This window comes from Salvelinus namaycush, chromosome 12 (genome assembly GCF_016432855.1).
Source record: "Salvelinus namaycush isolate Seneca chromosome 12, SaNama_1.0, whole genome shotgun sequence".
NCBI classification, from domain to species: Eukaryota; Metazoa; Chordata; class Actinopteri; order Salmoniformes; family Salmonidae; genus Salvelinus; species Salvelinus namaycush.
In genome coordinates this window covers 47,391,733-47,463,821 of record NC_052318.1, presented here as the reverse complement: position 1 = coordinate 47,463,821, position 72,089 = coordinate 47,391,733, and the positions used below count along the sequence as shown (strand labels likewise).

General features: G+C 43.0%; 2 protein-coding genes across 6 annotated transcripts in view; both read right to left on the bottom strand.

The window, feature by feature from the left end:
• LOC120057353 (RAC-beta serine/threonine-protein kinase-like) overlaps positions 1-8,066 on the bottom strand; it is a 21,155-nt gene extending 13,089 nt beyond the window's left edge. Inside the window, exons 1-5 of one of the 5 annotated variants that reach the window (XM_039005942.1) lie at positions 7,852-8,066; positions 6,383-6,547; positions 6,070-6,198; positions 5,714-5,825; positions 5,108-5,255 (exon numbers count right to left, since the gene is read on the bottom strand). In XM_039005942.1, coding sequence (XP_038861870.1) covers positions 5,108-5,255; positions 5,714-5,825; positions 6,070-6,198; positions 6,383-6,428 — 435 coding nt within the window. In that variant the 5' untranslated portion in view covers positions 6,429-6,547; positions 7,852-8,066. Of the gene's footprint in view, positions 1-5,107; positions 5,256-5,713; positions 5,826-6,069; positions 6,199-6,382; positions 6,548-7,465; positions 7,488-7,564; positions 7,672-7,735 lie in introns of those variants that run through there. The other 4 variants (XM_039005941.1, XM_039005943.1, XM_039005944.1 and 1 more) reach the window with 4 other exon arrangements.
• A 10,485-nt stretch (positions 8,067-18,551) lies between these two features.
• LOC120056660 (collagen alpha-1(XXIII) chain) lies at positions 18,552-71,737 on the bottom strand. The gene is made up of 25 exons (XM_039004871.1): positions 71,597-71,737; positions 60,432-60,439; positions 50,279-50,305; positions 50,054-50,080; positions 47,931-47,957; positions 40,982-41,098; positions 35,144-35,179; positions 34,811-34,837; positions 32,616-32,669; positions 32,473-32,535; positions 32,279-32,323; positions 32,066-32,128; positions 31,816-31,851; positions 31,424-31,468; positions 31,250-31,339; positions 31,077-31,130; positions 30,887-30,952; positions 30,609-30,635; positions 30,331-30,399; positions 25,666-25,728; positions 25,517-25,543; positions 25,375-25,428; positions 24,994-25,080; positions 21,305-21,343; positions 18,552-19,777 (listed from the first exon to the last, which is right to left on the bottom strand). The coding sequence occupies exons 3-25, from the start codon at positions 50,291-50,293 to the stop codon at positions 19,775-19,777; spliced, it is 1,134 nt and encodes a 377-aa protein (XP_038860799.1). The 5' UTR covers positions 50,294-50,305; positions 60,432-60,439; positions 71,597-71,737; the 3' UTR covers positions 18,552-19,774.
• Positions 71,738-72,089: the final 352 nt, after the last annotated feature.

Genomic DNA, 72,089 nt, shown 5'->3' with positions numbered 1-72,089 from the left:
CCGTCGCAAAGAGGGTAATCTACCTTTACCGTCGGTCCTATTAGCCAACGTACAATCAATCGATAATAAAATAGACTAACTACGAGCATGTATATCCTACCAACAGGACATTAAAAACTATAATATCTTGTGTTTCACAGAGTCGTGGCTGAACGACAACATGATTAACATACAGATGGCAGGTTAAGCTTTCTCGGCAGGATAGTACAGCGTCTTCTGCGGCGGCCTATGTATATTTGAAAACAAAAGCTGGTGCACGAAATCTAAGGAAGTCTCAAGGTTTTGCTCGCCTGAGGTAGAGTATCTCATGATAAGCCGTAGACCACACAATTTACCAAGAGAGTTTACACCTATATTTTTCGTACCTGTCTATATACCACCACAAACAGATGCTGGCACTAAGACCGCACTCAATGAGCTGTATACGGCCATAAGCAAACAGGAAAATGCTTATCCAGAGGCGGCGCTCCTAGTGGCCGGGGACTTTAATGCAGGGAAACTTCCATTCTACCTAATCTCTACCAGCATGTTAAATGTGTAATCAGAAAGGAAAAAAACTCTAGACCACCTTTACTCCACACACAGAGACGTGTACAAAGCTTTTCCTCGCCCTCCACTTGGCAAATCTGACCATAATTCTATCCTCCTGATTCCGGTTCATAAGCACAAACTAAAGCAGGAAGCACCAGTAACTTGGTCAATAAGAAAGTGGTCAGATGTAGCAGATGCTAAGCTACAGGACTGTTTTGCTAGCACAGACCGGAAGAATCTCAGAACTTTTTCCAATGGCATTGAGGAGCAAACCGCATCAGTCACTGGCTTCATCAATAAGTGCATCAATGACGTCGTCCCCACAGTGACCGTACGTACATACCCCAACCAGAAGCCATGGATTACAGGCAACATCCACACTGAGCTAAAGGGTAGAGCTGCATTCAAGGAGCAAGACTAACCCGGATGCTTATAAGAAATCACGCTATACCCTCCAACGAGCCATCAAAAACGCAAAGCATCAATATCGGACTAAGATTGAATTGCACTACACCGGCTTCGATGCTCGTTGGATGAGGCAGGGCTTGCGAACTATTACAGACTACAAAAGGGAAGCACAGCCACGAGCTGCCCAGTGACACAAACCGACCAGACAAGCTAAATTACTTCTATGCTCTCTTCGAAGCAAGTAACAAACATGCATGTTCCGGACGACTGTGTGATCACGCTCTCCGTAGCTGATGTGAAACAGGTCAACATTCACAAGGCCGCAGGGCCAGGCGGATTACCAGGACGTGTACCCCGAGCATGTCTTCACTGACATTTTCAACCAGTCCCTGATTGAGTCTGTAATACCAACATGTTTCAAGCAGACCACCAAAGTCCCTGTGCCCAAAAACACTAAGGTAACCTGACTAAATGACTACCGACCTGATGCACTCACATCTGTAGCCATGAAGTGCTTTGAAAGGCTGGTCATGGCTCACATCAACACCATCATCCCAAAAACCCTAGACCCTCTCAAGTTTGCACACCGCCCCAACAGATCCACAGATGATGTAATCTCTATTGCACTCAACACTGCCCTTTCCAACCTGGACAAAAGGAACACATACAGTTGATCGGAAGTTTACATACACTTAGGTTGGAGTCATTGAAACTCATTTTTCAACCACTCCACAAATTCCTTGTTAACAAACTATAGTTTTGGAAAGTCGGTTAGAACATCTACTTTGTGCATGAAACAAGTAATTTTTCCAACAATTGTTTACAGACAGATTATTTCACTATCACAATTCCAGTGGGTCAGAAGTTTACATACACTAAGTTGACTGTGCTTTTAAACAGCTTGGAAAATTCCAGAAAATTATGTCATGGGTTTAGAAGCTTCTGAGAGGCTAATTGACATCATTTGAGTCAATTGGAGGTGTACCTGTGGATGTATTTCAAGGCCTACCTTCAAACTCAGTGCCTCTTTGCTTGACATCGTGGGAAAATCTAAAGAAATCAGCCAAGACCTCAGAAAAAGAATTGTAGACCTCCACAAGTCTGGATCATCCTTGGAAGCAATTTCCAAACGCCTGAAGGTACCACCTTCATCTGTACAAACAATAGTACTCAAGTATAAACACCATGGGACCACGAAGCCGTCACACCGCTCAGGAAGGAGACGCATTCTGTCTCCTAGAGATGAGCGTACTTTGGTGCGAAAAGTGCAAATCAATCCCAGAACAGCAGCAAAGGACCTTGTAAAGATGCTGGAGGAAACGGTACAAAAGTATCTATATCCACAATAAAACAAGTCCTATATCGACATAACCTGAAAGGCTGCTCAGCAAGGAAGAAGTTACTGCTCCAAAACCGTCATAAAAAATCCAGACTTCGGATTGCAACTGCACATGGGGACAACGATCGTACTATTTGGAGAAATGTCCTCTGGTCTGATTAAATAAAAATACAACTGTTTGGCCATAACGACCATCGTTATGTTTGGAGGAAAAAGGGGGAGGGCTTGCAAGCCGAAGAACACCATCCCAACCATGAAGCACGGGGGTGGCAGCATCATGTGGGGGTGCTTTGCTGCAAGAGGGACTGGTGCACTTCACAAAATAGATGGCATCATGAGGGAGGAAAATTATGTGAATATATTGAAGCAACATCTCAAGACATCAGTCAGGAAGTTAAAGCTTGGTCGCAAATGGGTTACGACCCTAAGCATACTTTCAAAGTTGTGGCAAAATGGCTTAAGGACATCAAAGTCAAGGTATCGGAGTGGCCATCAAAGCCCTGACCTCAATCCCATAGAACATTTGTGGGCATAACTGAAAAACCGTGTGAGCAAGGAGGCCTACAAACTTGACCAGCTCTGCCAGGAGGAATGGACCAAAATTCACCCAACTTATTGTGGGAAGCTTGTGGAAGGCTACCCGAAATGTTTAACCCAAGTTAAACAATTTAAAGGCAATGCTAACAAATACGAATTGAGTGTATGTAAACGTCTGACCCACTGGGAATGTGATGAAAGAAATAAAAGCTGAAATAAATTGTTCTCTCTACTATTATTCTGACATTTCACATTCTTAAAATAAAGTGGTGATCCTAACTGACCTAAAACAGGGCATTTTTACTGGGATTAAATGTCAGGAATTGTGAAAAACTGAGTTTAAATGTATTTGGCTAAGGTGTATGTAAACTTCAACTGTATGTGAGAATGCATTGACTACAGCTAAGCGTTCAACACCATAGCGCCCTCAAAGCTCATCAATAAGCTAAGGACCCTGGGACTAAACACCTCCCTCTGCAAATGGATCCTGGATGTCCTGACGGCCTGCCCCCAGGTGGTAAGGGTAGTTAACAACACATCCGTCACGCTGATCCTCAACACGGGGGCCCCTCAGGGGTGCGTGCTCAGTCCCCGTTCACTCATAACGGCATGGTCAGGCACGACTCCAGCACCATCATCAAGTTTGCCGATGACAACAGTGGTAGGCCTGATCACGGACAACGATGAGACAGCATATAGGGAGGTCACAGACCTGGCCGTGTGGTGCCAGGACAACAACCTCTCCCTCAATGTGTTTAAGACTAAGGAGATGATTGTGGACTACAGGAATAGGAGGACGGAGCATGCCCCCATTCTCATCGACGGGCTGTAGTGGAACAGGTTGAGAGCTTCAAGTTCCTTCGTGTCCACAACACCAACAAACTATCAAAGTCCAAACACACCAAGACAGTCGTGAAGAGGGCACGACAAAGCATATTCCCCCTCAGGAGACAAAAGATTCACCATGTGTCCTTAGATACTCATCCTGACTGGTTGCATCACTGCATGGTACGGCAACTGCTCGGCCTCCGACCGCAAGCACTACAGAGGGTAGTGCGTACGGCCCAGTACATCACTGGGGCCAAGCTTGCTGCCATTCAGGACCTCTATACCAGGCGGTGTCAGAGGAAGGCCCTAAAAATTGTCAAACACTCCAGCCACCCTAGTCATAGACTGTTCTCTCTGCACCGCACAGCAAGCGGTACCAGAGCGCCAAGTCTAGGTCCAAAAGGATTCTAAACAGCTTCTACCCCCAAGCCATAAGACTCCTGAACAGCTACTCAAAGGTCTACTCAGACCCCTCTCACACTGCTGCTCTCTGTTTATAATCTATGCATAGTCACTTAATTGCTACCTACATGTACATATTACCTCAAATATCCCGACTAACCGCTGCCCCGCACATTGACTCTGTACCGGTACCCCCTGTATATAGCCTTGTTTGTTATTTTACTGCTGCTGTTTAAGTTGTTACTTTTATTTTCTACTTAACACTTATTTTCTTAACTTCTTAAAGCATTGTTGGTTAAGGGCTTGTAAGTAAGCATTTCACTGTAAGATCTACACCTGTTGTCTTCGGCGCATGTGACAAATACAATTTAATATGATGAAAATGATGTAGGCTGTGTGTAGCAGTTATGATATGAAGGTTTGGCTGGGAAAAGGTGAGAGGAGGAGAGTGCGTAGACGCAAGAAGGAATTCTACAACTAAAATGATCCTGCGGTTTGTATGTAGCTGCTATGAAAGTGAACTGTTTGTGTATGATCAGGGGTGTATTCATTCCACAGATCCTATTAAAAAACGTTTCGTAAACGGAAGTAAATGGAACAAAACAGAGATAAACATACCTACATTTGTCCAATAGAAACTCTCGTCTGCAACTGTTGGACTAATGATTACACCCTAGAGTGTGCAAGGCGGTATTGAATGTGTTACTGTCTCACCTTGATGACATATTTTCTCTACAACGTAGGTGCACAGGTTGAAACTTTCATTCATAAGCTAGGTTGTAGCAACCTCATGATATGTATATGGAAAATTCTAGTATCATGTAGTAGCCTAAACCTATCGATGTTACATTGAGCTGGGTGAATGGAATATGAATGACAGTCATCCAATATGCTGTAATAGAAATAAGGCCATGCTCATAAAAAAAAATGTATCATCCTCCCTCATCTTAAAAATGTCACCGACCGCCACTGGTAGGAACAAACCAGGATTTAGCACCCAACTATATTGGAAGAATAATCTGAGTGAACATGTTGTCTATCATGTCATAGAAACACACTCACCACTTTGGAGCGGGTCTTGGACATGGCCACCTCCATCTCCTCCATGCTGCTGTTGTCGCTGGGAGAGCCAAACAGGTCCATGGGCTCTTCCTCCTCTCGCACCTTCAACCTATTGGCTACCGCCTGGATGGCACGCATCCACTCCTCTCTGACACACACACACACAGCCAAATAATGTGCAATTACTACACCATAGTGTGCCACCAGAGTCTCGGAGTTCGCGCCCAGGCTGGGCTGGGTTCGCGCCCAGGCTCTGTCGCAGCCGGCCGCAACCGGGAGGTCCGTGGGGCGACGCACAATTGGCATAGCGTCGTCCGGGTTAGGCCGGTAGGGATATCCTTGTCTCAGTATGTAAAATGTAATAAAATGTATGCACTCTACTGTAAGTCGCTCTGGATAAGAGCGTCTGCTAAATGACTAAAATGTAAATGTAAATAGTGAGCTTGTAGAATTCCTTCTAACCACTTTTGCAGATGACTTACACAGAAACATATCCATCCCTCCCTCCACCTCTATGTAGACTGTTATCCCTCCTCCCCACTCTCTTATCTACCCCTTCCATAGGCCCATTCTTACACCTCGTAGTTGCCCCTATCCCCTCCTTACCTCTCTGCATTGCTTTCCACATGGAAGGTCCTCTCGATGACTGTTGTCCACTGCAGGCAGCGGATAACGAATGTGTTAGGCTTGGGCCGCTCTGTCTTCATCAGCTGGCATTCTGGGACAAAAGGGGGGATTACGGCATTACAAATGTTTTAATACCGCAATCCCGTGTTTTTACCTCATTTAATTTGTGAAGTGTGTGAAGACCCCCAAAGCAACATCTAGCCTTCAAAACACAAACATTTCATTTAAATGCTATGTGCAGAGGTGGCTCTAAACACCCAGAAAAATAACAAACACTGCCGGAGGCAAGAGCACGGGACATCAACAATAAAGTTTCCCCTTTGAAGGACCCTCACCTCCCACTGAGAAGTTGTTGAGCGGGGACAAGCTCTGGACGGACAGCTCAGGCTTCTCTTTGTACCCGATGAAGGAGCCGTCACTCTTTAGGATGAAGTAGCGCGGCCTCCAAGTTTTAATGTACTCACCTGCACAGAGAGACAAGTGGGCCTGAGTACTCTCATATAGCCTAGTCTGAGGTCAGCCACAATGTACATTCAGTGGCAACTACATACAGCGTGGATTGGTTGCGTCTCTGCCTGGCTTTGTCAGAAATTGTGTTATGAAAGTGATTATATTAGCTGTGAATAATAAGAAATTGCGAGCCCTCACCTCTCTTGTGGAGCCATCCTTCTCGGACTACGCTGACCTCATTCATAGTCAAGGGTGGGATGGTCGTGGAAGGGGGTAGGGGAGGGGAACGGGTGGGGTTAAGGGAGGGGGGCCTGAGTGACTTGGACTGTCAGGAGGGTGTCAGTGTTTACAATAACCCAGCACCTAGACAAACAAACCACAACATGAGAGGAATATTAATGACAGCTAGCCTACATGAGTTTGCAAGACATAGGCTAGCCTACACAGACTATGAAGAGATGAGCAGAGATTAACAGCATTTTGCATCCAATATGATTTTCCAGACAAAAATATTACTGGCACCTAACCTTTCTGGATAAATGACAAACTACAACTTTTATGAAGCATAGCTTATATTTGACGCTGGGGCAAGACTGTATTGGTGCTGCAAGAACAGATAGATCAAAGAAATGTGCCAGAGGGTACCAGTAAACACACGAGCATGGCTGGGAGGGAGAAAGTGTTGCAATGGGTGTACAGAGAGCATTCGAGGTCGAATTGGTCAGCTAGCTAGGCTAGCAGACACTGTCAAATCAGCTGTTTAACCTATAGCTAAAAAACTGTCCGACACTAATAAAGATGGCAAATTAGTTAGCTAGGCTACATCAAGTTTCAGGCTGACTTGAGACGCTGAGAGTCAAGACATGCTTTTTTTTTTTTTAAATCAGGCTGAAACTTGATGTAACTAACGTTAACGTGCTACAACTAAACAGTTAACGTTAGCTAGCTAACTGTAGCGGAATGGCTCCAATCAATAACTAACGTTACTCAGTTTTGTTGGCAATCAACGGATGGTTGATCTGTAGCTTACTAAATTTAAATAGGCAATTGAAACGGCACGGCATAAACAGTCTAAATGTTGTCTTGACACTTCTATCTGTAACGTTAGATAGGCTATTCCTGTTTTTGGTAACCAGCACACACGACACTAGCTATGAACTATCTCATCATAGCAGCTAGCTAGCGTTAGCTGACAAGCCCAGCTTCAACTATGTTTGGACAAGGACTGACAACAACACCTGTCACTTTCCCACCCGCAACCGAAACTAAAACGTAACGTACAAATTGACCTTCTTGACAACGACTTGGCGATTTAGCTACTCTTGAGACAATATTTTAGAAACAAACATTAGAAAAGTCCAAGTTAACTGTTACTGTAACCTTTTACGTTAGCTAGCTAAACTAGCTATAGTAGCTAACTTCCATTAATACTCCCCACCATGGGCTGGTCTTAGGGGGGATATGTAGACACAGATGAACCCTGCAACGTTACAAGGCGATCACAGCTAACGTAGCGTTGCCCTTTATTCTCTGCAGTGTAGCTAACGTTACCTGAGTTTCGACTGTTTTCTGCGGAGGCGTGTTTGAGTCAGGGTGCACTAGTCTTCTAGTATGTACGCAGCAGAGCAGTAGCAAGCTATTTACTCGTTGAATTAAAATGACCAAACCTGTAAAACGTATAAATGCGTATTTCTAAGTTGTTTTCTCTCCACGTTGTTCTTGTTTAGGTCAGTTTATTTTACAGGCTCAATCCAGTAATTTACAGGACATCCGAGAAGGAATACCCCCAAAAAAGCTTACAAACGGAAATGACGCAGTTGGGGTACGTATTTACGGGCGTCAGCCTGAGAAAGAGGGCATATCAAACATTGTTTTAATCAACCCAAGATATACCAGAGCCTGTCATTTTCAATGGGAAGAAATTAATCAGAACAAGCAAGGAGGTAAAAAGAAGAAGCAAGGTGGTGGTCAGAGCGAAGCACGAGATAGCGAGGTCCTATTGGCGCGTTCTAGCATTATTTGCATATTATCGTCTACTCTGTGAAGTGCGCTTGTGCAATAACTATATTCGCCCTTGCACTCCTTCTAAACAACGGCATTTTTGGAAAAAGTTGCAAAGGGTAAAGTTTACATAGCGTAGTCCACTCTGTTTGTTACATATTTTCGTTTCGGAAACAGAAAACTGTATTGAGATCTCATATTTAAATCGAGGAGTAAATGTGCAGAATGTCGGTCAAAATTAATCCCGCATCGTCTTCTCCCACTGCAGGCTTCCTCTCTTCACCAAATTTGGTAGTGAGTGGAAACGCCAAACGGATGCTTCACATTTATATATCCGGCGAAATATCTGGCCATTGTTATAGCTGTAGACATATTCTTCTTTAAATTTGTATTGGCGGATCACAACCAACTGAAAGGTGGATTCATCGACACCTACTGGACTGGAGTGTTCATCTATTTCTATTCTCTTGCTCTGTGTTTCCGTCTACTGTTCTGGAGTGTGAATTCATTACACTTTATGACACAAAAAGGGAAGTGACAAAAGATAGGGAAAAGGGAAGAAAAATTGCCATACCAACAGACCCTACACCCATTAAAACCTCACCATTATTCCACTACTTGTCCCTATTTGATTCTACACTAGGCTGGCAGCCTGGGAGGATTTGAACATCTTAGTCATGTTCTGTTATAATCTCCACCCGGCACAGCCAGAAGAGGACTAGCCACCCCTCATAGCCTGGTTCCTCTCTAGGTTTCTTCCTAGGTGCTGGCCTTTCTACTCCTGCATTGCTTGCTGTTTGGGGTTTTAGACTGGGTTTCTGTACAGCACTTTGAGATATCAGCTGATGTAAGAAGGGCTTTATAAATTAATTTGATTTGATTTAGATGGTATAGAGTATGAGATTAGTAATGTAGGGTATGTAACATTATATAAAGTGGCATTGTTTAAAGTGACTAGTGAAATATCACATTTTTTATTATTAAAGTGGCTAGAGATTTGAGTCAGTATGTTGGCAGCAGCCACTCAATGTTAATGATGGCTGTTTAACAGTCTGGCCTTGAGATGGAAGCTGTTTTTCAGTCTCTCGGTCCCAGCTTTGATGCACCTGTACTGACCTCACCTTCTGGATGATAGCAGGGTGAACAGGCAGTGGCTCGGGTGGTTGTTTTCCTTGATTATCTTTTTGGCCTTCCTGTGACATCGGGTGGTGTAGGTGTCCTGGAGGGCAGGTAATTTGCCCCCAGTGATGCGTTGTGCAGACCTCACTACCCTCTGGAGAGCCTTACGGTTGTGGGCGGAGCAGTTTCTGTACCAGGCGGTGATACAGCCCGACAGGATGCTCTCGATTGTGCATCTGTAAAAGTTTGTGTGTGTTTTCGGTGACAAGCCACATTTCTTCAGCCTCCTGAGGTTGAAGAGGCGCTGTTGCGACTTCTTCACCACACTGTCTATGTGGGTGGATCATTTCAGTTTGTCAGTTACGTGTACGCCGAGGAACTTAAAACTTTCCACCTTTTTCACTACTGTCCCGTCGATGTGGATAGGGGGGTACTCCCTCTGCTGTTTCCTGAAGTCCACGATCATCTCCTTTGTTTTGTTGACGTTGAGTGAGAGGTTATTTTCCTGACACCACATTCCCAAGGCCCTCACCTTCTCCCTGTAGGCCGTCTCGTCGTTGTTGGTAATCAGGCCTACCACTGTAGTGTCGTCTGCAAACTTGATGATTGAGTTGGAGGCGTGCATGGCCACTCAGTCATGGGTGAACAGGGAGTACAGGAGAGGGCTGAGAACGCACCCTTGTGGGGCCCCAGTGTTGAGGATTAGTGGGGTGGAGATGTTGTTTCCTACCCTCACCACCTGGGGGGCGACCCGTCAGAAAGTCCTGGACCCAGTTGCACACGGCGGGGTCGAGACCCAGGGTCTCGAGCTTAATGAAGAGTTTGGAGGGTACTATGTTGTTAAATTCCGAGCTGTAATCGATGAACAGCATTCTTACATAGGTATTCCTCTTGTCCAGATGGGTTAGGGCAGTGTGCAGTGTGATTGCGATTGCGTCGTCTGTGGACCTATTGGGGGGGGTAAGCAAATTGGAGTGGTTCTGGGTGTCAGGTAGGGTGGAGGTGATATGATCCTTGACTAGTCTCTCAAAACACTTCATGATGATGGAAGTGAGTGCTACGGGGCGATAGTCATTTAGCTCAGTTACCTTATCGACTGTACGTTTGTTCATGTGTAACTTTGTGTTGTTGTCTTTGAAGCACTGCTTTGCTTTATCTTGGCCAGGTCGCAGTTGTAAATGAGAACTTGTTCTCAACTGGCCTACCTGGCTAAATAAATGTGGGGGAAAAAATATTTTTAAAAATACAGTTAACACACACAACCTTTTTCACCGATACTACAGATTCCTTTGTCGCGTGCCCTCCTGCACACTTCTCACATCTATGAATCTCCTTCCTACACTGCTGCAACATGACCATAAGCTTGGCATTTAAAACTCGGGACAAAAGCTCTCACAGGATAACTGACACATCCTAACTTCTCTTTGTCTGTTAAAAACTGTATCAAAACTCAGCCGGACAGTGTCTTCTCTGTTTCACCACACTCTCAACCGGGTCTGCTTCGCACCAAACGGCGGGCTTCACAGACACTGGGAATCTTCCATTTCAGTTAGTCCTTCTCAACACTTAACACCACCCCAGTTATCACTCCTTTCAAAGGCGCCCTGCTCCAGAGATTAAAGCATGTTACAGTTCTTGTCCCTAGGCGAGTGGTATGGAGCGCCCGCTCCCTCTGAACGGAAGAAACAAAAAAAAGTCCACTTCGAGTTACTTTCACCAACTCAACAGTCCCCAACCTCCTCTCCACCCAAAATAACACCACATATGGATCAGCCAGAAGGCAAGGATCCATTCTCTCCAAAAAATCTCACTCCCAATGGGCCAGAATCATTCTTGTCACCATCAGAACGAGGCACGAACACGGCGGTCTTCACTGCACCTGCCACCTCAGGTAATTCATCCTCACTCTCGTCAGGTTCAATTTCTGAGCTACTGGAGTATGTTTTTTTACTTTTGACTTGATGCCAATCTTCCTCACCACACTGCTTTCCTCTAGACTCAGCTCCTTTCCTTCTTCCCCCGAACTGTAGTAGGAGTTCCCGTTTTTGTTCTTCTCCCCCACCACCTATCTTGTCCCAGGTTTTTCCCCCTTTGTTTCTTGAACTTTCCCGCTTTCTTCCTCATATATTCTTCCGAGCTACTGAAATACAGTTGACATTTTTTGTACTTGATGCCTATCAACCTCCCGTCCTCATCCTTCATGTTTGAAAAACTTGTCTCCAGCTTGTTCAAAATAGTAATATTTGTTCAAAATAGTAATATTTGTAAGAATATATGGCTTAGCAAGAAGGCATTCGCAGATGTCTGGGTTTTGACTAGATGCAGAGAGGAAGAGGTGAAGTGAGAGTGGAAACTGCTCAAAATCTTTCTCCTCCAGCAGGTAGCGATTTTTTTCATTTTTTTGCCCACCAAACCAGGAGTTTTTGAATGGAGGTCAATGAGAGTGTCAAATTTGGACAACAAAAATTGTTATGGCTTATTTGCTACGTGAGGCTTATTTAATCTAATATACATTGAGTCTACCAAACATTAGGAACACCTTCCTAATGTTGAGTTGCACCCCCCCACCCCCCTCAGAACAGCCAGAATTCTTCGGGGCATGTACTCTACAAGGTGTCGAAAGTGTTCAATAGGGATGCTGGCCCATGTTGACTCCAATGCTTCCCACAGTTGTGTCAAGTTGGCTGGATGTCCTTTGGATGGTGGAACATTCTTGAACCCAGCAAATTTGCAGTTCTTGACACAAACTGGTGTTCCTGACACCTACTACCATATCCCGTCCAAAGGCACTTTTGTCTTGCCCATTCACCCTCTGAATGGCACACATATACAATCCATGTCTCAAAGCTCAACAATCCTTGTTTAACCTGTCTTCTCCTCTTTATCTACACTGATTGATAAGGGATTTTAGCTTTCACCTGGATTCACTTGGTCAGTCTATGTCAGGGGTGTCAAACTCATTCCATGGAGGGCCTAGTCTCTGCTGGCTTTTGGTTTTTCCTTTCAATTAAGACCTAGACAACGAGGGGAGTTCCTTACTAATCAGTGACCTTAATTCATCAACCAAGTCTCAGGGAGGAGCGAAAACGCGTAGACACTCGACCTTCTATGGAATAAGTTTGACACTTGGTCTATGTCATGGAAACTGCAAGTGTTCCTAATATTTTGTACACTTAGGATAGTCCACCCATTTTAGGAGACTAAAAGTATTGGGACAAATTCACTTATATGTGTATTAAAGTAGTAAAGAAAATAAGTATTTGGTCCGATATTCACAGCACGCAATGACTACATCAAGCTTGAGAGTCTTCAAATTCGTTGGATGCATTTGCTGTTTGTTTTGATTGTGTTTCAGATTACTTTGTGCCCAATAGAAATGAATGGTAGTGTCAATTTGGAGTCCCTTTTATTGTAAATAAGAATAGAATACGTTTCTAAACACTTCTACATTAATGTTGATGCTACCATGATTACGGATAGTCCTGAATGAATCGTGAATAATGATGAGTGAGAAAGTTACAGATGCACAAATATCATACCCCCCCCAAAAAATGCTAACCTCCCCTGTTATTACAATGGTGAGAAGTTAACATGTCTTGGGGGTATGATATATGTGCGTCTGTAACCAATAGATGCCCTTCTTTGCAAGGCATTGGAAAACCTCCCTGGTCTTTGTGGTTGAATCTGGGTTTGTAATTCACTGCTCGACTGATGGACCTTACAGATAAATTGTATGTGTGGGGTACAGAGATGAGGTAGTCATTAAAAAATCACGTTAAACACTATTATTGCACACAGAGTGAGTCCATGCTACTTATGTAACTTGTTAAGCACATTTTTACTCCTGAACTTATTTAGGCTTGCCATAAAAAGGGTTAAATACTTAGAATCAAGAAATTTCAGCTTTACATGTTTTATTAATTTGTAAACATTTATTTGTTTTATTTATCCAATTGTCTCATCGCTGCAACTCCCCAACGGACTCGGGAGAGGCGAAGGTCGAGTCATGCTCCTTAACACCTACCCGCTTAAGCCGGAAGCCAGTCAGAGGTGTCAGAGGAAACACCGTTCACCACAAGGAGTCGCTAGAGAGCGATGAGCGACGTAAAGACCCCCGGCCAAACCCTCCCCTAACCCGGACGACGCTGGACCAATTGTGCGCCGCCCTATGGGACTCTCGGTCACAGCTGGTTGTGACACTTTCTGGGATCGAAACCGGGTCTGTAGTGACGCCTCAAGCACTGCCATACAGTGCCTTAGACCGCTGCACCACTCGGGGGGGGACATAAAAACATAATTCCACTTTTTTTAATCAATTTAAAATTTGGGCTGTAACACAACAAAATGTGGAAAAAGTAAAGGGGTGTGAATACTTTCTGAAGGTACCATACATTTAAAGTGGGTAAAACACTATGTAAATATTATTAAAGTAACCAGTGTTAAATGACTATACAGTGTATTCAAAAAGTATTCAGACCCCTTAACTTTTTCCACATTTTGTTACGTTACAGCCTTATTCTAAAATTGATTAAATAATTTTTCCCTCATCAATCTACACACAATACAAGTCAAATGTTATTTGTCACATGCGCTGAATACAACCTTACAGTGAAAAGCTTACTTACAAGCCCTTAACCAACCATGCAGTTTTAAGAAAAAAATAAGTGTTAAGTAAAAAATAGATAAGTAAAAAATAAAAGTACAAAATAATTAAATAACAGCAGTAAAATAACAATAGCAAGGCTATATACAGGGGGTACTTGTACAGAGTCAATGTGCGGCTTCACCGGTTAGTCGAGGTAATTGAGGTAATATGTACATGTAGGTAGAGATAAAGTGACTATGCAAGATAAAAAACAGAGAGTAGCAGCAGCGTAAAAGAGGGGGGAGGGGCAATGCAAATCGATGCACTTATTGATAAAGCCAGTTACTGATGTGGTGTACTCCTCAATGCTATCGGAAGAATCCTGGAAAATATTCCAGTCTGTGCTAGTAAAACAGTCCTGTAGCTTAGCATCTGCGTCATCTGACCACTTTTTTATTGACCGAGTCACATGAATTCACCACCATCATTAAGTTTGCCGATGACACAACAGTGGTAGGCCTGATCACCAACAACGACGAGACAGCATATAGGGAGGAGGTCAGAGACCTGGCCGCGTGGTGCCAGAACAACATCCTCTCCCTCAACGTGATCAAGACTAAGGAGATAATTGTGGACTACAGGAAAAGGAGGACCGAGCACGCACCAATTCTCATCAACGGGGCTGCAGTGGAGCAGGTTGAGAGCGTCAAGTTCCTTGGTGTCCACATCACCAACAAACTATCATGGTCCAAGCACACCAAGACAGTCGTGAAGAGACCACGACAAAACCTATTACCCCTAATGAGACTTAAAAGATTTGGCATGGGTCCTCAGATCCTCAAAAGGTTCTACAGCTGCACCATCTAGAGCATCCTGATTGGTTGCATCACTGCCTGGTATGGCAACTGCTCGGCCTCCGACCGCAAGGCACTACAGAGGGTAGTGCATATGGCCCAGTACATCACTGGGGCCAAGCTTCTGCCATCCAGGACCTCTCCACCAGGCGGTGTCAGAGGAAGGCCCTAAAAATTGTCAAAGACTCCAGCCACCCTAGTCAAAGACTGTTCTCTCTGCTACCGCACGTCAAGCGTTACCGAAGCACCAAGTCTAGGTCCAAGAGGCTTCAAAACAGCTCATACCCCCAAGCCATAAGACTACTGAACATCTAATCAAATGGCTACCCAGACTATTTGCATTGCCCCCCTCTTTAACACTGCTTCTACTCTCTGTTATTATCAATGCATAAGTCACTTTAATAACTCTACCCATGTGTATATATTACCTCAATTACCTTGACTAACCGGTGCCCCCGCACATTGACTCTGTACCGGTATCCCCTGTATATAGCCTCGCTATTGTTATTTTACTGCTGCTCTTTAATTATTTGTTACTTTTATTTCTTCTTTTTTATTTTTTTATTCTTAAAACTGCATTGTTGGTTAAGGGCTTGTAAGTAATCATTTCAATGTTAGGTCTACACCTGTTGTATTCGGCACACGTGACAAATAACATTTGATTTGACTCGGTGAAACATATGATATTACAATTTTTTATGTCCGGTTGGTAGGATATAAATGCTTGTAGTTCGTCTATTTTATTATCCAATGATTGTACGTTGGCTAATTGGAACAATGGTAAAGGCAGATTACCCACTCGCCGTCCGATCCTTACAAGGCACCCAGACCTACGTCCCCGATATCTCTGTGTCTTTATCCTGCAAATGACGAGGATGAGGGCCTTATCGAGTGTCTGGAGTAAATCCTTTGTGTCCGACTCTTCTTCCAGTACGGGGTGAATAATCGTTGTCCTGATATCTAGAAGTGCTTTTCGGTCTTAAGAGACGGTGGCAGAAACATTATGTACAAAACATGTTACAAATAATATTTCAAAAACACACACAATAGTACAATTGCTTAGGGGACCGTAAAATGGCAGCCATCACCTCCGGCGCCATTATCATTATACAGGTCCATCGTGTTTCCATTGGTCATCCTTGAGGTGTTTCTACAATTTGATTGTTTACCACAGTTCACCTGTGTTGAGGATCAGCGAGGCAGATGTGTAGTTGCCTACCTGCACCACCTGGGGTCGGCCCATCGGGAAGTCTAGGATCCAGTTGCACAGGGCCCTGAGCTTAGTGATGAGCTTGAAGGGCACTAAGTTGTTGAAGGCTGAGCTATAGTCAATAAAAAGTGTTGTAGTGGGTCTAGGGTGTCGGATAAGGTGGAGGTGATATGATCCTTAACTAGTGTCTCAAAGTACTTCATGATGACAGAAGTGAGTGATAGTCATTTAGTTCAGTTACCTCCACTTTCTTGGGTACATGAACAATGGTGGACATCTTGAAGCAAGTGGGGCCAAAAGACTGGGATAGGGAGAGATTGAATATGTAAACACTCCTGCCAGCTGGTCTTCACATGCTCTGAGGGCACGGCTTGGGATGCCTTCTGAGCCGGAAGCCTTGCGAGGGTTAACACGCTTTTAATGTCTTACACACGTTGGCTACAGATAATGAGAGCACACAGTCCTTGTGAGTGGCGGGGGCCTCAAAATGGGTGAAGAAGGTGCTTAGCTTGTCCGGGAGCGAGGCGTCGATGTCTGCGACATGACTGGCTTTCCCTTTATAATCCTTGATTGTCTGGAGTCCCTGCCACATACGTCTCGTGTCGGAGCCGTTTAATTGCGACTCGACTTTGTCCCTGTACTGTCATTTTGACTATTTCATTGTCTTACGGTGGTCATAACTGGTCAGTTTGTACACGTCCATGTTCCCAGTCACCTTGCCTTGGTTAAATGCACGGTCAGATTTGTGTGAATTCTGCCATATTGGTGATAACTGACCAATGCAGGACTGAGGGTGACGCTTTACAAATGAGGAGGAGGGGTGATGCTTGACTAGTGCAAGTTTGATATTTGACTAGGGGAGGGATGAGGTCTGAGGGGGAATGACAGAGTTCCTGATATGTAGATAGATCTATCGCTAAAGATTCTTACAACAGATTAGCTAGCTTCTTATAAGGTCAATTAGCTTTTTCCCCCTTTTTTTATTTGACCATTTAAAAACACAATACAACCATGCATGTGGATTAATGCATTTAAAGAAAAAGTTAAAACGTATTTCCATTGTGGCCCTCAAAACAAAACAACAAGAACATACACTGTTTCCCGGGCGTCCATGACGTGGATGTCGATGAAGGCAGCCCCCCGTTGCCTTAATCGAGGGGTTGGGTTAAATGCGGAAGACACATTTCAGTTGAATGCATTCAGTTGTACACATATACACCTATAAGCTACAGAAAGAAGGCTAGGCAATAGACCTACTAAGGCACAAATCATCAATTCACCAGACATTCCAGCCTTTGGACAAAGTTACACAAATAACAGATAGGACAAAACATTGTAGTTAAACACTCATGTGCAATAATAGAGCAGCAGGTCCCCTAGCTGGTTGGTTGATCTCAGAAAGTTCTGAATCGTTGATCGGTCTCATGATCAGACTCGCGCCGCCCGCGATGATAGCAGTAGTCCACCTGGTTCACACCAGCAGCATTTATATTGTGTAGATCAGGATTTCCCAAACTTGGTCCTGTGGCCCCCCCTGGGTGCACGTTTTGGTGTTTGCCCTAGCACTACACAGCTGATTCAAATAGTCAAAGCTTGATGATGAGTTGGTTATTTGAATCAGCTGTGTAGTGCTAGGGCAAAAAAAACTAAACATGCACCCAGTGAGAGCCCCATGACCGAGTTTAGGAAACACTGGTGTAGATGACCACCGTAATTGCTCGTTCATCCTCCCTTCCTTGCCGATTTATTGTTTTCCCCTGCTAGCCTCGCATCAAAAAGGCTAGAAAACTGCTTGAAAGTTCCCTGGTTGGCAACTTTTATAGTCTTTTATGTTCTTTAGTTGAGTCAACCACTCCAATGCGCACACATTTTTACACATGTAATAAGACAGAAAAAAAAACGGAAAAAAATATAAACAGACAAAACGGACAAGGGACAGAACCTGGGAGCCAGGGTTCTTGTCTGGAACACTGTGCTCAGAGGGCACTTTTGGTACTGCATTTTAGCTGAAGCCTAACCCAAAAGGACAATTCCCATAGACGACCCTATTCCGAAAACAACACTTTTGTTATCACCTTTGTGCCAAACATATCCATTGAATTCACTTGAGGTTGGTGGCACCTTAACTGGGGAGGATGGGCTCGTGGTAATGGCTGGAGCGGAATGAGTGGACTGGTATTTGCTCTGTTCCAGCCATTATTATGAGTCGTCCTCCCCTCAGCAACCTCCAATGATTTTTCCAGTAATTGTCTTCGAGGCCGTTTTTTTCCTTCATCCCTCACAGCCGTAAATATTAACATTTAATATTCATCCATTGTCTGCCAATCATCTGGCTGACGTGATGACATTGTCGCTGCTTGCGCTTGCTCCAGTGCGTGACTACAAAACGGCGTATGCAAACATGAGTAGATTACGTTGAAAACAACAGGCGTCCATCTTGGCAGCAGTCTACAGTTGTTTTATACCTCAATGGACAGAACCGACACCAACCGACAGCATTTACAAAATGAAGAAAAATGAAAAAAGTAGGCCACCAACAATATAAAGTACAATGCAACTTGAACTTCAGAATTAAGAATACAACAATGTGCATTTAAAATAGTATTTAATATGACAGACAACTTAAAAACGGCATGTCCTAAAACAAATATTTAACCCAATCAGCCAACCAGGTAGGTTTGATAGGTAGATGTTTTTGTCTACCTTGATGTCAGATGTAAAGAGTCTTCAAAACATTTTTAGGATTGCTATCATACATTTTCCATGATAGGCCTAATTCAAAAAGTTGTACAGTGTTCTGTGTCAATTAACTCCACATAGCATGGTTAGAGCACTCAGAGGAATGAAAAAAGCATTTGATGCAACAACTCAGCAATAACTTTGAAACCATCATAAACATCCTACAACTTTTTAGACCAATAATGATCTATACATTAAGCACATTTAGGAAAATTATTGCAAACAACGGTTCCATGGTGAAGGCCATCATCTGTGCTTCCCCATACAGATGTAGGATCTTAATTTGATCACTCTTTTGTGGCTGAGAATTTTCCTGCACGGCAGGACACGCAAACTTGTAATGTATTTGAGGTTTAAAAAGGCTCCTAAAGTTTGTAATTTCCACTTAAAAATGTCAAACTTGATTTGCCATAACAAAATGTTTATCAACCCCTACAAAAAATGTCCATTAATTATAATCCACATAATACTTCGCATTTCCTGTTGCTGCAGGATTATTTTCCTGCTGTAGCAAACTGGCTCAAATTAAGAGCCTACATCTGTACCTTTCCTAAGGTTGGGATAGGTGCATGGCATTGGGCCCATGCCATGACGGTTGGTTCTTTCAAAGCAAACAACAATCACAGGAGTGATGGGGTAGAATAATTTGCAAGATGCAGGCTGAGTTGCACACTCCAATGCTGTATCTCCATGTGGGAACACTAGTGAGTCTGTTAGTCAGTCAATCATACTGTATTTCAGGTTAATACTGTATTTGAGGTTCCCCGATTAGATATACTGTAAGCAGCAAAAATGTTCCATCTGGAGCTGAGTGCATTTGCTGCTCTTTTCCATTTGTAACCAGTCTCCTTCTTTGTGTGCACTATATCTTTCCTCTACCTAATCTCTAAACAAAAAAAAATATGTTTTCTTTTCATATGCAAGAAGTAAAAAATATTGATTGTGATAGACGCACAATCCAAATTCCAATATGAAAACCTCAACATATTAAATAGGAATTGGCAACAACAAAAAAACTACACTTGAATTTTAGTTGAAAAATATATATCGATATGTACAGATCCCATGTCCCAGGTAACTCATCACTGAAAAAGAGCAAGAGCAGAGACACACATTCACTAGCAGGTAAATTATACTGTACAATCATACTATACACCAGTGGTTCCCAACCTTTTTCGGTTACTGTACCACCAGCTGAATTTTTCTCTGCCCAGAGTACCCCTGAAGTACCCCCTCGTGCATATTTTACCAGTAGGCTTATGGACTCATGTCTTCTCAAGTACCCCCAGTGGGTAGGCCAAGTACACTCACTGGTCACACTCACCAAGTACATACCCCTGGTTGGGAACCACTGCTGTACACTATATAAAATTAAATATTTAAGGGATAATGCACTCGAAGCTGGTGTTTGGTGGATATATTGGCACGATTGTTGTTTGGTCCGAGACGATATATCCTCCAAACACCGGCTTCGAGGGCATTATCACTTTTATACAGGTTAACAACATATTCAACAGGTTAACAGGTTAACAACATATTCAAATAATGATTTACATACTTGAATTAAAAACGTTATTTTGATTAATTTATTCATACTATTTCATCCATACAAGATATAGTCCCGACACAAATCTAGGGTTGCTACCCAAGCCGGCTGGTTGTTCGTTCTATCGGTTCGGTTGCGACCCAGTCGTTCAGTCTTTTTGTTCTGTATCCAGTCGTTCGTTCTAAATGTTCCATTGCCATACTGGCTGGCAACATTCTTATCCCTTGCTTCCTAGCTAGCCAACTACCGCTAATTTACAGTCAAGTCAAAAAGTGCAGCCAGAATAACGGCAAAGTAGCGCCATTTGCATTTGTTTAAGCTTTTTTCTAGTGACATTTATTTGGATACATCCATAACAATGAGCGAATGAGGCGCGATTTTGCCTGGTATAGCACATGTGCTCACTTGTCAGGACACTGTTGTTCAAAGCAGGAGCTAGCCAACAACACAGCTAACACAATCACTTCAAACTGAAGCTGCAAAGACTGCAAACTAGCTGCACTTTGTTTTACCTTTTTTCAATTGACATTTCTTTGTATATATCCATAAAAATTATGCCAGCTGATTCATGATTTAAACTGGCAGAGAAGCGCTGTCTGTCTGTCTCGTCCCAACTCCAGACACGTTCATTACTATGGGACAGCTGGAGATCGAATTTGAATACTGAAACAATGTTGCAAATGTCGGAGAGCCAGACCGCAAGGTTTATACAAATCTCCCCTGTTGAAACTAAATGTTAGTCTAAAAGAAATGTGAGATAATGTCTAGATGCTTTTTATAGTGGAGATCAAGTTGATAAATTGCTTGGCTGGGCTGATGAAAATTGCGCAGTCAGATGGAACAGAGTAAATAGGCATTTTAACGTTATAGATTTAGACGGTGGTAACTTGGTGGTATCTTGTGGAATAGACACCGGCTGGAATGTGGTTTTAACCAATCAACATTCAGGATTAGACCCACCCTTTGTATAAAACTTCTTATACTCCCCCAAGAGAGCCAAATGCCTACTTGGGCCAGAGCAGGCCAAGCAAACAGAGCCTCATAGAAGTACTATTGCTGTACAAACCTTATGCGAACACCCTGGTATGGGCAATCCATCCCGACCCTGGTGATAGAAAAGAAACACCTTCATTAAACAAACATGCAGTATTGCATTGCCCACAGATAAATACGGGTGTCTTGTAACAACAAAGTGGTAGGAGGACCAGGCTCAGCCCCGCTCCCCCCCTTCTAATTTCACCAATCTCCTATTTGTTTAAAATGTAGTTGGTTCAGGTTCTTTCAGTCATATTCATCGCTCTACTCTGCCTGTCTGCTTCGCTCTCTGTCTGTCTTGAACTTTCGCTAGCAAACTTGCAACATTGTATCAACTGGGCCCTTACAGTTTCCAGATGAGCTCAGGACAGACAGCTGAATGTGTGTCCCATATTTCAAGTGTCTCAACTTTAGTTTTTACAAAAAAGGTAAATTTGTCAACAAGACAAATCACTTCATTCAGGCTACCAGAGTGTAGGCCTAATGACAATCGCCGAATGTCATTACACTTTTTGGTATTTTGTAACAGTATCTTTCCATTCATCAAATGGCGTGCTCACACTGTTTGGATGTGGAGTTATTTTGGAGTGGACAAACGTGCGCAGGTAGCCTACTTTTTTAAGTGATTTGTTTGACAATCAGATTAAAACATCACGAGGTAATACATGTTTACTGTTAAAATACATGTATTTACTTTGCTTCATCACACAAAGAGCCATTGCTCTTTGCGGAAGCTTCCGTAGCCTGGTGTCCTTGATCAACCAAATCTAAAATATTCAGTATCACCAAAATAATGTTTCCAGTCAACAGAGGCATATCCAATATCTATATTAACAATCAGGGGTTGGAAATGGTTCAGGGAACAGAACCGAAAAACGCAAAATAACTATATTTTTTGAGATACAGAATCAGAACCGAGAATGAAAGTGATCTATACTGTTCCAGAACAGAACCGTTATTTTAGAAGCATGGGCACTGGTTAATAATGTTATTTTAAGTTCCAGGTATTTTTTTTTCCAGTCCCACAAAAAAACGCAACAAAGCACATATGCAAAGACCTCACTGTCACTCAGAAGCTTATTCCTAACCTCTCTCATTCTCTCCCCACCCGCAAAATTTCAAGTCGCATCTCGCGCCCTACACTCGTGTATCCAATGCATGTAAATAGCTTACCCACTCCATAGCAAGCTGCTCTATCCACACTGATTCTTGAAGTAATTTAATGTCGAGCTAAATGTAAATGTATACAATATTACAGAAAAAAAGGGGGAAAAGGAAAAGAAAGAAATGATATAAACCGTCACTTTTTTTTGTTTCAAACTGGTTCCGAACTTTATTTTGCTGGTCAGAACAGTGGAACGTAACCCCAAAAAAGAATGGTTATGTTCAGAATGAAATCATTGAAAAAGTTCCAACCCCTGGGAACAAGAATGACTATTCGTCGGGTTGAATGTGTCTTTCGCTGTCAAATAAGCATTTAAAACATGTTTTTATCCAGGGTCTCCCATGGGCAGCCATTGAAGCCCATTCTAGACCACACAGTCACATGAGACTGAATAAGCTACCACGTAATCTCCCACTTATACAGGCGGAAAAAAGGAGACCCTGGATAAAAGCGTGTTTTAAATGCATATTTGACCGTGAAGGACACATTCAACCCGACGAATCGTTATGTATTGTCCCTAGAGATATAGTTTAGATTTGGTTGACATTCCTGCAGTCAGCATGCCAATTGCACGCTCCCTCAAAACTTGAGACATCTGTGGCATTTTGTTGTGTGACAAAACGGCACATTTTAGAGTGGCCTTCTATTGTCCCCAGCACAAGGTGCACCTGTGTAATTATCATTCTGTTTAATCAGCTTCTTGATATGCTACACCTTTCAGGTGGATGGATTATCTTGGCAAAGGAGTAATACTCACTAACAGGGATGTAAAAGCATTTGTGCACAACATTTTTGAGAAATAAGATTTTTGTGCTTATGGAAAATTTCTGAGATCTTTTATTTCAGCTCATGAAACATGGGACAAACACTTTACATGTTGTGTTTATATTTTTGTTCAGTATATATCCCAATAAAAATAAGAACTTCAAGAATTGAGGAGTTTGATGGATGTTGGCATAAAACTAGAAGCTGCCCTCTTGGACTTGTATGCCAGATATCTATATCTGTACCCCGTCATGGAGTGTGTGCGTTCCTGGCTTTCTCCAATGACCTTCCCACTGATTTTTGTTACCCTGTTCAATGGGTTCTGACTAGTGTGTCCTAGAGCACCAAACTACCCCACAATATCAAACGATAGCATGGATTCTATAAAGCATTTATAAAATGCTTGGTGGATGGATTGGTGTACATTAAACTTCCTCAAGAACAAGAATGTTGACATTTAGAGTAAATATGTTTGGTGTTCCTTTTGAAGGAGAGCTTTGTGGTTCAAGGATGGTTCCTAGGTATTTATAGTCCTCTACTCGCTCAGTGATCTGTCCGTTAATCTCCAGCACTGGGATGGTAGGTTGGTCTCTTCTGAAGTCAATGTCAATATAAAAATGTACAGTATGTGAACAGCTCATGGATAATGGATATATAAAAGCAATAAGGCCCGAGGAGGTGTGGTATATGGTCAATATACCACGGCTAAGGGCTGTTCTTAGGCACGACGCAACGCCGTTGTAACGATCGTCGTCTTCGTCGGATGAGGAATAGGAAGGATCGGACCAAAACGCAGTGTTGTAAGTGTCCATGTTCATTTTAATAAATAAACTGAACACTAAATGACAAAAACAACAAAGAGAGTGAACGACACGAAACAGTCCTGTAAGGTGAAAAAACACAAAACAAACACAAATTGGCAGACAGCCGTGGTATATTGGCCATGCATCACAAACCACGAGGAGCCTTATTGCTATTATAAACTGGTTAGCAACGTAATTAGAGCAGTAAAACAAAATATTTTGTCATACCCGTCGTATACAGTCTGATATACCACGGCTGTCGGCCAATCAGCATTCAGGACTCAAACCACACAGTTTATAGGTTATTTATACCATTGGCATTTTTGAATAGGCGTTTCTAATTGTCTTAAAGGGCATTCTAGAGTGTGTATTCTTTCCCTATATAGCCCGCGTTGTATATTTGCACAGTATAATAATATAATGACTATAGATAATTTATACATGTTTTGTTTGAGCTGCTTTTGAAAGCAAAAGTCAAATTGAAAACAGTATTGCTATTGTTGAATTCGATTTTCATAATAGCAAGCTAGAACTGATGGTTTGGTTAGCTAAACTAGCAAGTCTATTTGTTTGGTTACGATGGCAACTACTGTAGATGTCTAGTAAACGTTCTAGCTACTTCAGTAGATGTTGAACACATTTCTACAGGGAAATGAACACATTTCTTGTGGCAAATGTGTTAAATTATAGCCATGGTATGAAAGGGATAATCAACTCAGGGCTCTATGCGTTCTCTGGAAAATAACGGTACTCCATGGACGTAGGTCAGTTCCACTCCACTAGCGTGTCATGGAACACACTTTCCACTCCATTCATTATTTTCCATAGAATGCATTGACCCTCATTGATTATCCCTTACATAAACTCTGCTCTACCCAAATGTAACCTAATAATTGTGTTATTTAGAGAAATAGGGGTTTGCCCTTGAATGAAAAGACAGTGTTTGAGGAAGAGTGAGCGGAGAGGCGACAGGAAGAAGTGACATACCACAGGACAGGGCTGGTCCAGTCCAGGGGGGCCCTCCTCGCCCTTCTGTCCCTTCAGTCCCTTCTTTCCCAGCATCCCCCTGTCACCCTGAGAGAGAAGAGTGACAAAACAATAATATATAATAATATATTTAGCGGATACCTTTATCCAAAGGGACTTAGTCAGGTCTGCATAAAAACATTTTACGTATGAGTGGTTCCAGGAATCAAACCCACTATCCAAGCGTTGCACCCGCCATGCTCTACCAACTGCTAGAGAGGACCACAGAGGAGACAAATCTCTCGTCGAGCATCAAAGTCTTCTCCAGATTTTACTATAACATGCTAGGTAATAGAAGATTAATAAACGTAGCCACAGTAGCCACTTGTGGCTGATGCACACCTTATCTCCTCTGTCCCCTCTGTCCCCCTTTTCTCCCATCAGCCCGGGGAAACCCTGACATGGAGAGAAGTAGTGGTTAATGAAGGGTCTTTATCAACCAGACTAGTATCAGGGTGGATGTGACAGATTTAGACACACTTACATCTAATCCCGGCAATCCTTGCTCTCCCTGTTGAAATGAAATATGATTGAAGTTAATTCTGAAGCAGCTTACTTTGAAAAATACTGCAAGGGACTCTGATGCCATGTCCGTATCCTCTACAAACAGGGCATATGAAAAATACTGCTAACCTTTCTCCCTATGGTGCCAGGGAGACCAACCAATCCTGTAGAACCTGGAAGACCCTGAATACCCTGTGTGCAGAAATAGTGTCATCTGTTATGTGGGTTGTGATGTTAGATGCAGCAGGGTTGGGGACAATTCTGAATTGAGTTGCTAATTCCACATTTTTTCCAATGTAATTACTGAATTTGAAAATAATTTGAATTGGCCACACCTCACAGGAAGCAGAATTAAAGTAGAATTATGTAATTCAACGATATTCAAATGGTTAATTTATTCTACACATCACTATTATTACTTTCCCTAGCAAGAAACCAAAAACTGTAGCTAAAACCGAAAGGGGAACTAAAAGAATCACTAACAACAACCAATGCTGCAAAGCTGCGACTGGTACAGCTAGGTTCGGTTAACCGTCCACTGGTAAACATAACAGGATTTAGAGTAAGCCACAACATACTGTTTCAGACCAGGCCAGAATAATTTAATTTTGTTAACCCCAAGAAGGCCTGCCATACTACCATCGCGAGCCAACCTCAGTATCTGTTGTCAAAGAGTAACTGGAACCACAATTTGAAATAACCTTTGCCAATCGTCTTGCCCAGAAGTGGCGCGAGAATGCCATTTCCTCATCAGAACACCATCTCTGTCAAAGTAACCAACACGATCTTCATCAAAATCCTCCTCTGGACGTCTCTCAGCAAAAAGAGGAGAGAGGGAAACATCTTTACTCTGTACAGCAATCAGCTGCTTCCTAGACATTGAAGTGTCAACTGTAGGGACCCTCTCTTCCTTTAGTGATCCTACAAACTTGCTCACCTTAGGAGGTTTACAGAAATCAGGATCACACATAAACGTCTCAGACAGATCAAACATGGTGGGATCACTGACATCCTCCTCAACGCTAGACTTGCTCCCGGCAACTTTCTTAGACATAGCACTTGTAACGGCACACGCTGGGAACACTGTAGGGTACTTTTCTGATAACCCATCAGGTTCCTCCAGTCTGGGTTCCTTACAAACGACAGGATTTGGCACGACCTTCCCTCCAGCCAAATTGTTGGCCAAAATGAATGAGACCCCCTTCACTGGTAGGCTAGGCCTCACCCCATCTACAGCGGAACCAGAAACAAGATCAGACTCGAGTTCCACATTATACAAAGGAACTTCCATGCAACTTATCTCCATGCCCTGTACTAACACACTGTACCCAGTTGCTGAAGTGTCAGACAAAGGCAAAACACCCTCCAAAAGGAAGGATTGGGCTGCCCCAGTGTCTTGCAGTATCTTCAAGGGCTGCTTAAAAACAGCATCATCACTCTGCAGAGACACAAACATGTTTGAAACAAAGGGTTCATACACATCTGATCCAAAATCTTGTTTAGGAGATAAACCAGTTCCAACCAGAGACTTATCGGGCCGGAGTGCTCCCACAAGAAGAAACAGCTTTTTATCTCTCTCATTTTTCTGTTTCAACTTAGGACACTGAGAGACTGTCCTTTCTCGCGGTAGTAATGACAAACTGGAGGACACAAAGAACCAGTTTTCTGCCGATCTTCGTCTTTGGGCACTGGGGAAAAAGACTGAAACCTCGCAGGGCTAACTACTGGGTGTTTTGTTTGTGAAGGTAGTTTTATGTGTCAACACAAACTCATCTGCACAGACTGCAGCTTTCTCAAGAGTGAGATTCTTGTGCTCATAAATGTAGGTAGACTATATATACAAAAGTATGTGGACACCCCTTCAAATTAGTGGATTCGGCTATTTCAGCCACACCCGTTGTTGGCAAATCTATAAAATTGAGCACACCGCCATGCAATCTCCATAGACAAACATTGGCAGAAGAATGGCCTTGCTGAAGAGCTCAGTGACTTTCAAAGTGGCACCGTCATAGGATGCCACCTTTCTAACAAGTCAGTTAGTCAAATTTCTGCCCTGCTAGAGCTGTCCCAGTCATCTGTAAGTGCTGTTATTGTGAAGTGGAAAGGTCTAGGAGCAACAACGGCTCAGCCAGGAATTGGTAGGCCACACAAGCTCACAGAATGGGACCGCCGAGTGCTGAAGCGTGTACCGCGTAAAATTCGTCTGTCCTCGGTTGCAACACTCACTACGGAGTTCCAACCTGCCTCTGGAAGCAACGTCAGCACAAGAACTGTTCGTCAGGAGCTTCGTGAAATGGGTTTCCATGGCTGATTAGCCACACACAAGCCTAAGATCACCATGCGCAATGTCAAGCGTCGGCTGGACTGGTGTAAAGCTCGCCGCCTTTGGACTCTGGAGCAGCGGAAATGCGTTCTCTGGATTGATGAATCACGCTTCACCATCGGGCAGCCCGACGGATAAAACTGGATTTGGCAGATGCCAGGAGAACGCTACCTGCCCCAATGCGTAGTGCCAACTGTAAAGTTTGGTGGAGGAGGAATAATGGTCTGGGGCTGTTTTTTATGGTTCTGGCTAGGGAAATCTTAACGCTACAGCATACAATGACATTCTAGACGATTCTGTGCATCCAACTTTGTGGCAACAGTTTGGGGAAGGCATTTTCCTGTTTCAGCATGATAATGCCCCCATGCACAAAGCGAGGTCCATACAGAAATGATTAGTCAAGATCGGTGTGGAAGAACTTGACTGGCCTGCACAGAGCCCTGACCTCTATCCCATCAAACACCTTTGGAATGCCGACTGCGAGCCAGGCCTAATCGCCCAACATCAGTATCCGACCTCACTAATGCTCTTGTGGCTGAATGGAAGCAAGTCCCCACAACAATGTTCCAACATCTAATGGAAATCCTTCCCAGAAGACTGGAGGCTGTTCTAGCAGCAAAGGGGGGACCAACTCCATATTAATGCCCATGATTTCGGAATGAGATGTTCGACGAGCAGGTGTCCACATACTTTTGGTCATGCAGTGTAGCAACCCTTTCATGAAGGCAATTCTTTAACTGCTCGAGCAGTATGAGGGTTTTTAAATCGTCAAGTTCCTTGACCTCTTGAGAACCATACCACCGATCAAAAAGTAATGCTTGTTCCCTTGCAAATTCAACATGGCTTTGTGATTCTGTCTTTCATAATTTACAGAAATGTTGTCTGTATGCCTCTGGGACCAACTCATAAGCCAGAAGGATAGCAGGTTTAACAGTGTCATAATCTGAGCTCTGGTCAAGAACTTTTCCCACAAGAACACTTTGGAGGATACCTCGTGACCATTTTAGGGATGTGGCAATCCCCTCAAACAGAGTAAAATATACATCCAACTCCTTTTTTGTTGAAAGGCGGTACAAGCCGACTGTTCCGACCAAGATCAATTTCTGATTCGGAGTACTTCCAGAATGTTCTTGTCGTCTGGCTCCAACTTTGTCTTTAGTTCTAACTCCCTCAATTGCACGTCTATGGGACTCACCGCACTACCCGTAGCAGCCTTTTCATCATTCTCTCTCTCTCTGAGAGGATTTCCTCCTCCAACAAAGCAGTATAGACTAACTCTTTGAATACTGCTTTTGAATCGGCATGTGCAACGAGCCCCTGTTTTGTTACGCTCCCTAGCAAGAAACCCAAAATTGTCATTCAAACAGAAGGGGAAACTAACAAAGAACAATTCAAACGAAACAGGTGGGATTCTAGGAGGGGTTCTGAAAGACACTCATGGGGGTGTCTACGGAAAGTTGACTAGCAACAACAACTGGGACCTAAATGACACCACTCCCATCATGAGCACCCACTAAATTTGCCCAAGATGAGGCAAACAAAATTAAGAAAACCCACACCAAACTTAGACAGGAAACAAACCAAAAAGTGGAGCTAAATGAAAACAGGGAAGATCAGATACAGGATTGTTTTCGTTTTTGGGTTATGGTCCTGCAACCACCTCTCTGCAACCACCTTACAAGCTCAGCATACCTCTGACATGATGTCCAAACACGAGTTCATTCAGACTGTAACCAAGAGATTCTTGAAAAACCTCCCACACTGCAAACTGCAAAAGAGGGACCCCTTCATCCCAGTCTTTTTTCGAACTCAAAGCAGTAAGCTCTCAACATAAACTTCATAGACTCTCAACAAGAACACCTTGAGACTCTGGGTGGTAGGCACTAGAGGGGCAATGGGCAACACCCAACTTTTGCAGCACTCGTTGGAAGACCCAACATGAAACTCGAAACATGGTCCTGGGAGCTCATCCAGGATCTGAACTGGGATCTGAGCCTGGAAAACTATGCTCATGTATATTTTGACATACAGTGATCAATACTATGTAAAAAAAATCAATATGATTGAAACATGAGATTTTTAAAGACTCATTCTCTGTAAATGAATTTAAATAATTCTAGTAGTCTGGACATGTTCGAAGATTCTTTTGTAGGTTTATAATAATTCATAATTCTGTGTGACATGTTTGAGTTGTAATCAAGCTAATGTTTGAAATGACATCGGTATTCTTTGCAGCAATAAATGGCAGATGCTTTAGGTAAAAGATTAGTCAAAGGAATGAGACTGTCATGCTTCATGTTGAATTCTACTTCCTTTAATTGAAATGTAATTCATATTCTGCTTCCTGTGGGGGGTGTCCAATTCAAATTCCAATTTCAATTAATGGGTTGAATTGAATTAAATTCAGAATTTCCCAAATGCACCCCAACCCTAACATGCAGTACGAGTGAGACAGAATAGGATATAATTACCCTTAACCCAGGAGGTCCTCTGTCACCTGCATCCCCCTTTTCTCCTTTCACTATCTCACCTGGTTCCCCCTGTGAGACATTGACAAAAGCACAATTTCAAGCTAGTGCTTTCATTTCCTTGTGCAAGTACAATTTTCATCCCCTATTCTAACATCCAGCTTTTCATTATCTGTTAAGGCAACATTTTGAATGACAGGGCATTCCAGTGCAGCTTTAGTAGCCTAAAGAATCATGTGTCATTCTAGGGGCAGGAGGAGATCAGAGCCCTGACAACACACCTTGGGGCCAGGCATTCCATGATGTCCCTGAAAAACACAATGTGTTATCTCATTCTCTTTGTAAACACTGTTCATCACAAGAGCATATTAAAGCACATAGATCATTTAAAAACATTTTACAACAAAGTAGACATTGGGATTTACTAGGTTCCTCTGAGAACAGGTTGAGTATGGAATGTTTGACAGTCATCTCTTTGCAGAGAGAACATTGGTATCTAGAGAGTTTAAGCTTTTGATATCCCCCTATTATTAAGAAGACAGAGGGACCAGTTACTCACCATGAATCCCTGGAGCCCAGGAGGTCCGGGGGGCCCTGGAGGGCCTGCGATAGAGATAATCTGGGCCTGAAGCAGAGAGCATTAGGATAACCAGAGGTCACACAATCCTATAACACTACTCGACCATGATGAGATATCACACTTAACAGTTTGGTATAGATACAAGTTTGGTATCTAAAACATTACTGACCAGATTGTCCTCAAACCTTGAATCTCCTCTCTCTCCTTTTTTGCTGTCAGCTCCCTAAGAGAGAAAAAATACATTATATGGACAAAATCTACAAGGCAGTGTGATACTAGACTGCCATGTCATGCCCATAGTCCGTTGGGTATCCATCAGGACACAGCCCATATCCCACTTACCGCAAGCCCAGTTAGGCCCGTCAGACCTCTCTCTCCCTTTTCCCCTGCCACTCCAGGCATCCCATCATCACCTCTTTCCCCTTTGGCTCCCTACAGAGAGGAGGCACAACATGAGGTGGATACAATGATGTCTAGTACAATAACAATTCATTATTACAGAGTCATGTCATTTACCCTATCCCCATCAGCTCCAGGTGCACCATGTGAGCCTGATTCTCCCTGTTGGCATGAAGGAGACAGGAAAACGTGTGTGTGCCTATCATCAATCCATAAACCAAAGCCATACTGTAGATCATTGCACCAATGCTGGATATGCCAACATATTTGATACATTGACATTTTGGTCATTTAGCAGACACTCTTATCTAGAACAACTTACAGTCAGATAATATAAACGACACACTGTGCATTGCGTATAATAGATACAATATATAGGCTACAATGACAAATCTCTCCGGAACAAAATCTCTTCCACAGACGAGGATGGGATTCAAACCCATGCATGCACAGCGGATTAGCAGTCCATCACCTTAACCACTCAGCCACCTCTCAAACACAACTCTCACCTTTGGCCCTTGTCCTCCTGGTGGCCCTGGGGGGCCCTGCAGAAATAATAAAACGTAGAAAAGTAGAAAAGGAAAGTGAGACTTTGTACTGCACGGGGGACTGTTATACATAATGCGTACCTAGAATACTATTATGGTTTGTGATACTTTTAATCATTAATAAAATAGTACAATCTGAATTTGTGGGGTTGCAGTACAATGCAGAATGTTGTTCCAGATCAACTTTTAAAGAACCCAATTAAGAACTCACCTGAAAGACATGGCCAAGGCCGATGTCATAGGAGTCAAGAGCAGCCTTCTCTCCGGGTAAGCCCTGCAGAGGGAGACAGAGTGAAACACACAGGTAGAATGAATGAAGATAGATAAATGTATCATCTTGGAAGATGTGTCTAATGAGATAGTTGTTCATAGACCCACAGTAGATGACTTTAGGTCAAAGAGTGTGATATGAGGAGCCACTCACCATGTCCCCTTGAGGCCCTGTGTCTCCTGTGTCCCCCTTCTCCCCCTGAACGAGAACATAGAGTGAATACACACAGTGGAACCCCAGCATGCCTGTCATTCCAGTGCATCAATACATAAGGTCAAGCCCTGTGAGTTGATACATGGCTGTATATTCATATTTCAAGATATCCATTTACGATTCTTCCTCTTTACCTTCATCCCTGGTAGTCCATCAAGGCCATTCCTGCCCTGGTCACCAGCATGCCCCTGTTCCCCCTGTCACAGACATGGAGATAGAGTGAGATTGGGAAAGAGAAGGGAGAGGAGGAACAGGAAGGAATAATAATATGTCACACCTTTAGCCCTGGAGGCCCCTGTGGTCCAAGCATGCCATGCTGTCCATCCTCACCCTGCAAGACATCAGATTATTGGAACATATTAATTAACTGCAAGACATTCGATTATTATTCATTAACCACAGGTTTTATACACTCTTAGAAAAAGGTTTAGATTTGTTCTTAAAAGGGTACAACCGCTTGTCCCTGACATGGTACCCTGTATGGTCATCCTTTGTACCTTTAGTTATAGGTACATTCATGTAATTGTACCCCAGTTCATACCTCAGATAGTACCATCATTACATATAGTCCACAGGAACAAAAGCTGTTTTTTTTGCCTTTATAGGTTACCACCACAGTGACAAAGCCATTTGTTCACTGTGAATGACAAAAACGTACCTTTACAATAGATCACTTAAACTGGTACAACACTTCCACTCACAGGTGGCCAAAAATAACTAGCTGAAAGCCACACCCCCAGACTAAGCCATGCCTCAATTATTATTTCGCACTGTGTCATGCCTTTTCGAGTAAATTGTAGAGTTACCACCCATGACTGTATTTGTTAATGACAGAGACATGGTTGTTGAATTTTCAGTCCTGTGACCTTAACCAACTGAGTTCCTCGGTGAATGTTACCATAAATATTCAACTCATTATGACAATACATTACATATCTCATCAGGCCTTATTTTGAGACCTTCAGTAGTTTTACCCTAATACAGTGGCCTACAAGCCAAATCATGCCTGCAAGTAGCACTGCAACATTCCAGTACATTTCCTCAAATTCCCAGGTGTCCTGGTTGAAAGATTCCAGATGCCCTGCCTATTCCCTCCAGTTTCAAGGAATTTTCAAACCAGGATTTCTGGAGTACCTGGGAAATGTGAGAAAGTTAACAGACTTTAGCAACCCTACCTGCAAGTCACATTACGCTGGCTTGAAAAGTGATGCGTGATTCCTATTGGAATCCAGCCAGAGTGAAGATATCCTACAGTTGGAATTTTTATTCACCCACAACCTGCATTCATAATAACTGCCAGGGTTAGATACGTTGTGAGGAGACTACCTAAGCCGTTTAAACTGGGACAACCATTTCAGTAATCGGTGCAATAAATCGAACTAACTGATTGGATTAGTATGTTGTTATTTATCTTTGTGCAGCATAAGATTAATCAATCAATCAATGTACATGCAAAAACCCATATATTAAAAACTATTGTAAAAATATGATAATGATTATGGTACACATTATGGTACACACCAGTCTCAACGTCAATAGTGAAGAGGCGACTCCGGGATGCTGGCCTTCTAGGCAGAGTTGCAAAGAAATAGCCATATCCCAGACTGGCCAATAAAAAGAAAAGATGAAGATGGGCTAAAGAACACAGACACTGGACAGAGGAACTCTGCCTAGAAGGCCAGAATCCCGGAGTCGCCTCTTCACTGTTGACTTTGAGACTGGTGTTTTGCGGGTACTATTTAATGAAGCTGCCAGTTGAGGACCTGTGAGGCGTCTGTTTCTCAAACTAGACACTCTAATGTACTTGTCCTCTTGCTCAGTTGTGCACCAGGGCCTGCCACGCCTCTATCTATTCTGGTTAGGGCCAGTTTGCGCTGTTCTGTGAAGGGAGTAGTACACAGCGTTGTATGAGATCTTCAGTTTCTTGGCAATTTCTCGCATGGAATAGCCTTCATTTCTCAGAACAAGAATAGACTGACGAGTTTCAGAAGAAAGTCCTTTGTTTCTGGCAATTTTGAGCCTGTAATCGAACACACAAATGCTGATGCTCCAGATACTCAACTAGTCTAAACAAGGACAGTTTTATTGCTTCTTTAATCAGGGCAACAGTTTTAGGCTGTGTTAACATAATTGCAAAAGGGTTTTCTAATGATCAATTAGCCTTTTAAAATGATAAACTTTGATTAGCTAACACAACATGCCATTGGAACACAGGAGTGATGGTTGCTGATAATGGGCCTCTGTACGCCTATGTAGATATTCCATTAAAAATCAGCCGTTTCCAGCTTCGATAGTCATTTACAACATTAACAATGTCTACACTGTATTTCTGATCGATTTGATGTTATTTTAATGGACAGAAAATGTGCTTTTCTTTCAAAAACAAGGACATTTCTAAGTGACCCCGAACTTTTGAACTGTAGCGTACATGTATAACGGTACGTGTGGAAGTGAGAAATGTAGATATTTTACCTGTCGTCCAGGAGGACCCATTTGTCCCTGTGTAAAGAGGACACATTATCAGAAGGATGGGGGGCCAAATGCAATAATTATTATTATAATGCATGGTATTTATATAGCGCTTTTCAAGGACCCAAGTTGCTTTACAATTATATAAAAGAAAAACAAGAAACACAAATCTAAAACAATACCAGCCTAACCAGAAAGAAAAAGAAACATGAAACAAAGTGTAGGGCTCAAGGAAAGGGAATACTGTGATGTGGTGTGTGTGTGTGGGAGAGAGTGTTTGTGTTTGTGCACCTTGTTATATCAGAAATACAAAATCATCTTTGAAACATAGGCTACCTCTAATCCATCAGTTCCATCTCGACCAGGTGGACCCTGTGAAGGAAATCTCAAGTTTTATAAAACAACAACAAGTAAAGATGGACCTGAGTGAAGAGCGGGGCAATTCAATTGATCATCCACTAGATGGTGTTATTTATACAAATACAACAAAAAGTCCTCGAGTAAATTAGTGAAGCTTTTCAGTAGCATCTACTGAGATGGTATTTTTTGCTAATTATAACAATTTACATTTATAGAGCAAAACAACACAACAAAATGCAAAGAAAAACAATAATAGCAATTATTGTCCAGCTCTAGTGAGCTATTATTAATCACCAGTGGCACAACATTGGTTTTAGAAGTGAGGGGGGCATAATTATTATTATTTATTTATTATCCAGTCGGATAAACACTCCAAAACAGCTTTCTCCACCGCTCAGAGGCGTCCGCATCAAATCAAATCAAATTTATTTATATAGCCCTTCGTACATCAACTGATATCTCAAAGTGCTGTACAGAAACCCAGCCTAAAACCCCAAACAGCAAGCAATGCAGGTGTAGAAGCATCGTCCTAATGGACTCCGTTGCCTCGTTTTGTATCACATTCCAATGATAAAACTGGGGTGGACAAAAATGCAATTTCAGAATGTGAAATTCCCCTCTGTCCCCGGTGAAAGTTGCACCCCTGATAATGACTCTCCTTTCAACAAGGAGGTCTAAAGGTAAAATATACACTGATTGTACAAAACATTAAGGACACCTGCTCTTTCTATGACATAGACTGACCAGGTGAATCCAGGTGAAAGCCATGATCCCGTATTGATGTCACTTGTTAATCCATTTAAATGAAGGTGACAAGACATTTCTTAGCCTTGAGACAAGACATGGACAAAAGTTTTAAGCTCCTTTGAATGGGGTATGGTAGTAGGTGCCAGGCGCACCGGTTTGTGTCAAGAACTGCAACGCTGCTGGGCCTTTCACACTCAACCGTTTCCCATGTGTATCAAGACACCTTGTAGAGTTCATGCTCCAACGAATTTGAGACTGTTCTGAGGGCAAAACGGGTGTCTGAGAATGAATCCCTGGTAATCACTGGAGTCAATGCAGAACTAGTTACCAGGATGACTGTCTGCCCTGTCTTGCTCTCACCACCACATGTGCGGAGAAGATGACAAGACAAGGCAGACCCACCACCGGTTGCTCTCCTCTCCTCTAGCTCCTAACGAGGTGGGTTCAGTACGCTAAGATAATCATAATTAGAGAGACAACAACAGGAAATGGCCTCGCTGCTTTTTGACCTTGAAACATCTGCTGGCAATATGGAGAGCGGTGTTATTGACCTCATCTCAGAGCTGTCCTGGCTGGAAGGAATCAGATTATCTTTCATTCAGTAGGAAAGCTAGATGAAGAGCGTGAAAGGAAATGAATGGTTGGCTTTGTGTACTGAACTACTCTGCATTTTACTGAGCTGAGGATCCTTTCATTATCTCTCCTACCACCATATGCTGGTCTATGCTGGTCAGTGCTTGTCTGATGCTAGTCAAGCTGGTCTGACCAGCATGGTCATGCTGGTTATGCTGGCATACCAGCCTTTGTTGTGTGTTCACTGGTGAACAGCCTTCGCTGTATTTTGGACACTGGTGACAGCATGAGCTAAAGCAAAACCAGCATCAAGTCACATTATGCTGGCTTGCAAAGTGATGTTTAAATCCTATTGGAATTCAACCAGAGTGGATACCCACAATCGGTATTCAGAATCACTGCCAGGGTTAGAAATATTAACGAATGAGACTAACTGCAACAAACGTCTCAGTAACAGGTGCAATAAATCCAACTAGCAGATTGGAGTAGTTAAGAAAAATTGACAGTACCAGTCAAAAGTTTGGACACACCTACTCCTTTTTCTTTACTATTTTCTACATCGTAGAATAGTGAAGACTTCAACATGATGAAATAACAGATCAAGAATCAAGGTAAGACCCAAGTGCAGACTGTGTGAAGTAACAATGTTTATTGTAACCACAGGGGCAGGCAAACAACAGGTCAAGGCAGGCAGGGGTCGATAATCCAGAGTAGGAGCAAAGGTACAGGACGGCAGGCAGGCTCAGGGACGGGCAGAGTGGTCAGGCAAGCAGGTACAGGGTCAGGACAGACAAGGGTGAAAAACCAAGAGGACGAGAAAAAGAGGCTGGGAAAAGACAGCCGCTGACAGGACGACCACTCGTAAGCTTGACTAACAAGACGAACTGGCAACAGACAAATAGGAAACACAGGTATAAGTACGCAGGGGATAATGGGGAAGATGGGTGACACCTGGAGGGGGTGGAGACAAGCACAAAAACAGGTGAAACAGATCAAGGCATGACAAAAAAGTGTTAAACAAATCAAAATATATTTTATATTTGAGATTCTTCAAAGTAGCCACCCTTTGCCTTGATGACAGCTTTGCACACTCTTGGCATTCTCTCAACCAGCTTCATGAGGTAGTCACCAGTGGTGGAAGAAAGTACTCAATTGTTATACTTGAGTAAAAGTAAAGATACCGTAATAGAAAAAGTACATTTTTCCTTTAGGAAGGTGGTGAAGTAAAAGTAGGCAAAAATATAAATAGTAAAGTAAAGTTCAGTTACCCCCCAAAAACTACTTAAGTAGTACTTTATAGCATTTTTACTGAAGTACTTAACACCACTGGTAGTCACCTGGAACGCATTTCAATTAACAGGTGTGCCTTGTAAAAAGTTCATTTGTGGAATTTCTTTCCTTCTTCGTGCGTTTGAGCAAATCAGTTGTGTTGTGACAAGGTAGGGGTGGTATACAAAAGACAGCCCTATTTGGTAAAAGACCAAGTTCATATTATGGCAAGAACAGCTCAAATAAGCAAAGAGAAACAACAGTCCATCATTACTTTAAGACATGAAGGTCAGTCAATACGGAAAATGTCAAGAACTTTGAAAGTTCCTTCAAGTGCAGTCGCAAAAACCATCAAGAGCTATGATGAAACTGGCTCTCATGAGGACCGCCACAGGAAAGGACGACCCAGAGTTACCTCTGCTGGAGAGGATAAGTTAATTTGAGTTACCAGCCTCAGAAATTGCAGCTCAAATAAATGTTTCACAGAGTTCAAGTAACAGACACAACACCAACTGTTCAGAGAATAATGCATGAATCAGGCCTTCATGGTCGAATTGCTGCAAAGAAACCACTACTAAAGGACACCAATAAGAAGGAGAGACTTGCTTGGGCCAAGAAACACGAGCAATGGACACTAGACCAGTGGAAATCTGTCCTTTTTTGGATCCAACCGCCATGTCTTTGTAAGTAGGGGAAATGATGATCTCTGCATGTGTGGTTCCCACTGTGAAGCATGGAGGAGGAGGTGTGGGGGTGCTTTGCTGGGTACACTGTCTGTGATTTATTTAGAATTCAAGGCACACTTAACCAGCATGGCTTCCCCAGCATTCTGCAGTGATATCTCATCTGGTTTGCGCTTAGTGGGCCTGTCATTTGTTTTCAACAGGACAATGACCCAACACCTCCAGGCTGTATAAGGGCTATTTGACCAAGAAGAAGAGTGTTGGAGTGCTGCATCAGATGACCTGGCCTCCACAATCACCCGACCTCATCCCAATTGTACCGGAGAGGGAAGGAAAAGCAGCCAACAAGTGCTAAGCTTATGTGGGAACTGCTTCAAGACGGTTAAAAAAGCATTCCTCATGAAGCTGGTTGAGAGAATACCAAGGGTATGCAAAGCTGTCATCAAGGCAAAGGGTGGCTACTTTGAAGAATCTAAAATCTAAAACATATTTTGATTTGTTAAACACTTTTTTTGGTTACTACATGATTCCATATTTGTTATTTCATAGTTTTGATGTCGTCACTATTATTCTACAATGTAGAAAATAGTGAAAATCAAGAAAAACCCTTCAATGAGTAGGTGTGTCCAAACTTTTGACTGGTACTGTATATTATTTATCTTTGCATAGCATAACATAACAATTCGGATTATTTGGGAGTCCACCTCACTTGGGATTTGAACTCACAACCTCTCGGTCACTGGCGTAGCACCCACTCCCGCAGCCCCCTCCCCCCGCACACATAATGTATGGTCACAGTTTTATCTTGATTTGATGTGTTTTAGATTTTAAAGAAATGGTTTTATGTGAGCCATAACTTTTATTACTTTGATTTTATTAATGGAGTCCTCCAGGTTTATGCATTAATATTCCCTGAAAGGTTTTGGTACCACTAGGTGGAACCAGCAGATCTGTTGGTTGGTGGCCTTTACACTTGTGATCATGACCTCACTTCCTCATTCTATTCACAGAACTTTTTCTGAAACCAGTCAATTTTCTCTTTTCTCATAATTAATAATTAAAGTAACATGTTTCGCTAACTATTTCATGGGTCGGGTGACTTTTAAGGGGTATTTGTTAGCATTTTCTATCTTGGACAAAAACAGCTAAGTCTCCCCATTATAGGATTTAACATGGAATATAATCAAATTGTGATTAAATTAAATACTTATTTTCCACCATAATTTGCAAATAAATTCATTAAAAATCCTACAATGTGATTTTCTGGATTTTTTTTCCTCATTTTGTCTGTCATAGTTGAAGTGTACCTATGATGAAAATTACAGGCCTCGCTCATCTTTTTAAGTGGGAGAACTTGCACAATTGGTGGCTGACTAAATACTTTTTTGCCCCACTGTATCTATTTTTTACCTAACACTTATTTTTTCTTAAAACTGCGTTGTTGGTTAAAGGCTTGTAAGTAAGGTCTACACCTGTTGTATTCGGCGCACGTGACAAATACAATTGGATTTGATTATATGCACTTTACAGCCTTACCTATGGAACTTGGGTCCATGAATTGGGGTATCAGCCTACTCGGTGACACCCACAGATTACAATTCTAAAGAGTTTACACAAATATCAATCGAGGCTCATAAATTTAACTGTGGGAAATCACCTCACTATTATTGATCTTCATATTGCAATGTACAGCCTTACCCCATTTCGCGGACCCAAGATCCATAGGTATCAGCCTACTCAGTGACATCCACAGAACACAACTGTTAAGATCTAGCGAAATGATTAGCGTCGTAGCACTTATTGGGGGACCCTGAAACCGGTGTGAAATGAGCCACATTAAGCTCACCAGTCAACCTACGTTGTACAGAACATTCATATTGCAATGTATAGCCTTACCCCATTTCGCGGACCCAAGATCCATAGGTATCAGCCTACTTAGGGAACCCCACAGATTACAATTCTGAAAGAGTTTACACAAAGATTAGCATCGTAGCTAATATTCATGGGCCAAGATCCATAGGTAAGGCTGTACAATGCAATATGAATGTCAATGCACAATGGGCTGTATAGTGAGGCGATTTCCCACCGTTAAAGTTCCCTTATATGAGCTAAAATGATTAGAATTGTAATCTGTGCATGTCACAGAGTAGGTGGATACCCCTATTCCATGGGCCCAAGGTCCATAAATAAGGATGTAGGCTGGAGGCTGGTCTCCAGCGAAAACACAACAAAGTCTGGTCTCCAGACCATGCTAGTTTATGCTGGGGGTTTTTCAGAGGGGAGTGAGATAAATCAATCAAAGTGATTTTTTTAAGCCCTTTTGACATCCGTTTTTGTTACAATGTGCTTTACAGATACTCAGCCCAAAAAAACTAAGAGCAAGCAATGCAAAGGCAGAAGCTTAGTGGCTGGAAAACTCCCTTAGAAGGCAGGAAACTAGGAAGAAACCTAGAGAGGAACCAGGCTCCAAGGGGTGGCCAGTCCTCTTCTGACTGATGACTGTAGTGACATGGATGAGAGGAGGAGAGAGGGGCTGTCTTACCTGCTCCCCAAGGTGACCTCTGGGCCCATCCTTCCCTGTGTTCCCCGATGGTCCTCTGAGACCTGGTGAGCCAGGGGGCCCCGGGGGGCCGGGAGGGCCAGCCTGACCCTGATCACCCTGTATAGGCATGGAAGGAGAAGTATGAGATGAGGTAATAATCCCAATTCCCACAGTATTATCAATCAAAAAAAGTTTCTGAATAATTGTATTGTCACACCCCAGACAAGTTCTTGAACCACTTTCAATATCTTAACTTTGATCAATGTACTAATTCAAAACTTTTCTGACAGTAGCCTCTTTTTACAAAGTGTCTGGCATTTGTCGCCAACTATCCTTGCCAATGTCAAAGTCTTACAGCGAGGCTTAAACTGCTGCTATGCATAATATTCACACTATAAGACTGTTGAATGCTTGATTAAATTTTATTCAAAACAAGATGTTTAACACAATCATATTAACAGCAATTTTACAAGCTATTCTTGTTCTCCAATTACCATAGTTCTGACTGGCATTCTTTCCACCAATTATCATCCACGAACACTGTCATTTATTCAAACTCACTTTCCAAAGAGACATAATTTACTTCCCCACTCATTTTCTCTCAAATTTGAAGCAGACATATGGAAGTGGCAGAGTGGCAAACATAAAAATGCTTGAGGCCAATAACATATGCACATGTGTGAGATTGTCACGCCCTGACGATAGAGAGCTGTTTATTCCCTATGTTGGTTGGGGCGTGACAGTGACTAGGGTGGGTTATCTAGGTGATTAATGATTTATGTTGGCCTGGTATGGTTCCCAATCAGAGGCAGCTGTTTATCGTTGTCTCTGATTGGGGGTCATATTTAGGCAGCCATTTCCCCATTGTGCTTTGTGGGATCTTGACTATGTATAGTTGCCTGTGAGCATATTTGTAGCGTCACGTTTTGTTCGGTTATTGTTTTGTTTTGCTTTGAGGTTCACATAGCAATAAAGATGTGGAACCCAGATCAGGCTGCGCTTTGGTCCAGTTATTATGTCGATCGTGACAGAGATGTAAAAGAGTGAGGGAAAGTGATAGAAGAAGAGAGTGTGAGAAGCCAGCTTGAAGGGAGAGAAGAGAAAGAGGGCTGAGACGCGCCCGAGACTAGCTCTATCTTCAGGAGGCGTTTCTGACTGCAGAGAGAAAGGGAGAGAGGGAAGCCACCAGAGACACAGAGTGAAATAAAAACAAAAAAGAAAGAAAGAATGTAAGAGAGAGGTTAAACAGAGAGTTGTGAGGATGTCAGAAATGACTATTCAATTTCAATTCAATTCAATTCGCTTTATTGGCATGGGAAACATATTCTACTATTTTCTATAGGCTTGACAGAAGAGAGGGAGAAGGAGAAAAAAGGAAGGGAGTGGCAAGGCTGGATGGAGACTCAGAGGACCCGGTCGAGAGAGAGAGAGAGATATAGGGTTGGGGAAGGGGGGTAGGACAAACCTTGACTGTGAGAATCTGATTACTGAGCACACCTGCAGAGCCCATGAGTGCAGGGAGTCCCTGACGTGAGGTTTGGACAGTGTTGGAAAGGAGCATTAGGATGAAGGAAAGAGTAGAGGTTGGGTAAGAGGGGGATAATGAAAGACGAGCGTGAGTAGGGTGAGAGACAACAGAGGGGGTGAAGGGATGGAATTAAGGTTATTGATCCATCTGTTAGTAAGCACAAAAATCCTGTCTTGGCACAGTTCTAGCATGTGTAAAGCCACTCAACCATAACTGACTAGAGCATACAAAGACAATAGTCATTCTGTCTGGTTTCAATCCTCAAACAATAGCGGCCTAGTTGTCTTGTGGCTGATTGCCTTCATATGAATATCAACCATCCATGGAGAAATTCTGGCAGTCTTGTTTGTGTTAGAGCTGTGGTCAATATGAATTGCATCGGGTTTAGAGGCTAAAACCACATTCTTCCTGGTGTAATTGATGTCTTCCCTCTGCTTTCTCAAATCTCTACACAGACACAACGACCATGGTAGACTGTACGCTCATCAGTATTGACACCCTCCTACGAATTCACATACACCTTAAAGTGTTAGAAGGGCATGCAAGTGCCCTCATATGTTAGATATTGTGAACTACAAAGTATGTATCCACGAATAAGAGTTTGGAGTGCAGACTGGGAAACAATGAACTCCAATAGAAACCAGGCCATAATCATCTTTGAGGCAGAATAAGAGGGTTCAGAATGACAGGAATGCATCTGCCCCAACAACCCGATGTAAAATACCTTATTAGCAAAGAGTGACTGATGGTGAACCAATTGCTTCTTGATATTTGAACATGGCTGGGAGGCAGTGCTACTTCCCTTGAACTCGGTAGAGAGGACAAGAGTATGGAGACTAGTGCCCGATGGATCAGTGCAAGATCAAATGTGTTTTTGTCTTATCACGGAGACCTGGTAACCGGGTCTTTCTTTTGAGAACTAGACTCATGTGCACAGTGAATAGCAGTGCCTCAGAATGCCCTTCAGTTGGAGCTTAAATACAATAACTAGGCAATAATCATTTAATAGGCCAACCCAGGGCACCTTTTTCTGACAGAAGTGTGTTAGGGTGGGGGTTACAGGGGAGTCAGTAGGGTTGACTTATCGGTTTACAATAGGTTCAGATGTTATATAAAAATAAAAATAAATCTGGATTCCTGATCCATATTTCTCCCTATAATGTGGTAGACAGAATAAACTGTGGGTTAAAACAAAGGAAGCGGGTGTGTGGCTGGGGAAAATAAGCATTGTACTTGACCTGAGAGAGTGGAGCTGGTAAAATTCTGGTGTGTTGGTGAATGATAAAAGATACACTGAGTATACAAAACATTAGGAACACTTTCCTAATATTGAGTTGCACCCCCTTTGTCCTCAGAACAGACTCAATTTGTCATGGCATGGACTCTACAAGGTGTTGAAAGCGTTCCACAGGGATGCTGGCCCATGTTGACACCAATGCTTCCCACAGTTGTGTCAAGTTGGCTGGATGTTCTTTGGGTGGTGGACCATTCTTGTTACACACGGCAAACTGTTGAGTGTGAAAAACCCAGCAGCGTTGCAGTTCTTGACACACTCAAACCGGTGTGCCTACCCCGTTCAAAGGCACTTAAATCTTTTGTCTTGCCCATTCACCCTCTGAATGGGACACATGCACAATCCATGTCTCAATTGTCTCAAGGCTTAAAAATCCTTCTTTAACCTGTCTCCTCCCCTCCATCTACACTGATTGAAGTGGATTTAACAGGTGACATCAATAAGGGATCATAGCTTTCACCTGGTCAGTTTATGTCAAGGAAAGAGCAATAGTTCCTAATGTTTTGTACACTCAGTGTATATACTGTATATATATACAGTATATCACAAAAGTGAGTACACCCCTCACATTTTTGTAAATATTTGACTATATCTTTTCATGTGACAACACTGAAGAAATGACACTTTGCTACAATGTAAAGTAGTGAGTGTACAGCTTGTATAACAGTGTAAATTTGCTGTCCCCTCAAAATAACTCAACACACAGCCATTAATGTCTAAACCGCTGGCAACAAAAGAGAGTACACCCCTAAGTGAAAAAGTCAAAATTGGGCCCAATTAGCCATTTTCCCTACCCGGTGTCATGTGACTCGTGACTGTTACAAGGTCTCAGGTGTGACTGGGAAGCAGGTGTGTTAAATGTGGTGTCATCGCTCTCACACTCCCTCATACTGACTGGTCACTGGAAGTTCAACATTGCACCTCATGGCAAAGAACTCTCTGAGGATCTGAAAAAAATAATTGTTGCTCTACATAAAGATGGCCTGGGCTATAAGAAGATTGCCAAGACCCTGAAACTGAGCTGCAGCACGGTGGCCAAGACCATACAACGGTTTAACTGGACAGGTTCCACTCAGAACAGGCCTCGCCATGATCGACCAAAGAAGTTGAGTGCACGTGCTCAGCGTCATATCCAGAGGTTGTCTTTGGGAAATAGATGTATGAGTGCTGCCAGCATTGCTGCAGAGGTTGAAGGGGTGGGGGGTCAGCCTGTCAGTGCTCAGACTATACGCCGTACACTGCATCAAATTGGTCTGCATGGCTGTCGTCCCAGGAGGAAGCCTCTTCTAAAGATGATGCACAAGAAAGCCCGCAAACAGTTTGCTGAAGACAAGCAGACTAAGGACATGGATTACTGGAACCATGTTCTGTGGTCTGATGAGACCAAGGTAAACTTATTTGGTTCAGATGGTGTCAAGCGTGTGTGGCGGCAACCAGGTGAGGAGTACAAAGACAAGTGTGTCTTGCCTACAGTCAAGCATGGTGGTGGGAGTGTCATGGTCTGGGGCTGCATGAGTGCTGCCGGCACTGGGGAGCTACAGTTCATTGAGGGAACCATGAATGCCAACATGTACTGTGACATACTGAATCAGAGCATGATCCCCTCCCTTCAGAGACTGGGCCGCAGGGCATTATTCCAACATGATAACGACCCCAAACACACCTCCAAGACGACCACTGCCTTGCTAAAGAAGCTGAGGGTAAAGGTGATGGACTGGCCAAGCATGTCTCCAGACCTAAACCCTATTGAGCATCTGTGGGGCATCCTCAAACGGAAGGTGGAGGAGTGCAAGGTCTCTAACATCCACCAGCTCCGTGATGTCGTCATGGAGGAGTGGAAGAGGACTCCAGTGGAAACCTGTGAAGCTCTGGTGAACTCCATGCCCAAGAGTGTTAAGGCAGTGCTGGAAAATGATGGTGGCCACACAAAATATTGACACTTTGGGCCCAATTTGGACATTTTCACTTAGGGGTGTACTCACTTTTGTTGCCAGCGGTTTAGACATTAAAGGCTGTGTGTTGAGTTATTTTGAGGGGACAGCAAATTTACACTGTTATACAAGCTGTACACTCACTACTTTACATTGTAGCAAAGTGTCATTTCTTCAGTGTTGTCACATGAAAAGATATAGTCAAATATTTACAAAAATGTGAGGGGTGTACTCACTTTTGTGATATACTGTATATATGACATATTTAATTCTCTCACCCTGGGCCCCATATCTCCTTGGTCTCCCTAGAGAAAACAGGAAAATTAGAGAATGCTATGGATCACCAAAGTACACGACAGGTACAGTATATCAAAGGTACAAAGCAAATTACTATCATACTTCCAGAATTTGTATTATAACTTTATTAATTGTACTAGACTTGAAAGGTAATTTTACATGAATCCAGAAAGTTGTGTGAATTGCTTCCGCTGTTTAAAAGTATTTTTTATGGTAGTTAGTGAGATGTAGGTGAGACCTTTTTTGAGACATAGAACTAAACATTTTGACTTGGTGGTCAAGGGAAATCTAAGTGTTACTTCTTTGAGTTGCTGAGGCAGAGGCATTAAGCCTTGTGGGATATTAATTAATGTGAACTCAGCAACCCACCTCAGTGCTGCTCTGACCACAGTGTTGTTTGGAAGCACAATTTTTAAGTTGACTCAAAACTTGACAATATGTATAGTGTGACTTTTGCGGTCGCAAGTCACATTAAAAAGTACCTTTTTCAGGGCAGTGCTAAAGGCTTCACTACAGATCCGGGTTTAATACCGGGCAGTATCACAACTGGCCGTGATCGGAATTTCCATAGAGCGGCGCACAATTGGCCCAGCATTGTCCGGGTTAGGGGAGGGTTTGGCCGGGGGGGGGCTTTACTTGGCTCATCGTGCTCTAGCGACTCCTTGTGGCGGGCCAGGCGCCTGCAGGCTGACCTGGGTCGTCAGTTGAACAGTGTTTCCTCCGACACATTGGTGCGGCTGGATTCTGGGTTAAGCGGGCGGGTGTTAACCTCCACGGGATTGGTGCCCCCCCCCCGCGGGACGGTTGAGCTAACGTGCGCTAATATGATTAGCATGGCGTTGTAAGTAACAAGAACATTTCCCAGGACATAGACATGTCTTATATGGGCAGAAAACTTCTTCTTGTTAATTCTTGTTAATCTAACTGCACTGTCCAATTTGCAGTAGCTATTACAGTGAAAAAATACCATGCTATTGTTTGAAGAGAGTGCACAAGAACAAAAAACTTTTATCAAGGCAACTGGTTTGACACATTCACCTCTGAAGGATATAATGTACTTACATTCAGTAATCTTGCACTGATTTGTCATCCTGGGTCCCAGAGATAAAATGTGGCATAGTTAAGTTTGATTAAAAAAAAATTATATTCAAATGTAGGAACTGGGTGTGTCTGCCCCCCCATCTAGAAGTGTAAGGTTAGTGTCTTTTCTGTAGGGAATCTAATTATCCATAATTTATGACATTCCTGAGAGTGTGTTTTATTACCATATCATTTTTGTATGTTCTCTATAGTCATGTATTTGAAAATGAATCAGTTGACCAATTGATCAGTTGACCAACATTTTGAACAGTAATGCAATGGTTCATTGGATCAGGCTAAAACTTTGCACATACACTGCTGCCATCTAGTGGCCAAAATATAAATTGCTTCTAGACTCCTAAGCGATATAATGGCCGTTCTCTTGCTCTTCAAAGATGATTGATTAATTTTTTGTTGTTGTGGGAAAACACATGTTTTTTTCTTTATATTATCTTTCACCAGATCTAATGTGTTTTATTCTCCTACATTAATTTCACATTTCCACAAACTTCATAGTGTTTCCTTTCAAATAGTATCAAGAATATGCATATCCTTGCCTCAGGTCCTGACCTACAGGCAGTTACATTTGTGTATGTCATTTTTTTTTAAAGGGTCCGATCCTTATAGCGCGGTTTGGCGGGTCATGTTTTGGGGGACGAATGACTCGACCTTCGCCTCCCGAGCGCGTTGGGGAGTTGCAGCGATGAGACAAGATTGAAATTGGGTAGAAAAAGGGGGTAAAATACGAATAAATTCATGTAAAAAAGTAGCTTTTCTATAGGACTAATTGTACTATAGAAAAGGTGTATTTTGTCATACCTTGTCTCCTTTTGGCCCAAGCAGTCCCTGACAATAGAGGAGAAAAAGGAAATAATGGACTGTGATGATCGCTGACAAAACTCATTCCTTCCAAGATATTTCAACTTTCACTTTCCCTTTAAAGACCCAAATGAAAGCCATGCCTTCTACCGCATGAAGGGTTCAGGGTTGTGTGGTGGTTTGAGGGACACAGCTTTGTTCACTGATTAACTCTCCCTCTCCTACAACGGGTGGAGGACATATGAGCTTAGGCCTCAAAGCGTTACGCTCTACAGAATCTCATGATTGCAATTGATTCTGGGATGAGGTATCCGCACGAGGCCTTCTCAGAGTGTGTTTAGATTGAGATGAAGGGTATCTGCTAATATGAGCTCTGTGAATGGATGGACACAGGCGATTTTTGAATCCTCATACAGGTGGAGTAAATAGACGTCAGTGTCAGAGTGCTGTAACTGGTGTAAGGTTGGGCTGCTGCTTTTCACTGTACCGTCAGATAACAGGAGCCTCAACACCCACCCACTCTCCACACGCAATGTGTACAGTACATCTTTACACAAGTCTTGCAACCTTTTTTTGCTCTGCATATAGTACACATCATTTAATAATGACATCTGGGGATGCATGCCATATACAGTGCATTCGGAAAGTATTCAGACCACATTCCTTTTTCCACATTTTGTTACGTTACAGCCTTATTCCAGAATTGATTAAATTAATGTTTTTCCTCATCGATCCAAGCACAATACCCCAGGAGTGGCTTCGGGACAAGTCTCTGATGTCCTTGATCTCTGGAGAAACCTGAAAACAGCTGTGCAGCGGCACCCACCCAACTTGACAGAGCTTGAGAGGATCTGCAAAGAAGAATGGGAGAAGCTCCCCAAATACAGGTGTGCCAAGCTTGTAGCGTCATACCCAAGAAGACTCGAAGCTGTAATCGCTGCCAAAGGTGCTTCAACAAAGTACTGAGTAAAGGGTCTGAATACTTATGTAAATTTGATACATTTGCCAACATTTCTAAAAACCTGTTTTTGCTTTGTCATTATGGCCTGTTGTGTGTAGATTGATGAGGGGGAAAAATGTAATTCATTTTAGAATAAGGCTGTAACTTAACAAAATGTGGAAAAAGTGAAGGGGTCTGAATACTTTCCGAATGCACTATAAGTCTTAAGATTACGGTGCATTTCTGTGTTACATTTAGTCCATCAAAAGTAATTGCAAATTCTTAATGAGGTGCAGGGAAAGTGTTAAAGATCGTGTATAAGTGCCTTCAGAACAAGGTAATAAATCAGATAATCTTATAAGGGGTACTTTTTATAGAGGCTCACTTCAGTCAAGACACACCCCATTTATTATTGTGTGTGACATTGTTTCCACCTCTCCTCCCATGTTGCAGACCAGCCTGCTGTGGTCCCTTGGATATAGACACAGGTATGCACAGGGCTGCCTTCAGGGCTGCCTTCAGGGCTGCCTGCCTTCAGAGGCTCATATAGCACACTGATGAATGGATAGGCCTTTCCAGACTAGGAGCACAGCTTCGCCAAGGTGAATCCAAGTTAAAAAGGTCTCCGTTAACCAGAGGGTGCTGATAATGAGCTGACCGGTGGAGAATAGAGGAGAGAGTTAATTTCTTTCCATTCCTTTCATTCATGCAGCCATTAGGCTGCTGAACAGTGGGACATACTGTAGGACAGATGTAGGCCCTATTCATGGTCAGACAATAGGACGCAGGGACAGTGAATATGTGTGCATTAACTATTAACTTTGTAGTGTTAGTCCCGTGTGGCTCAGTTGGTAGAGTATGAAGCTTACAGGTTCGATTCCAACAGGGCACCAGTACTGAAATGTATGCACTCACTACTAACAAGTCACTCTGGATAAGAGTGTCTGCTAAATTACTAAAATGTCAATGTAAAAATGTTGTATTTTCCAAATTGCATGTATTACAGTGTATTGTTTTTGTGTAATTGTTCCTTAGACCACTGCGCCACTCGGGAGGCCCGGTATGGTATCTTTTTTTGGCAGATGTTCAGCTCTGCTACATCACATCTGCTTATAACTAGACACGTTGGTGTTTGGTCATCAAAAACTGGGAGTTTAACAGATAAGATGATTATCGTACATACCTGGCTTCCCATGGGACCAGGAGCACCCTGTATATGGGAAGACAAGGTTTAAATCACAGAATGATTACATCACAAGTCATTCATGGCAAGAGTACAACACATTACATGTTTATGGTAATTGAATGAACTCATCATTGAATAGAGCTGTACTGTATAAAGTGCACTGTGAGCTAAATATATCAACGCCATATCAGAAACATTAAGATGATGAAAATGGGTACTTACAGGCTTCCCATCCATCCCAAGTGGGCCCTAGAATACAGAAAAATGTTAAAGAAAAACACGGTTATGTACACCTCTCCTGAGTCCGTATGCACATTTTGGTAGCAAAAATATCAGATCAATTGGGCACACTGCTGGCCAACGATTAAGCAGGCTATGGACAAACATGGGTAAAAATCCAGTCAGTCTAGAGTCCACATTCACTGTATCACAAAGCCATTATGTAGGTCGCTGTTCAGGTGCTGAAATGCTCTTGAAGTCAATTCAATGAACTATTATAATATTCCACAGCCAGTGGCGTGAAAAAGAAGGATGAAGATGCAAGGATTCTAAGCAAAAGAGGTACATCAACTATTCTGTGAATACTGTAGGGGAACATGTGAGTCCAACTGGGCCCACGTGTGGTTCGGTCATGAACACAGAGTTTGGACTCACATCCCTCTTATTATTGGAAGAACTTCACAGGTTTGTGCATTTCCCTGTTGATCTTAAGTAAGCATGTGGGCTGCCAACACGTGCAACCCAATCCTTCTGGACCTACTGTCAGAACAACTATCTCAAACCTTTGTCTGAGTCGAAGGAACAGGTAAGGGAAAGGGGATACCTAGTCAGCTGCACAACTGAATGCGTTCAACCAAAATGTGTCTTCCGCATTTAACCCAACCCCTCTGGAAAAATATTCCATTCTGCCCTTGAGCAAAGCAAATTAACCATTTAAAAAAACACTCGAACACTGCCCTCCCTTCGGCAAATCTGATCACAACTCCATTTTGCTCCTCCATTCCTATAGGCAGAAACTCAAACAGGAAGAACTCGGGCTAAGGACTATTCAATGCTGGTCTGACCAATCGGAACCCACACTTCAAGATTGTTTTGATCACGTGGACTGGAATATGTTCCGGGTAACCTCTGACAATAAGTTTATCAGGAAGTGTATAGGAGATGTTGTACCCACTGTAACTATTAAAACCTACCCTAACCAGAAACCATGGATAGATGGCAGCATTCGCACAAAGCTGAAAGCGCGAACCACTGCATTTAACCATGGCAAGGTGACTGGGAATATGGCTGAATACAAACAGTGTAGTTATTCTGCAAAACGTCAGTATAGAAACAAAGTGGAGTCGCAATTCAACGGCTCAGACACGAGACATATGTGTCAGGGTCTACAGACAATCACGGACTACAAAAGGAAAACAAGCCATGTCGCGGACACAGATATCTTGCTTCTGGACAAGCTAAACACCTTCTTTGTCTGCTTTGAGGATAACACAGACTGTGGGCCCTCCTTCTACGTGGCTGACGTGAGTAAGTCATTTAAGAGTGTTAACCCTCGCAGGGCTGCCGGCATCCTTAGCCGCGTCCTCAGAGCATGCACAGACCAGCTGGCTGGAGTGATTACGGACATTTCAATCTCTCCCTATCCCAGTCTGCTGTCCCCGCATGCTTCAAGATGGCCACAATTGTTCCTGTACCCAAGAAGCTAAGGTAACTGAACTAAATGACTATCGCCCATCATGAAGTGCTTTGAAAGACTAGTCAAGGATCATATCTCCTCTACCTTACCTCACACCCTAGACCCACTTCAATTTGTTTACCGCCCCAATAGATCCATAGACGATGCAATCGCCATCGCACTGCACACTGCCCTATCCCATCTGGACAAGAGGAATAGCTATGTATTAATGCTGTTCATTGACTATAGCTCAGCATTCAACACCAAGTACCCTCCAAGCTCATCATTAAGCTCAAGGCCCTGGGTCTGAACCCTGCCCTGTGCAACTGGGTCCTGGACTTCCTGAAGGGCCGCCTCCAGGTGGTAATGGTCAACACTGGGGCCCACAAGGGTGCATGCTCATCCCCCTCCAACTCAAGTTCGCAGATGACACAACAGTAGTAGAACTAATTACCAACAATGATGAGACAGCCTACAGGGAGGAGATGAGGGCCCTGGGAATGTGGTGCCAGGGAAAAAAACTCTCACTCAACGTTTAACAAAATAAAAGGAGATTATCGTGGACTTCAGGAAACAGCAGATGGAGCACCCCCTTATCCACATCAACGGGATTGCAGTGGAAAAGGTGAAAAGCTTCAAGTTTCTCAGTGTACACATCACTGACAAACTGAAATGGTCCACCCACACAGACAGCGTGGTGAAGAAGGCGCAACATTCCCTCTTCAACCTAAGGAGGCTGAAGAAATGTGGCTTGAGTAAAAATGTTAGACATTAATTGAGCATTTGTTGATGTCAGAGTGGGCAGTTTAGGCGAAAGTGTTGAGTGGCCAAGAAAAGAAATGCCACATAGCTAATGATATATTTTTTTTGAAAGACATGTTACCCTTATCCTAGGTTGGAAAAGAGAGGATAGTCTCTTATTTACCTAGGAAGGAAGTGGGCAGTTAGGGGAAAAGGGTGTTCATTGTCTGAAAGTATTCCTGAGGGACGTGGAGTAGGTTTGGAAAAGATAAATAGATTTCTTATTATGAACCCTAGGAATGTAGGCTGAAGTTTATGAGAAATCCTGTTTGAAGAACAGGTTGTGTACCGGTGTTTCTGTATGACGTCTAGACATTGTATTTTGGCCACTTTTTTAGGGTGTGGTCGGTCATTGTATCTTGGTGGGACTGATCCCTGCAGGGCTTCCCAAATTTGGACACCTTAGAAATGTATGATTATGGTAAAATTGGTTATAGCAAAATGTTCATTGCAAATCATTCTGAAAAGTCTCTCCTTTTGATTACAATAATTCCACGACAGTATATACTGTATTCTATACTATCCACTGTATCTTAGTTTATGCCGTTCTGACATTCCCTGTCTTAGGTCAGTTAGGATCACCACTTTATTTTAAGAATGTGAAATGTCAGAATAATAGTAGAGAGAATGATTTATTTCAGCTTTTATTTCTTTCATCACATTCCCAGTGGGTCAGAAGTTTACATACACTCAATTAGTATTTGGTAGCATTGCCTTTAAATTGTTTAACTTGGCTCAAACGTTTCGGGTAGCCTTCAACAAGCATCCCATAATAAGTTAGGTGAATTTTGGCCTCTTCCTCCTGACAGAGCTGGTGTAACTGAGTCAGGTTTCTAGGCCTCCTTGCTTGCACACGCTTTTTCAGTTCTGCCCACAAATTTTCTATAGGATTGAGGTCAGGGCTTTGTGATGGCCACTCCAATACCTTGACTGTTGTCCTTAAGCCATTTTGCCACAACTTTGGAAGTATGCTTGGGGTCATTGTCCATTTGGAAACCCATTTGCGACCAAGCTTTAACTTCCTGACTGATGTCTTGAGATGTTGCTTCCATATATCCACATAATTTTCCTCCCTCATGATGCCATATATTTTGTGAAGTGCACCAGTCCCTCCTGCAGCAAAGCACCCCCACAACATGATGCTGCCACCCCCGTGCTTCACCGTTGGGATGGTGTTCTTCAGCTTGCAAGCGTCCCCCCTTTTCCTCCAAACATAACGATGGTCATTATGGCCAAACAGTTCTATTTTTGTTTCATCAGACCAGAGGACATTTCTCCAGAAATTGTGATCTTTGTCCCCATGTGCATGTGCAAACCGTAGTCTGGCTTTTTCTGGCGGTTTTGGGGCAGTGGCTTCTTCCTTGCTGAGCGGCCTTTCAGGTTATGTTGATATAGGACTCGTTTTACTGTGGATACACATACTTTTGTACCTGTTTCCTCCAGCATCTTTACAAGGTCCTTTGCTGTTGTTCTGGGATTGATTTGCACATTTCGTACCAAAGTACGTTCATCTCTAGGAGACAGAACGCATCTCCTACCTGAGCGGTATGACAGCTGCGTGGTCCCATGGTGTTTATACTTGAGTACTATTCTTTGTACAGATGAACGTGGTACTTCAGGCGTTTGGAAATTGCTCCCAAGGATGAACCAGACTTGTGGAGGTCTACAAACTGAGTTTGAAGGTAGGCCTTGAAATACATTCACAGGTACACCTCCAATTGACTCAAATGATGTCAATTAGCATATCAAAAGCTTCTAAAGCCATGACATAATTTGCTGGATTTTTCCAAGCTGCTTAAAGGCACAGTCAACTTAGTGTATGTAAACTTCTGACCCACTAGAATTGTGATACAGTGAAATCTAAGGGAAATAATCTGTCTGTAAACAATTGTTGGAAAAATTACTTGTGTCATGCACAAAGTAGATATCCTAACCGACTTGCCAAAACTATAGTTTGTTAACAAGAAATTTGTGGAGTGGTTGAAAAACGAGTTTTAATGACTCCAACCTAAGTGTATGTAAACTTCCGACTTCAACTGTATTCTTAATTTCATTCCTTTACTTAGATTTGTGTGTATTAGGTATTTGTTGTGAAATTGTTAGATAATACTTGTTAGATATTGCTGCACTGTCGGAACTAGAAGGACAAGCATTTCGCTACATCTGCAATAACATCGGCTAAACACGTGTATGCGACCAATACCATTTGATTCGATTTTTAGTCACTTTAATAATGTTTACATATTTTGCATTACTCATCTTATATGTATATACTCTATTCTATTCTACTTTATCTTAGTCTATGCCGCTCTGACATTGCTCGTCCAAATGTTTATATATTCTTAATCCCATTCCTTTACTTTAGATTTGTGTGTATTAGGTGTATAGTTGTGAAAGTGTTAGACACTTGTTGAGATGAAGTCAGTAGACTTGTTTGAACTGCAAAAGAGAGCTTTTCCTGATGTATCAAGTTTATGACACTTTCTTATGACACTCTCTTTATGACACTCTCTTAGCTTAGCCTGTTTTGGAGACTGGTTTTTGTTCGGAATTTCGGATGACTGACATGCCCAAAGTAAACTGCCTGTTACTCAGGCCCAGAAGCTAGGATATGCATATACTTGGTACCATTGGATAGAAAACACTCTGTTAAAATAATGTCTGTGAGTATGACAGAATTGATATGGCAGGCGAAAACGCGAGGAAAATATTTTTGTTTTTAATTCACAGGCCATTTAAGTGCTTGCTTATTGGAAATACAAATAGATAGGACCCAGATTGCAGTTCCTATGGATTCCACTAGATCTCATCAGTCTTTAGAAAGGGTTTAAGGCTTGCTTTTTGAAAAATGAACAAGTAGTTGGAAGAACTACAAGGTGTCTCTCATTAGAAAAGTGGTCTTGTTGGCGCGTGAATGAGGTGTGCGCTCTTCGTTATTTATCTTCCCCATTGAACATACTACTCTCCGTCTTAAATATTATAGTTTATTTAGATATTAGAGTACCTCAGGATTAATTATAAACATCGTTTGACTTGTTTGGATGAACTTTACTGGTAACTTTTTGGATTTGTTTGTATGCATGTTAAAAGAGTGGATTACTGAAATCATTGGCGCCAACTAAACATACTTTTGGATATAAAGAAGGACTTTGTCGAACAAAGTGACCATTCATTGTGTAGCTGGACCCCTTGGGATTGCAAACAGAGGAAGCTCTTCAAAGGTGATTTATTTAATCGCTATTTGTGATTTTGTGACACCTGTGCTGGTTGAAAAAGTATTTTGGGGTGGGGCGCTGTCCTCAGAAAATCACATGGTATGCTTTCAGTGTAAAGCCTTTTTGAAATCTGACAACGCGGTTGGATTAACAAGAAGTTAAACTTTTAAATGATGTATGACACTTGTATTTTCATGAATGTTTAATATTAAAAATGTTGTATTTGGAATTTCGCGCTCTGCAATTTCACCGGATGTTGTCGTAGGTGTCCTGCTAGCGGTTCATGCACCAAAAGAGGTTAACAACTCAACTGGAGCCAAGAGGGAAGATAACTATAGTCTAGCACAGGGCTGTCTAATTCTGTTCCTGGAAAGCTACCGTCCTGTAGGTTCTCTCTCCAACCCTAATCTAGCACACCTGATTGTAATTCTAATAATTAGCTGGTTGATAAACTGAATCAGGTTAGTTACAACTGATGTTGGAGCGAAAACCTACAGGACGGTAGCTCTCCAGGAACAGGGTTGGAGAGCCCTGGTCTAGGACTCTAGGTTAGGGAAGATCATATTCTAGGTCATATCAAATCTTATTTGTGACATGCTTCGTAAACAACGGGTGTAGACTTAACAGTGAATTGCTTATTTACGGGCCCTTCCCAACAATGCAGAGTGAATGATAATAGAGAAATAATAGAAAAGTAAAACACATAATACAATTAATAATAGATACACAATGAGTAACGTATGAGTAACACAATGAGTAACATTTTATGCGGGTTTAGATTTTTTAATAATAGAACACTTGCTCAGAAAAGAGAATTAGAGTGACATTTACCGGGTAACCATCCCGTCCAGGCGAGCCCTGTTAGGATTATACAGAACACTACATAAGAGAATAGAATTGAAGGTCAGAATTAGGATTATAATTAGGATGCTTTTAAACAATCTCACTATGGCAGGCTTTTCATTTTAATGCTGGGCCATTAATAATAATCATAATAATAACTCTAATTGTATAGCGGTTTACGATACAAGTAAGGAAGTGCTTCACATCATAAAATAAGAAAATGAAAATACTAACAAAGAAACAGACAGGAGGAATGAGATTTTAAAAAAGATAGCTAATTCAAATTATACATTGAAAGCATATATCAAAAGCATCTTTGTAAAAGTGTGTCTTCAGCAGAGAGTTTTTAAAAAGGGACTGAATCTGCAAGCCTGATCTCCTCTGGCAGACCATTCCAAAGTCTAGGGGCCCTAATGGCAAATGCCTGGTCTCCTTTCGTTTTCAACCTAGACTTTGGAATGGTCAACAGTGCCCTGCCAGAGGATCTCAGGCTGCGTCCTGGCTCGTAGCGAGATAAAAGATCAGAGATATAGGATGTGTGTAATGAGGTCTGTGTGTAGCTTGTGTAGAGGATTCAGGCGCAGGACAGCAGATATGAGTAAATAAACGTAATTTACTCAAAATAGGCAAATACAATACAATAAAGCAAGCCCACATAACGGACCGTAAAACATAAACAATCACTCACAAAAAACCATAGGGGAACAGAGGGTTAAATAATGAACAAGTAATTGGGGAAGTGAAACGTGTGTAAAAACAAAGACAAAACAAATGGAAAATGAAAAGTGGTTCGGCGATGGATAGAAGGCCTGTGACGTCGACCGCCGAACGCCGCCCGAACAAGGAGAGGGACCGACTTCGGCGGAAGTCGTGACAATGTGGCTAAACCAAGTTTAGCCTTAAACGTGATTCATACAATTGTAAAATATATTCTAAAAGTGACTGGTAGCCAGCCAGTGTAGAGAAGCTAAAATAGTTGTGATATGGTTACATTTTCTTGCCTGCAGCATTTTCAACTAACTGCACACGATGGCGTGATTTCTGAGACATGTAATCTATAAATAAAAGCATATATAACTTTCTCCAGATCAGTGACTGAAATAAAAGACTTGACTTTAGCTATATTTCTTAGATGATAATAGCAGGACAGGGCACCCTCCTTTACATGCAGCTCAAGGTTTAGGTCAGTGTCAAAGAAGACACTAGGGTTTCTGGCCATAGGCTTTACATTGGCGGACAAATGATCAAGGTTATATACAATCTGGTTTCTAGCAAGGTGGGGGCTAAATAAAACAACCTCTGATTTCTTATCATTGAGCCAGAGAAAATTGTCATTCATCGGGGATGCAACTGTGCGTGTCCTTATCCAATTCCGAGGTGCATATTGAAGATATTGGAAGAACTGTCCACATTTAGTTTTCATCGGCCAACAAGATGAGGAGGCCTAACGAACAACAAAAGCACTAGCCTATGTCAATCTACTATCCCGCATAGTACAAAAGTCGACCGATTCTATTATGTGCGAGAAATAAATGTTCCAAACATAGTCTGGGACAGTTGTGGGATAGATCCCAAATTAGTCGAGGAACCAATATTATTATTTTTTCATCCAAATCATCCAAAGCATCTCAGATTGATTGTGAAGCTCAACAAGGTCACTTATAGATTATTTTAAAACGATGCCACAAATGCATTTGGAAACAGTACCAGGGAAACTAAACCAAAGCATGCTGCGTGTGATTCCCTGATCCACCTCTACGCAGACGACACCATTCTGTATACATCTGGCCCATCTTTGGACACTGTGTTAACAAACCTCCAAACGAGCTTCAATGCCATACAACACTCCTTCCGTGGCCTCCAACTGCTCTTAAACGCTAGTAAAACTAAATGCATGCTTTTCAACGAATCGCTGCCCGCACCCGCCCGCCCGACTAGCATCACTACTCTGGACGGTTCTGACTTAGAATATGTGGACAACTACAATACCTAGGTGTCTGGTTAGACTGTAAACGCTCCTTCCAGACTCACATTAAACATCTCCAATCCAAAATTAAATCTAGAATCGGCTTCCTATTTCGCAACAACGCGTCCTTCACTCACGCCGCCTAACATACCCTCGTAAAACTGACTATCCTCTCGATCCTCGACTTTGGCAATGTCATTTACAAAATAGCCTCCAACACTCTACTCAGCAGTCTGGATGCAGTCTATCACAGTGCCATCCGTTTTGTCACCAAAGCCCCATATACCACCCACCACTGCTACCTGTATGCTCTCGTCGGCTGGCCCTCGCTACATATTCGTCGCCAGACCCACTGGCTCTTTGCTAGGTAAAGCTCCGCCTTATCTCAGCTCACTGGTCACAATAACAGCACTCACCCGTAGCACGCGCTCCAGCAGGTATATCTCACTGGTCATCCCCAAAGCCAACACCTCCTTTAGCCGCCTTTCCTTCCAGTTCTCTGCTGCCAATGACTGGAACGAATTGCAAAAATCGCTGCAGTTGGAGACTTATATCTCCCTCACTAACTTTCAACATCAGCTATCTGAGCAGCTAACCGATCGCTGTAGCTGTACACAGCCCATCTGTAAATAGCCCATCCAATCTACCTACCTGATCCCCCATATTGTTTTTATTAACTTTTTTGCTCTTTTGCACACCAGTATTTCTACTTGCACATCATCACCTGCACATGTATCACTCCAGTGTTAATTTGCTAAATTGTAATTACTTCGCTACTATGGCCTATTTATTGCCCTACTTACGCCATTTGCACACACTGTATATAGACTTTTTTTCTACTGTGTTATTGACTGTATGTTTGTTTATTCCATGTGTAACTCTGTGTTGTTGTTTGTGTCGCGCTGCTTTGCTTTATCTTGGTCAGGTTGCAGTTGTAAATGAGAACGTCAGCCATATTGCGTAAAAACCTTTTTTTGATGCAAGTGGTTGTATTAAATAACATTTGTGCCACAAATACTAAAATGTTAGCATATGGAAACTGCCAGGGAAATAAAACCAATGCCTGGACTGCTGTCATACTGTAACGTCTGCTTCCAACTCACACCCTCAAACACATAGGTCCCCTGAATGCAGCTCACTTTCCAGCCCACTTTCCAGCTCACACTCTCAAACACATAGATCCCCTGAACGCAGCTCACTCTCCAGATCCCAATCGCCTGAATTCTAATCACCCGTACACACACCTGTATGTCATTATCATACACTATTTAGTTCAGTTCTTTGCACCGCATCACTGTGAGGTATTGTTTGTTTTGTGACACGTCTTTCAGAGCTCTGGGTTTTCCTGTGAATTATAGTTTTTGCCTGTCTCACTAACGATGCCTTTCTGCCTGTACTGTAGCGGATTTTGGATTTCCTGTTATCTACCTATTGCCTGATCACCCGGACTATGTTACTAGCCTTTTCCCTGCCTGTACTTTTGCCCTTTTGGACCCCCTGTGTATGACCATCTGCCTGCCACTGGACATAGCTACCTGCATCTTCCTGTGGTCCTTTACAATAAACACCTGCTGCGCCCTGCGCTTGAAACCAGCTCTCTGTCTCCCCTCGTGTTCATTACACATACCTTGTCCATAGACTGCTTACAGGGTAAGAAAACCAATGTGTAATGTAATTTTGTAATTTGGGTGAACTATACTTTTAAGCTAAACAAAAACGGACGATTTACCTACTGTTGCCTCCCATGTGCTACTGTAGGTGTTCAATCACTTACCTTTTCTGAAGCACGGCCCACCAGGTTAGTGCAGACCAAACATACTTTATCCTCATTCACATCTACTAAAATCCCATGAGCATGGTGAAAATGGTACTTACTGGAGATCCTGAAACAGAAAACAAACAAGGATAGAAATATTCAGTTAGTGATGATGACCTCTGAACAGTTTTATCCTGGTAACTTTCATGTTCTACCTTGGAGTTGTGACTAACTCAGTGGGAGGTTGATTGTTTGACCATAATAGCCCCAACCGGTTGATACTGTATGGTTTACATCTACTCTTTCATTTTAGACAAACCTTTACCAGTCCTTGTCATAACACAAACTCAGTTCCCGTGAGGCCTTGTTTGTTCGGCTGTCATTGCAATCACGAGACATGATGATTGCATAATGACTTTGATTACAGAAGGCTCTGCCCTCCTGACTTTGTTCTTTCCCTGTGTGTGTATCTGTCCTGCATCAGACACAAGCTTGCACGCACACTTACACACACCACAATGAGGATATCTAGGCCTGTGTAATAGCAATGTTCCCCTACTGACATGATTAGTCACAGATACTGGCTGGGCAATGCAAATCCCTATGTTTTCAGCAGTGTTGTGTGTGTTCCAGCCTGCCAGCAGTCAGGACGCCTAGAGCGAGGCTGCTGTTACAAATATCTTGGGGGGGGGGGGGTATATGGACATTGCCATAATGGCACAGATACACTGAGTGTACAAACCATTATGAACACCTTCCTAATATTGAGTTCCAAGCCTTTTTCCCTTCAGAGCAGACTCAATTCGTTGGGGCATGGACTCTAGAAGGTGTCAATTGTTCCACAGGGATGCTGGCCCATGTCGACGCCAATGCTTCCCACAGTTGTGTCAAGTTGGCTGGATGTCCATTGGGTGGTGGACCATTCTTGATTCACACGGATAACTGTCGAGTGTGGAAAAACCCAGCAGTGTTGCAGTTCTTTACACACTCAAATCAGTGCGCCTGGCACCTACTACCATACCCTTTTCAAAGGCACTTAAATATTTTTACTTGCCCATTCACGCTCTGAATGGCACACATACACAATCCATGTCTCAATTTTGTCAAGGCTTAAAAATCCTTCTTTAACCGGTCTCCTCCCCTTCATCTACAGTGATTGAAGTGGATTTAACAAGTAACATCAATAAGGGATCATAGCTTACATCTGGATTTACCTGGTTAGTCTATGTCACGTGTCAAACTAATTCTACGGAGGACTGAGTGTGGATTGATGAATTAAGGTCACTAATTAGTAAGCAACTCCCCTCACCTGGTTGTCTAGGTCTTAATTGAAAGGGAAAAACTAAAATCCGAAGACACTAGGCCCTCTGTGTAATGAGATTGACGCCCCTGGTCTGTCATGGAAAGAGCAGGTTTTCCTCAAGTTTTTGTACACTCAGTGTACAAAGTCCTCTATCTCAATGGGGGCAACCCAACCAACCTTCCACGAGTGTGTTTTTAACTGGTCTTTAATGACTGTGTGTTTTAAACATTGGCCTAAGTATATTTCTGCTGCATAAGGGACAGAATAATGACATGTCAAACAACAAAAACACATCACAACAAGTCAAATGCAAAGCACACATGATATGGAAATAATATTAGTAAGAGCAAAAAAAAGCATATTTTGCTTGTAGTTAAACTATTGATATATTATTTTCTTAACATGACATCATCATGGCATAAATAAGTATGCTTTAATTGTATTTTTTGCTGAATAGGACATGAGTACTTTAGTTACAGCTGAGTAGTCTCTCTTTGTCTCTGTATGTGTAGATGCACACACACACACACACTACATGTAAAAGTTTTTAAGTGTAAATTGTAAAGTCTTTGTCTGTAATGTCTTTTTCGTGATGTAACAGACCCCAGTAAGACTAATTGTTCCCATTGGCGTCAGCTAATGGGGATCCTAATAAATCAAATCAAAATCAAATCTGTATAATGATGCTTTTACGAGATTTGGTATCGCTAATGGAATGTGACACTGAGATACAGGCACCTCAGGGAGAGTCCAGCACAGCATCACTCTAACATGTAAACAAATAGTCAATCCAAGGAGTGACTGAAGACAGACATCTCAGGGTCTTCTGTTACAGACCCTGTCATAGTTAGAATGCCAGTCCTCTCGCTGTCACGGTGAGAGGGAAATGGATCCAGAGAGAAAGGGCTCCAGAGAGAAAGGGATCCAGAACAGAGGATGAGGATCCCGGCCGGGGCCAGGAGGAACCCTGCTGGGTTAGGGACTGAAGTCGAGTGGAGTCGGGTCACTAGACAGAAGACTGCTTTTTATGGAGACGTGCGTCGCTGAGCTGGGGGCGTTGTGGAGCCAGTGGAGTAATCTTACTCAACCCCCCCCCCCCCCCACCCCACCGCAGCAGCCAAAGTCATCACACAAAAAACAAAGAGGCACCTATTCTCTCCATCCCCCTAACTGCATGTGTGTTCTACACTATCTAGGGCAGAACTGACAGGTTGTGAACGGATGCCAGATACAAGCAGGCCAGAACCTTAGGCCAGGACGTGAGAATGTACTGATGAGATGAGATGGGACACATGGGAGACATGTTATAGGCTGCTCCTCTGCAGACCACCTGGGCAGAGGCCCCCCAGAGCTATATGGGCCATGTGATTTACCTCCAACGCCACCCACCACTATACATCATGGATGAGCTTTGTCTGTGGTCCACATTTGGGCACCTGACATGGAGTTCAGGCTACTTTCCGGATTACGGATCTCTGTGTGTGTCTGATGTGGTGTAGTCTAGATTTCTACTATCTTCTCTCTGGTACACGTTCATTTCCATATCATAGCTGAGAAGATGAGTACGCTGTAGGTGAAAGTTCAGCCATTTGCACTAGAACCTTGCTAAGTCATCGAGGGCATTTTGTATCACGGGCAAAGTGTTTTTGATTATTTGGGAATTTGTCTTCTGGCATTTTTAAATAAGGTTTTTTGATTATCATAGGATGAAAAGTCAGTGTGCATCTTTTTCTGATCACATGGTCATGTAAATATTTGGAAATGGTGAATTAGCCAAAATACAAAATAGGCAAGCCTTATAAAGGCTCTGTCTTTAACACTGAAGTCACCTTGTCTACACGCTGACTAACTCCCCCTCCCTTGTCTACATGCTGACTAACTCCCCCGCCCTTGTCTACGTGCTGACTAACTCCCCCTCCCTTGTCTACGTGCTGACTAACTCCCCCTCCCTTGTCTACGTGCTGACTAACTCCCCCTCCCTTGTCTACGTGCTGACTAACTCCCCCTCCCTTGTCTACATGCGGACTAACTCCCCCTCCCTTGTCTACATGCTGACTAACTCCCCTCCCTTGTCGACATGCTGACTAACTCCCCTCCCTTGTCGACATGCTGACTAACTCCCCCTCCCTTGTCTACGTGCTGACTAACTCCCCCTCCCTTGTCTACGTGCTGACTAACTCCCCCTCCCTTGTCTACGTGCTGACTAACTCCCCCTCCCTTGTCTACGTGCTGACTAACTCCCCCTCCCTTGTCTACGTGCTGACTAACTCCCCTCCCTTGTCGACATGCTGACTAACTCCCCCTCCCTTGTCTACACGCTGACTAACTCCCCCTCCCTTGTCTACACGCTGACTAACTCCCCCTCCCTTGTCTACATGCTGACTAACTCCCCCTCCCTTGTCTACGTGCTGACTAACTCCCCCTCCCTTGTCTACATGCGGACTAACTCCCCTCCCTTGTCGACGTGCTGACTAACTCCCCCTCCCTTGTCTACGTGCTGACTAACTCCCCCTCCCTTGTCGACATGCTGACTAACTCCCCCTCCCTTGTCTACATGCGGACGAACTCCCCCTCTCTTGTCGACGTGCTGACTAACTCCCCCTCCCTTGTCTACGTGCTGACTAACTCCCCCTCCCTTGTCTACATGCTGACTAACTTCCCCTCCCTTGTCTACATGCTGACTAACTCCCCCTCCTTTGTCTACGTGCTGACTAACTCCCCCTCCCTTGTCTACGTGCTGACTAACTCCCGCTCCCTTGTCGACATGCTGACTAACTCCCCCTCCCTTGTCGACGTGCTGACTAACTCCCCCTCCCTTGTCGACATGCTGACTAACTCCCCCTCCCTTGTCTACATGCTGACTAACTCCCCCTCCCTTGTCTACGTGCTGACTAACTCCCCCTCCCTTGTCTACGTGCTGACTAACTCCCCCTCCTTTCTCTACGTGCTGACTAACTCCTCCTCCCTTGTCTACATGCTAACTTCCCCTCCCTTGTCTACATGCTGACTAACTCCCCCTCCTTTGTCTACGTGCTGACTAACTCCCCCTCCCTTGTCTACGTGCTGACTAACTCCCCCTCCCTTGTCTACATGCTGACTAACTCCCCCTCCCTTGTCTACATGCTGACTAACTTCCCCTCCCTTGTCTACGTGCTGACTAACTCCCCCTCCTTTGTCTACATGCTGACTAACTCCCCCTCCCTTGTCTACATGCTGACTAACTTCCCCTCCCTTGTCTACGTGCTGACTAACTCCCCCTCCCTTGTCTACATGCTGACTAACTTCCCCTCCCTTGTCTACGTGCTGACTAACTCCCCCTCCCTTGTCGACATGCTGACTAACTCCCCCTCCCTTGTCTACATGCTGACTAACTCCCCCTCCCTTGTCGACGTGCTGACTAACTCCCCCTCCCTTGTCTACGTGCTGACTAACTCCCCCTCCCTTGTCGACATGCTGACTAACTCCCCCTCCCTTGTCTACATGCTGACTAACTCCCCCTCCCTTGTCGACGTGCTGACTAACTCCCCCTCCCTTGACTACGTGCTGACTAACTCCCCCTCCCTTGTCTACGTGCTGACTAACTCCCCCTCCCTTGTCTACATGCTGACTAACTCCCCCTCCCTTGTCTACATGCGGACTAACTCCCCCTCCCTTGTCTACGTGCTGACTAACTCCCCCTCCCTTGTCTACATGCTGACTAACTCCCCCTCCCTTGTCTACGTGCTGACTAACTCCCCCTCCCTTGTCTACATGCTGACTAACTCCCCCTCCCTTGTGCTGACTAACTCCCCCTCCTTTGTCTACATGCTGACTAACTCCCCCTCCCTTGTGCTGACTAACTCCCCCTCCTTTGTCTACGTGCTGACTAACTCCCCCTCCCTTGTCTACATGCTGACTAACTCCCCCTCCCTTTTCTACATGCTGACTAACTCCCCCTCCCTTGCTCAGGTCTATGATGGGAAATTCCATGGTAACAGAATGAAGCTGTGACTCCTATTTTTCACCATAAAATGCATGCCAAACAAAAACAATTGATTGCAAAGATAAAGAAACCATGCAGAAGGACTACTTTCAAAAGACGATAAAGACGATAAAAATCTCCTTCGTTTTTTTGTGACCACGTTTTCCAAAAGCTCGTATCTACTCTGAATGAATATTCAAAGATATCTTCAGAAACAATCGGAATGTGAGCTATATGACACATTGGGTTTGAAAAAAAAAAGTGGTTTATTAAACTACTGTAATGAATACGATGGGAGACAGAGTGCTGGTTTCAAGCGCAGGGCACAGCAGGTGTTTATTGGTAAAGGACCACAGGAGGAGGCAGGTAGCTGGGTCCAGGGGCAGGCAGCAGGTCATACACAGGGACTCCAAAAAGGTACAGGCAGGGAAAAGGCTAATAAAGTAGTCCGGGAGATCAGGCAAGAGGTTGATGACAGGAAATCTGATAAGCAAAAGTACAGGCAGGGAATAGGCAAAAAGGCGTCGTTAGTGAGGATGGCCAAAAACTACGATACACGGGAGGACTAATACGGAACAGCGGTCCGAATAGAAATGTGTATCAAAACAAACAATACCTCACAATGATGGAGTGCAAAGAACTGAACTAAATAGTGTGTGTAAATGACTTACAGGTGTGTTACATGGTGATCAGAATTCAGGTGATGGGGATCTGGAGAGTGAGCTGCGTTCAGGGGATCTATGTGTTTGAGAGTGTGAGTTGGAAGCAGACGTTACAACTACAGCAAGTGAAGTGGATTAACACCTGATAACGGAATGACGGTAACAGAATGACATCACGGGTTCCTGATCTATATACTACACAGAAATGCATAATTATGTGATGTAATCATTGTGTTGTATCCTCAATAGATACACAAAGGTAGATTGTGTATCTCCTCCTTTGCATGTTTTGGCATTATTCTAAACATAGGTTATTATTCTAATGAGCTCCCCCGCCTCAAGCGAGACCAGATTTGGTCTCGATCAATCATAGACGTCGATGTTTCACAAGTGTGGACGTCCCAGTTGAGCACAGTAGAGCACAGTACAGTACAGCACAGCACAGAGCAGTAGAGTTCAGTATAGTACTGTACAATATAGTACATTATACTCTACTCTAGTGTGCTCTACTGTACTGTACAAAACTATACTTAGTTCCGTTGTTGCCATGTCGCAGTGAGGTAGCCTAGACAGAGAGCTCTGTAAATATTGTATTTAAAAAAATTCTATAAAAAAATGTCATAACTTGTTGAGAGAGAAACTGTAATATCTGGTGGTGACCCACGAAATTGCAGGACTGATTATAGCAAGTCAGTTTATATTTTGCTTCACTAGCTAGTTAGCTAGCGCACATTGAATGAGGCAGCAGCAACACCCGATCAACAGCATTGGCTTTTTGGCTTCCAGCTCCGGTTCCTAGATGGAAGTGGACTGCGGCGTGAGGTGATGCAGAGGCTCACCTCGTAGGGGGATTTTCAGGTCTACTGCTGAGGAGTGGTGGTCTTACTGCCGCTTTTACAGTCGCTGAGGCATCCCCACGTGGGTGCTACATTTCAGTAGTGGACGATCTAGCCTGATCTACGGAGGAGAAGCTGTGAACATCGAAGACGAAAAGCTGCCTGACGAAGAGCTCCGAGGCCCGTCTGTCAGATGTCTCTACCTCCCTGCCTGGCTCTACCATCAATGCTCCCTCTGCTCAAGATAGTACCTTTCTAAACCTTTCTATCTTGGATAATTTTTCCAAAATATGATTACATTTCATTTGACACCAAATGCGATGTGCTCCCATGAACTTCATATGTTGGTTTTCATGGGTCTTTTTACATGGAAATGGCCTGATCTATTATCAACAGAAAGGTGACATCACGTTGGAACTCCTTTCCATGCTTTTCTAATATTTGAACTTCCGGTCACATTGCTGGAGCCCAGGGGAGTAATTAGTGAGCCTCCCCTAACAGACCTGATGATACACTGCCAGCTAATAAATTACCTGTGAATTCTGGCCTCGGTTGTTGTGAAAAGGATTGTATGGGTCCACCATGTTTCATATCCACAGAAAAAACATATCCACACATGGTAAATGTCAAAGAACATTGCAAGACAATTGAACGACACACACTATTAACAAAGGATGTGATAAGAAATAACCAAATTATAGTTTTGGATATCCTTTTTTAATGGCATACTTCCACAACAGCTCTTTGCAGTCCGCCCCCAGCTAGTCTGCCCCCAGCCAGTCCGCCCCCAGCCAGTCCGCCACCAGCCAGTCCGCCACCAGCCAGTCCGCCCCCAGCCAGTCCGCCACCAGCCAGTCCGCCTCCAGCTAACATAACGTTCTGATAACCATATGTTTCTTAGAGCTTGGTGAGAGCTTGGGTGTCCTGAGGTCATTTTGCATACAACTTTCCACAACTTTCTGCAGGATAGTTGCTTGACTTTGGGACATTCTCAGCACATTTAAGGAACGTTATTTACTTGGAATTTCATTACTTCAACAGAACGTTTCCTTAAACCTTGAACATGGTTACATTTAATGTACATTTTCATTGAATTTCATACTCAGTTCGTATAGTAACTGTATCCACTGGGGAGTGAGTGAGATGATTGCCATCTAAGAGCCAACATCGTTTTTGCGGCAGTGCTGCCTGCCAGCAGTAATAGTATGTTCTCAAATTATCCGGAATGTTCTCAAATAGTTCAGAGAAGGTTCAGAATCAACGTTCTTCTGTGGGAATTTCAGTACTTTAGCATTATGTTTCCTCCAGGTTTCCTCATGGTTCTATTTAAAGTCATGTTCACAAGTTGTTCCAAGAACGTTAAGAAACAATGTTCTTCTGTGGGAATTTCAGGAGTTTAGCATAATGTTACCTAAAGGTTTCCTCATGGTTCTATTTAAAGTCATGTTCTAAAACTGTTCTAAGAACGTTAAGACCGCTTTCCATGAAAACGTTAGTAACGTTCAAAGAATGTTATTTAAAAACATATATTCCACTCTCAGAACGTGAAGAAAACGTTCCATATGAACTACAAGAAAACTTTTGTAACGTTTAGAGAACGTTCTAAAAATGTAATTCAAAAACATATAAACTCAGCAAAAAAGAAACGTCCTCTCACTGTCAATTGCGTTTATTTTCAGCAAACTTAACATGTGTACATGTGTATGAAAACACACCCAATTTGTAAGTCGCTCTGGATAAGAGCGTCTGCTAAATGACTTAAATGTAAATGTAAATGTATGAACATACGATTCAACAACTGAGACATAAACTGAACAGGTTCCACAGACATGTGACTAACAGAAATGGAATAATGTGTCCCTGAACAAAGGGGGGGTCAAAATCAAAAGTAACAGTCAGTATCTGGTGTGGCCACCAGCTGCATTAAGTACTGCAGTGCATCTCGTCCTCATGGGCTGCACCAGATTTACCAGTTCTTGCTGTGAGATGTTACCCCACTCTTCCACCAAGGCACCTGCAAGTTCCCAGACATTTCTGGGGGGAATGGCCCTAGCCCTCACCCTCTGATCCAACAGGTGCCAGACGTGCTCAATGGGAATGAGATCCGGGCTCTTCGCTGTCTTGCAGGAAATCACGCACAGAACGAGCAGTATGGCTGGTGGCATTGTCATGCTGGAGGATCATGTCAGGATGAGCCTGCAGGAAGGGTACCACATGAGGGAGGAGGATGTCTTCCCTGTAACGCACAGAGTTGAGATTGCCTGTAATGACAACAAGCTCAGTCCGATGATGCTGTGACACATCGCCCCAGACCATGACGGACCCTCCACCTCCAAATCGATCCCGCTCCAGAGTGCAGGCCTCGGTGTAATGCTCATTCCGTCGACGATAAACGCGAATCCGACCATCACCCCTGGTGAGACAAAACCGCGGCTCGTTAGTGAAGAGCACTTTTTGCCAGTCCTGTCTGGTCCAGCGACGGTGGGTTTGTGCCCATAGGTGACATTGTTGCCAGTGATGTCTGGTGAGGACCTACCTTACAACAGGCCTACAAGCCCTCAGTCCAGCCTCTCTCAGCCTATTGCGGACAGTCTGAGCACTGATGGAGGGATTGTGCATTCCTGGTGAAACTAGGGCAGTTGTTGTTGCCATCCTGTACCTGTCCTGCAGGTGTGATGTTCGGATGTACCAATCCTGTGCAGGTGCTGTTACACGTGGTCTGCCACTGCGAGGACGATCAGCTGTCTGTCCTGTCTTCCTGTAGCGCTGTCTTAGGCGTCTCACAGTACGAACATTGCAATTTATTGCCCTGGCCACATCTGCAGTCTTCATGCCTCCTTGCAGCATGCCTAAGGCACGTTCATGCAGATGAGCAGGGACCCTGGACATTTTGGTGTCTTTCAGAGTCAGTAGAAAGGCCTCTTTAGTGTCCTAAGTTTTCATAACTGTGACCTTAATTGCCTACCGTCTGTAAGCTGTTCATGTCTTAACGACCGTTCCACAGGTGCATGTTCATTATTTGTTTATGGTTCATTGAACAAGCATGGGAAACAGTGTTTAAACCCTTTACAATGAAGATCTGTGAGGTTATTTGGATTTTTATCTTTGAAAGACAGGGTCCTGAAAAATGGACGTTTCTTTTTTTGCTGAGTTTACATTCGTTCTCAGCATAAACAAAACGCTCTCTCTCCTCTATTTTGCTAAGTGTGTTCAGGTGTGTTGGCCGCGCACACTAATTGGCCAATAATGACTGCTTGTTTCCTTTGAAATGGGATCTGTTTAAATAGACTAAAATAAACAACTTTGTATGCGTAAAAAAAAAAAACACGGCATGCTAGCTGCATCCTTTAGGCGCATTGGACTAATTCCAAGAATAAATAAATGAAGATTATAGGTTTGAATCTCACTGATGCTGTGTCACTTTTTTTTGTTGTTGCATGATTCATGCAGAAGGAAATGAATTTCATGTGTCCTATCTGTGCTTGTAATTTATTATTGAAACATTCTGTGAAAGTTTTAAGGAAGTCATAAAAAGAAACGCCTCAAAGCAACCTATCATTTCCATTCTCAGAGCGTTAATAAAACCTCCTAGGAAAACGTTCAAGGAACCAGAGTAAAATGTTCTCAGAACTTCCCTGCAACCTACAAATAAACTTTCCCAGAACCGGAGACATTTTCACTTCTGTTCTCAGAACGTTGAATTTTTTTAAAGTTTTACCAGTCAGGAGACGTATGGCTTCATTCCCACAAACAATGTGAAACCAAAAACATACATTCCCGTCCGTAGGCATGTCTGAAAGGGTTCTGAGTATACGTAAGTCTGTGTATAATTATTCCTGAGAATGGATGGATTTCCTCAGACGAAACAGAGAGAAGTGAGGCTAGCCAGGCAGGCGATACTGGCAGGGTGAAAAGTCATTCACCCAAGGAGCCTGCAGCTGCACACTGTCAAAACTCCCCTGGCTGGCTGCAACCAGGGACTGTAGGGAGGTACTGTACAGTTCACTCAGATCTGTTGGTCTTTTTTATACACTCTACCCCAGGGTTTCCCAACTGGCCCGTGGGTGATTTTATTTGGCCCCCCCCAAGTTTTCAGAGAAAAATAAATATAATTTTACAGTATATATATATATATATATATATATTATTGTTGGACATAAAAGACTAAGTCAGCTTCAAGTGATTTTAATTTCAGAAATCTGCTCCAAAGTATTCCCACACATAATAGAGAGATATATGTGATTGTATATAAATATAAGCAAGGTTTGAAATGATTATGTTTTAGTCAAATATTATATCTGTTTGGGCTTCTTGCTGTCAATTTGCAGTCTACAAATGAACTGTAATTATGTTCCAGCTCCCTGACCATCCACTCAAGAAAAAAATCGTCCCGAGGCTAAATCTAATTGACGATCCCTGGTTTACCCCATGGCACACATCAACATACCCATTAACACACACTGCTGAGGAAGAGAAGCGTTGGAAACACTGAAGGAGCATCGAAAAAAGAAAGAATATTTACCAGGGTCGCCTTGTCTTCCCAGCCGTCCCCGTTTTCCTGGAGGCCCTAGAAGGATGACAGAGAGAGGAACGGAGATTATTTATTCGTCTGTTTATTAGTTTACTCATTTAACATACAGGTTTGCCTATATTTCCCATTCAATAAAATTATTTGTTTTCGAGTGCAACAGCTGATTTGCATGAAAATAATTTCCCTTTAATTTGAACACATCCCCTGTCTTTTGTTGTCGCCACAGTTTGGGGTTACAGATTCAACAAACAAACCTATTTCACCGTTTGTAACTTCCAGTATACAGCTTCCAGTGGGGAAGGATCTGTTTACTTCTCAGATATCTGAGCTAGTCAGGAAGTGACCATGTTTGTACAAGTCCGATAAGGTTCTTCCATTACAGAGTATCAGTTGTGTGTAGAGACAGGAGGAGATGGTGAACATGACCTGACAAAACTGGTGCTATGACAATGGGGTTTAACAGATCACTAACTGATGAGGGAGA

Coding starts and splice junctions, on each gene's coding strand:
- LOC120056660 (XM_039004871.1), bottom strand. Junction 34,838..35,143: donor ATGGAACTGATGGATTAGAG/GTAGCCTATGTT, acceptor CTCTTTACACAG/GGACAAATGGGTCCTCCTGG. Junction 32,536..32,615: donor AGGGGCCTCCAGGGCTAAAG/GTGTGACATATT, acceptor TGTCTGTGACAG/GGGGAACAGGGGCATGCTGG.